We start from the raw sequence: 67341 nt of genomic DNA, 5'->3' as shown, positions 1-67341 counted from the left end.
CGGTACAGTAAATATGGTTCCAATAGCAGACATGGTAAAGAGACAATGAATTTGTTTTTCTCATACCAGTATCTCTCTAAAACCCCAAATTTCCAAAGTCAGAGAAATTCACTTGATCACTGATTAGGAGATAGTAAGAAAGAAAAGGCATTCTAGGAAAGTTTGGGTTAGTAAGAGGGTCTGCATATTGAAGGGGAAGTTTAACATAGAACCAAAGTGAACTAGCAGTATATGTAATAGGATAGATCAGGGTTGGCCAACTCCAGTCCTCAATAGCAACTAGCAATGACTGAGTCACCGATTGAGCCACCTGTGCTGAAGCAAGGAAATCCTTAAAACCTGACCTGTTTATGGCCCTTGAGGACTGGAGTTGAATCCCTATGGGATAGATCATGATAATTGTTTCAAAATAGTTTTTTAAACGTTAATGATAATTTAATGCATTGTATGGTTTGTAATGGTCTTTATATAGACTTGTAAAGATTCTGGATTCTGCCAATAACTTGCACACTCTGAGTCAGTAAACAGTCGTAGAGATGTAATCAAAAGGAGTTTCACTTAGCTCGGTTATGTTCTCAGTTACAGCTTGCACAGCTAAACAGTATACAAAGGAAAATGCTCCAAACACCCAGGAAGCCCCAATCAGTCTAGTCTGATCCAGAGAGAGTGAAGGGAATTCTTGGCCAGGCGCCAGCATGGTCCATGGGGAAGCTTCTGGCACTATCCCCAGCCTAGGCATTTTTTGTTAGGCTTCCTCCAATCAGTGTTGAGTTTTTGTAGCAAATGCATACTTAAACTGATGTCACACTTCCTTTGTAGTAAACAACTCTATATATGGTAAACGTGTGTGAGAGAGAAAGGAGAGAGAAGAGAGAGAGATGAGAGAGAGAGAGGAGAGAGAGAGAGAGAGAGAGAGAGAGAGAGAGAGAGAGAGAGAGAGAGAGAGAGAGAGGAGAGAGAGAAGAGAGAGAGGAGAGAGGAGGAGAGAGGAGAGAGAGAGAGAGAGAGAGAGAGAAGAGAGGAGAGAGAGAGAGAGAGAGAGAGAGAGAGAGAGAGAGAAGAGAGAGACATGCCATGGCACACTTAAGGGATGAGTGGTACGTTCCCCATACAGTCACACTTCCTTTGTAGCAAACATGTGACAAGAGAGAGAGCTCTACTAACCTAAAGCACATTATGGCAAACTTCAGCTAATGAGTGGTACTTTCCCATACAAGGGCGCAGGGTTGAAGGTCCGCCTTGGGCACCAAATTCCCTTGCACTGACTCTGAGCACCAGCTTACATAATGCAGTGTAAACAGGTTTTCCCCACCCTCTGGGAGATCTCACTATTATATGGTGTGTTGGGCTAAGGCCCCGCTCCCAGAGTCAGCGCACCCGCACTGCAGACAGGCGGTGCGCTGAGATACACAGACCGCGATATGCGGTCTGTAGGGAGCGGGAGGTTTGACAGGGAGGGGGGGGCATGGCTTGAGCGGAGGGACCCCGCTACTCTCCCCCCCCCTCCCTCCACGGGCTGCAGGAGGGACCCGCTACTCTCCCCCCCCTCCCTCCACGGGCTGCAGGAGGGAGCTGCTACTCACCCCCCCTCCCTCCACGGACTCGGGCTGGAGCTGCTACACACACACACACGCAGGCACTCATACATACACACATACACACATACACACATACACACATACACACACACACACACACAGACACACACAGGCACTCACGAACTCATACACACACAAGCGCGCACACCATGCAGGCACACACCACACACTCAGGCACACACACCACACACACAGACAGGCACACTCACCTGCTTTCACTCCACACTCCTCCCCCGAAGCCTCTCCTCCTCCCGAAGCCTCCCCTCCCCATTGGCTCACAGCCACACCACGTGACCGTGTCAACACTAGGAAACACCATTCTCTTGTGTCTCCTAGCGGCTGACGCGCCACAGCGTGTAGTCAGCTGTGCCGCCAGGGGGGGGACCGGGACCGGCTCGCGAGGATTCCCTGCTGGTGGGGAACTCGCGACTTAGCCGCCCGCGCGAACGAGCGCAGCGGGACCGAGGCCTTGTGCTGGTTAGCTGCTGGCTCTCAGAAGCGCTGAGTTTTCGTTGGTGTTAATGGAGAAGACAGGACAGGCTTTTGGGTGATGGTTGGTTCTTTCTCACTGATGCAGTGCCCCCATCTCCAGTAGGCTCCAGGAGTACCGGAATTCAATCCCTGCAGGAAAACTCTCTTCTGATACTCCCCCTGATTAATTGCAGTCTCAGACAGGAATATATATATATATAAACTGGAACGCTTTATTCTTCACAACACTGAATACAGCATATACCTGGGTTCACTTCTCTTCTCTCCTCTGGATGGTCCCTGGAATCAACCCAGGAGGCTTGATCCCCCAAGGGTCTATCCTCTGCTCTTGCCTCACCCCCCTGTGGGATGAGGGGTAGCTGCCCCACTCCCCTAGGGGAGGGGATGGAAGGTGGTCAGAGCCCTGACTCCACACTCCCTGGACTCTCTCTCAGGGAAAATAACTCTCTAAATTTGGCTGTGCAATCTCTTTTGTACCCCAGGGGAGGGTCCATAGTCTGGGCCCGGGATTAGGCAGTACACAGGCCTTAGCCCGCTCCCTGTCACTCAAGGGAGCTGCTTACTGCAGGAGAAACCAGATTAATCCTAACACTGCCTGCGCTGGTACCAGGGCTTATGTTTAGGCAGGGCAGATAGTAGCCAAAAAGAATACATGGCTACAGCAGCGAAGACTCCCAAGCTTGGATATGTGAGAATTGTAATCGCACAGTATGTATATTGTGACGGGGAGGAAGGGGTTAATACCTGATTTGCTATTGTGAAGATTGAGATAATGTGTGTGGCTATCATCACCTCCATTTTGGCCTAACCGCCATTTTGAGTGTTTGCTTGTATGTATGCTTATTTGTTTCATTCGTGTATGAACTGTGAATGTATGATTCTGCAGAGTATCGCTTCTAGATGTAACTCGCCCTTGTGTAATTCCTACGAGGCATGCAAGAATTGAAAATGCAATCGTAAGAGGTTTTTCTTGCCTTAGATAATTCTGCTGACTTTAGGTTCTGTTATGTGACAGATACAGTAACACACAGGGCTGGACACAGTAACTCCCTTATGTCACAAGGTTAAGGGCAGCCCACATTATGGTGATATATAGGATAAGAATACAGCAATGTAAAGCATATTTATATATCAATATGTTTTTTTGTATGTCATCATATTGTTTTTATCTCAATACCAGCCCCCTTAAAGGGTGTTTTACTCATTTTGAAATGTATAAAAATGTGATACCAAGCAATATGTGGCAGAGGCCTGAGTTCCTTGTTGGAATTCTTTTCTCTCAAATTTTGTCATGGTGCTGATAAACTCACCTGTTACTTTGAACCCTTGACTCATTTGATTTTATTTCTACGCTTTAACAGAGGGTGGCCCTTGAATAGGGACACAACACCTCGGGACCAGGAGACCCCAGATGGAGCAGCTGCCTACATTATTCAAACGTGCACACTTGGAATAAGGTATGGCTTTATCCTTTTTAACAGAAAAAGACGTTAGATTAAATGTTTGAGTAATCTGTAGACAGTTTGTTCTTTATGGGCAACCTACCTGAGTGACGGGACACCCTGTATCACGTGAGTTTATCAATATTATACTGATCAGGTATTGTTGTTGTTGTTTTATATTATTTCCATAAACTCAGGTTACACCTTATGCCAAATGGCAGGCCAATTCAGGGCTCAGAAGGTAACAGTTAATAAGGTGGAAAGTCCCCTATAGTTGTGGAGAGAATTATTGTTAAGGAACAGCAGGTAACTATTTTTTTTAGTGCCACTGGTCCTTAACTCTATATTCTACTTATATTATACCAAGTGGTGGGGCACCTTATTGGTACCCGATCGACTGGCGTTGATCGGGGATATGTCAGATTATACCTTATGCTAAATGGCAGGCCAATTCAGGGCTCAGAAAGTATAAATAGTTAATAAGGTGATAAGTCTCAAAAAATTTGGAAAGAGAAAATTTTGTTAAGGAACAACAGGTGACTATTTTTTTTTTAAATACCACTGGTCCTTAACTCTATATTCTACCAAGTAGTGGGCACCTTATTGGTACACGGTTGATCGGTGTAAATACAGGAGAATTATGGGGAACCTACATTCTCAGTCGCCGGCGAAGGGTACGTCCCTTGAAATTATGTGTGGACTTTATGGCAATAAATGTTTTAAAAATGGATATTTAGTGGCGCAGAATATATAAAAAGAAGAAGGAAAGTGAAACATATCAGGCTCTGTTTTAAAAATAACTGCAGCATTTTCTAATCCCCTTTTCCTCATCTCCCTTCCCTCACCCTTTTTCACTGAAAGGTCACAGGACTTGCATGTCTGTGAGACATGAAAGTTAATTATTAACCTAGGAAGAAATGGCTTCCATTTAAGAATGTTAAAGTAGTTTTTTAGGAATGAATGCCTTAATACTGCATGGAAAAAGAAAAAGGGGACATCCTCTTTAAATGTTTTTTGTTTGTTTTTGTCTTAGAAAGCTCATAGACACTAGTTTGATGGCATAATAATATACATGTCATGAAGTGAAGTGTTTGTATGTCACTCTGATAGTTAATGTATGTATGTATGTAAGTATGCATGTCTTTATTCATATAGCACCATTAGTGTACATAGCGCTTTACATTGTCACGTACATTGTCACGTCAGTACTAATCATAAAAATAACAAATAATACAAATAACAGATCATTATGATTTTGAATTAAATAATAATAAGGGTTACAATAAACTTATACAACAAAAAAACTAAAATGCAAAAAGCTACTTCCAATATGACAAAAATACACAGTGCAATACTTATATATATACTTATAAAAGGGTCATTTAAGTTTAAACCCTTTTGTCAAAGTGTATTAAGCCTGCTGCCATTTACAAGACATGACAGTAGCATTTAAAATAAACCTAGGAAGCATTGTATGTTGAAGTTTTGTTAATTGCCCGTAGAAAGTAGAATGAATGTTGATGGAAGATAAACTCAGAGAACGTGTGTGTGTGTGTGTGTGTGTGGGTGTGTGTGTGTAAGAAAGATAAGGAATTGATAGTAAATAAAACAATAAGATTTTTGTTTTATAGGAAGGGTTGCAGAGATGGTTTTGTTTTTTAGTTGTCAAGGTTTCTCTGTTCAAACTTATAATAGGAAACTAACGGTTTGTTTTCTTAAATACACTGGTCGTCTTATTTTTGAGCAACAGTCATTTAAAAGAGGGAAGGTTAAAAGCAGCCAAACGGGCTGGCCCTCCTCCTCGAGCTTAAGGAATGTACAAAGACCACGTTCCAGACATGAAAAGTTAACTAGAAGCTGAAAAAGAAAAAAAAATATGTTTAAAAGCAGCTTAGTTATAGTATGGGGAAAGAGAATGATTCTGTAATGTATTTATTTTTGGACTGAGTTTGCAGGATCAAACAGGTCTGTTTTGGGTTTTTATCTTATTTTTTTTAAAGTTAATTTTGCTCTGTATCAGAGAAGTGTGAAATTATGCTTATTTATTGTGCTTTTTGTTTTTTGTATCTATTTTAGGATAAATACCTCATAGTTTATGGGCGTCTCCCAACAACAGTACTGGGTACGTCTGGTCTGCTGCACCAGTACAGGTTAAATTATTTCCCAAGCTGCCCTCCCCAGAATTGGCCAATACCCACTCAGCAGAAATGCTTTAGATGGCATAGCCCCTATTATGTAGGAATTATTACTAGAAGGGGTTATACTCCCCACATGCAGTATCCAAATTACCTCTATGCAGAAACCAGTAAACACATTTCAATTCTATTTGTTCTAATTAGGAGATTTTTTTTAATTCTATTTGTTATAATTGTTTTATTAACAATACAATAATATTTAATATGTATTTCCGTATTTGAATAGTGTCAAAAGTATACTCAGCACTTTACAAAGCGTACAATATAAACGAGTAAGCATAAAGTCAGATATGAAATGATTTTTCCTATAAAGTAAATTGCATATGTGATGTATTTTTTATAAACTTTTAACCATTACCTCTCCTTTCCCTCCAAAAGGTGTCTAATTTGAACCCTCATCTATAGCCTCTCATTTTAAAAAATGCAACTGTAGGCAATCCAGATTTTTTTTTAAGCAGTAGCTATTGTCAAATTCATGATATATATATTTCAATCTCAAGGTGCTGATGTTTTAAATACCATCATCCTTTATGTCGTATATTGTTCACATGGCATAGGATTTGCATATGAACAAAAGAGAGGATAATTTATATGATTTTCCATAACACACTTGTCTATATGCGGACTCTGCCTATTTTGTTCATTGCAACATTATCTTGTGTGTGTTGTTTTGTTATTTATCCTTTAGCATTCCTTGCCGATATGACTCCATTCATACTGTGTTGTGTTTTGGTGCTGTCTACTCATTGCTACACTTAGCAACATGTTATTTCATGAATATTCATGTAGAGAGGGATATACCCCTTCTCTTTACATTTTCCAGCATAACTATTGGATAGCTTTATTTTGAGCCTGTTTGGGAACTAAGTATTAATGTGATAAGCTGCTACTCTGCAGTGTTTTGTGGTGAAGCTAATTAGCATTGTTAGTATATTATGGACACTGGCCCCTCATGTTCTGATAGGGCTTTACACTTGTGTTCATATTAGCATTTTTGTTTACCGTATACTGTCCGTTTCGTTCACATGGGGATTCTCTTATTTATGGTTTATTAGTTGTCATTTTATGCATTTCGTGAGTTTTTAGCTTGTAAAAAAGATGTATACGTTTTAGTTGTGTTATAGTTAGGTTTATGTGAATATTTCCCATTTGGTCTGTAATAAATTTGATATTAGTGTTATTAGTTATTTAACTGGTACTATATGTATATTTTACTGTTTACAATGAGTGCAAGCTTTAGGGACTTTTAGTGACAACCTATTGTCACTTATCAGTGTTTTCTTACGAAATTTCCCTATGCACCGTTGATTTCTTTCTTTTGTAGTTGGTGAGCAAGGTATTTTTGTGTTTATTTTATATGCGGATGCCAAGATAGTGGTGAAAAACAAAAAAATTTGTGCTGATACTAAATTATAGTGATTAAAAGCGCTCTCCTTTTGCTTTTATTAATGAAATGTTTAAGCCTCTCCAAACTTAGGTGCAGCTTATACAGTCTACCAAGGAGAATACAAAGCAGCATCATCACAAGAAAAAAGTGTCGGCACCACCGTAAACAGTTAACAAAGATAAAGAATCATCAAGCCAGTGTTTTTGACCAACAGTTAGTGTATCTAGGCACAATAATCCTAGAACATTTAACCACCGAGGAATTAAGACTTCAGGCAAGGCCCGGTCTTAAACGAACAATTTGTTTTTTCTGGACTCAATATTATCAAGGCCCGGACTTAAACGAACAATTTGTTTTTTCAGGACTCAATATTATTATTTTTCTTATGCTTAAAGTTTAGAGTGTGTTTTTAAGATGTATGCCCCGCTAGGCAAGATCAGCCTACGCCATCCAGATGATGACAAGGGATGATGAGTTTTGAAATATTTGTAATGTTTATTGTTTTGTGGTCACATCATTTTGCAGACAATCATACAATCTCTCACAATGCTGCACAGGTTAATGGGTCACAAGGGAATATATACAGTGAATCCCTGCCATACTCTAGTGGCCCCAAAGACAGAATTACATTTAACCCCTTGAGTAGGGATACCTTACACTAATGCCAAATTTAAAAAATGAAATGTTAATTTGAATTTGTTTACAGGGAACTTTTTCTAAACTTTTAAACTGAATTCCACTGGTAAATGAGGTTCCAGTAGGTGGATTTTACACTGGGAACAACAAATCAATTTATGGGTCAGGTGTCTCCACCAACCAATGAAACTTGTATGAAAATGTATTTACAGCCCTGAATTAAAAATGTATAGGGAGGATATGGCCTTAATTTTATCCATTAATTTACTTAACCAAGAACAGGTACAGATTAGATTAATGGCCCTACAGAATAGAATGGCGCTGGACTATATTTTAGCATATGTGCCCTAGTAAAAGAGCAATGTTATGTTTTTATTAGAGATCAAAGTGGTAAGAATGAGCATGAGCTAGAGAAGATCGCAGAGATACTGGAGAGATTAAGGAAAGGTGGAGATTAGAGGTGGGTTTTGTTAGGAATTACCAAATTGGTTGGTTTCCTAGAAGCGAAACTGATGAATGGATTTGTCTGTGTGTTTGCAGTTCTGATTGTTTTGTATGACTGTGTCATGTGCAGTAAATCCATACTGCAAAGGTGTGTAACACCCTCTACCCAGGCCATGCCACTGATCACAGACGACACTACGGAAGATGCAATCTCAGAAGGAAAAGTCAGTCCTTCTCAATGGAATACAGATGAAGATGATGGCAGAAAGACCAACCTGGCTGATATGATAGCCAGCAGCTCTGTGAGTTTCCAGAACTATCAAAGCCATGCAAATTCGGGCCCTCCAGGCCAGTGCAACGCTTCTGAGTTTTATCTGAATTATCCTTAAAAGACTATGGGCCTTATGCAGTAAGCCTTGATAAAATCTTTTTGGCAAGGGTTGCCGATAGGCCTTTTTTTGGCGATTTGCCCTCGCAGTTTTCAGTAAGGGCTGAATCCATGCCGATCCCTGCCGAATCACTGTGAAAGCAAAACTGCCGATGAGCCTTTGCCGATACAGCCTGGCTCCCGATAAGCCTTCTGATAGGACTTTTGTGCCGATAGATGTTTGCAGCAGAGAGAGACAAGCCGCTCTCTCAGCGCAAACATCGGCAAAATAAAAAGTATTTATAAACAACTTTTACTGGTAGTGTACATGTGCAGGGGGTCTCCGGAGCTGAACCACATTGGTTTCAGATCCGGGGACCCCCTGCTTCCCGAGATACAGGCCCCTTTATGAGGTGGAAGATAGAAGAAAGAAGAATTCAGATGAAGATGGATTACAATTAGAAGACCCGTGGATTGATTTGGATTTTTAGTTTAATGTATATTTTTTTATGGTTTTTTATTTTATGGGTTCCTGTGCCTGGTGGATTGGTTCGTGAGTAAGCTGTTCAACGGGAGTCGGTGGGGTCAAGTAATGGTAAGTGAACTAAAGAAATGTATTTTATTTAACTTGTTAATTTTTTTTAATGCTTTTTTAACATGTGTATTTATTTTTTTGTGGTATATAATTTCTTGCCACTGTATGTATGTATGTATGTCTAGAGAGATATATACATACAGGGTAAGAAATTATGTTGTTTTAAAAGCTTGATTTGATGTGTTTTAAATTAATTTGTCTATGCTGCTATGCTTCAATGTGTGTTTAAAGTATTTTAAAATTAGATAGATGTAATTGTTGATATTGTATGGTGTACTTGAGGTCAGGGTTAGCCTTGGTTTTCAATTTTGTATTCTTGTTGGTACTTATATTTTTTCACAGGCTAAATTGTTATGTTAAAGGCTTGAATTTGTTAATTGTTTAATTGTTAGGGATTGAATGTAAATTGTTTAGGGATGTCATTAATGAATGGTAATTGATTTATGTTTACTGGATTGGTTTAAATTGTATACTTGATGGGAGGTATCTGTATTTTGCTTGCAATGTTATTGTTAACATTCATTTGCAGAATGTATATGGTGCATAGATTGTATGCATCATATATACAATGTAAATGCTATGTATTGATTGGCATTTGAGGTATTTGTTTGGCAGTTGATGATTGTGATTGTAAATTCAGTTAGGATTATTAAAGGAAATTAATTTTATTGTAGTGTGTCTGTATGGAGAAGTGTTATTTGGAGTACAGCATGTTTTTGATAACCCTTCTACATTTATTTGTATATTAGTTCATCATGTGTGTATATATATATATATATATATATCTCTCTCTCTGTATATATAGATAGGTTCCTTACCGAGTAAATCCAGGATCCCAAGATCACAAGGCAAGAAGGAGACTCAGGAGGTACAAAAAAAGCGTGTATTCAGTAGAAAAACTGGCACATAAACCCGACGTTTCGGTCCTTGGCACAGGACCTTTCTCAAGGGAGTGCTCTGTATTTTTATCTATCTATATATATATATATATATATATATATATATATATATATATATATATATATATATATATTTGCATGATGTAGCCACTGTACAAATTCATGGGTGAAGGGTGGGTATCGGGCCAGTGTGGCTTAACCCCTTAATTACCTTTGCGGTTATTATCCGAAAAGGTGTTTAAGGGGTTAATTGATATCTGAATGTCATTGCAATGTATTGGCTTTGTTTTGGCTATGTATTTTGTGGGCAAGACAAGGATGTTGCTGCCGACGGAGACTTCTTATTGATGAGGTCAGTAGTATTTTATTTATTTGAATATGCTAGTTAATGTTTTTAATAATGGGCAAATAATCTATTATCCCTATCTGGATAATAGTTATTTTGCACATTATTGTACTGTAGGTGTTGGGGGGGGGGGTGTATGTATTGAATGTATAGGCCAGGTTTTTTTTTTTACATTCAGGGTTTGTTCCGTGGTTCTGCGTGAGACCTCTGGAGACCACCTGCGGGTCTCCTCGGGTATCTCACGGGTATCAGGCTGGTGGTTCCACGGGTGACACATGCGGGGATGAAGTGGTGGCCTCACATCTGTGGGGGCACTGCAGACCCGTAGTCTGCGGAGATGAAGCGGTGGTCCCACATCCGTGGGGGCACCGCCGACCCATAGGTGCGGGGATGAAACGGTGGTCCCACATCCGTGGGGGCACTGCGGACCCGTAGTGAGCACTCGTGAGTTCCCCAGACCCCCATGGGAACCACCCCTAGGCCCCGCAGACACCTGTGGGTCTGACCCGGGGCTCCCAGACATCCTTGGGCCTACCGTGGGAACCCAATTGTGGCCCACGGTGACCCAAGAAAACCACCTGGGGGCCATGGCGCTTGGCGGGACCCACCAGCAGGCCTCCAGAACCTGTTTGAAAAGGGCTGCTGGTACCCTGTAGGTCTGTCAGGTGCCCCGCCAGCCCACCGGGGACTCGCGTGGGGCTGTGTTATGAACCCTGTTTGTAAAAGGATAAATCTTGTATTTATGGGAGGGCACAGGGGGTGGGTAATGTATTTAATAAATATAATGATGCTTATTGTGGGGCTGTGATTGTTTTTATTGTGGGTACTGGGGGTGGGGGGTTCCATAATGGTATGTGGTTAGGCCTCACTTGTGGGTAGTGGGTGAGGGTGGTTAGGCCTCACGGGGTGGGGGGTAAGTGTGGGAGGGTATGTAGGCATCCCGAGTGGTGGGTGAGGGTGGGATAACCCCTTAATGACTGTAGCGGTTAATAACCGCTATGGTGATTAAGGGGTTAGGGGACATTACATTGGATGTTTTCATTCTTGTGTCTGTTTTGCAGCAGTGGAAGGGACATGGGCAGGATGAAGAGGAGGATGGCCTTCATCGTGGCAGCCGGAGGTGGGTGAGTGCTATATGTATTTAATGTATTTATTGCTGTTTATGTATTTAAAATGGGCACATTCACTATTATCCCTTTGTGGATAATAGTAATTGTGGCCATTACTATACTGTATGTGTTAAGGGGGGGGGGGTATTTCTTTATAAGTATGTATGTGTTTAGACATTAATTTGGGGGGGCACATAATTGGTACTGCAGGCCTGCGGGTAACACCCGAGGGCCCCCGCCGGCCTATAATATCATTGATGTGCATATATGTATATGTTAGGGGTTGTTGGGGTTATATATATATATATATATATATATATATATATATATATATATATATATATATAGGTATCAGTACCGTGTTAGCCGAGCTTCAATAATCAAAAAATAAATAGATGATACCGTTCTGTGGCTAACGAAATGCTTTTATTTGTGCGAGCTATCGAGATACACTGATCTCTTCTTCTGGCGATGTTACAATGAATGAAGCAAGGATTACTTAAAAACAGTGTCTCTTGGAATGTTATCTGTGCTGGTCCTTCCCCCGATGTGGATGTGTTTTATGGCTAGAGGTGTCAAAGGGTTACTCTTCACTTGCTTTCAGTAACCCTTTGACACCTCTAGCCATAAAACACATCCACATCGGGGGAAGGACCAGCACAGATAACATTCCAAGAGACACTGTTTTTAAGTAATCCTTGCTTCATTCATTGTAACATCGCCGGAAGAAGAGAACAGTGTATCTCGAAAGCTCGCACAAATAAAAGCATTTCGTTAGCCACAGAACGGTATCATCTATTTATTTTTTGATTATATATATATATATATATATATATATATTTATTTATTTATATAGAGATATTTATTTATTTAGATTTATTTATTTATTTAGTGTGGGGCTGCTGTGTGTGATTATTTTTTATTGTGGGTAGTGGGGGTGGGTGAAGGGGTATTAGCCCCAATGGTGTTTTTTTAGGGCTTGCGGGTGGGTAGCGGGAGGCCTTAACCTCTTCATGACCGTAGCGGTATTAACTGCTACGGTCGTGAATGGGTTAAGTGCACCCGCAACCCCCCCGCAAGCCCTAAACAAACAACAAGGGCCAAATACCCCCATCACCCACCCCCGCTACCCACAATAAAGCTGGCACGGTGGGTTAACCCCTTCATTGCCTTAGCGGTTAGCCGCTAAGGTAATGAAGTGGCCTTTAAATGCATTTTTCCTGCCTCGGATGCATGGGTTACAATTAGAAGACCCGTGGATTGATTTGGATTTTTAGTTTAATGTTTATTTTTTTATGTTTTTTTATTTTATGGGTTCCTGTGCCTGGTGGATTGGTTCGTGAGTAATCTGTTCAACGGGAGTCGGTGGGGTCAAGTCATGTGCAGTAAATCCCAGATGTTTTTTGTCCCCCATTTACAAGCCATTCCCTGGCTTCCATGTTAAAAGACAAAATTTATTGCTTGCCATACCCTCTAACCGACACATGATGGCAGTATAGAAACCGGCATTTCAATGAGCTGTAAGTATTTTTATGACCGAGTTTCAAAGGGGTCCCAATGGGCTGTAGGTATTTTTATGACGGAGCCTCAAAAGGCTCTCACAGATTTAGAGTCCCCCTGTCTAAAAGGGTGTCAGTTATGAAAAGACCCAGATACACATAATGTATACAATACTGGCATACTGATGCACAGCAGATGTCAGGCTAGTGACACCTCTGAGTCAGAAATCAGACACAGTGGCCCCAAGTTATGGGTGTAGCCCAGGTATGCTAAGTGGCATGGGCGTCAACCTGACCCATGCACCCTGCCCACTGGACAGCCCTTTTGACCGGTCTTATGAACTGTGGGTAACTTGGCTATTCGTGTTTTTTTTTGTTCCCATGAGGGGATTGGATCCACATGTTAAAGATCGCTTTGGGCAGTCTATAACTGTGGCTCCCCAGGTATCCCCGGTGTGTTTCCTGAATTTTAATCCATGATGTAAAGATGCAAGACTTTGTTCCAGCCCAGCAGCAACCAGTCCACGAGTGAAGAGGTTAATAACAACATAACCACAGGACTTTTAAAACCAAGGTTGCATTTCTGGCGCTTGCAAGCAAAGGACAATTTCTTTCGTTCCAAGGACAATTTATTTCGTTCCTTTATCCCAGTGAGTGTTGTTTTCAGTGTATTCTGCAGATGTCGTGTGTTTGTCTATTAAGGAAATAAATCACAATTTATTTTGCAACTTGTTCTGTTCAATCAAGTACCCAGAAATATAAATGTGTTGATAAAAGTTGGTGTCATCGTGACATATATAATGAAATAATTGAAATGATGACTGTCCGTGGTGTATTTTTATTTCTCCCATTTCTGCTGCAAGAATACTTCAGAAGCCATTTAATCAAGTTGTCTAAATAATTGTTCGGTTTGATTCCACTGTCTGCAGGAAGGAACATTTCACAAGGGCTCTTCAGCCATGAAAACTAAGCACAGTAAATCACTGTGAATGGTACAATTGAAGTGACCTGTCTCTTAATTCCTATATTGCTGGAATAATGAGTCATCAACATCTGCAGGTGGCATCTCAATGTTAATCCTATATTGCTGGTCAGAAAAAAAAATAATTATAACAAAGAAATATCACTGAAATCAATAGCGACTTTTTCTGCGGTATCCTTTTTTTCACCCAATTTTTCATCCAGGAAACTTCAACAAATAACTCTTTTGGGGCCATTTACGGACTTTGAAGCATATCCATTATTTTCTTGTAAATTGTTTTTTTTTTTCAAGCTGTCCCCAGTTTTAGGAAAGTTTCATGGATCACCGTGTTTGGGAATGAAGCAAGTGGAGAAGTTTGTGTTGCTTTGCAGCCCACCTCATACCTGGTGTTAAAATCCATCCAAAATGCTAAGTTAACAAGCAAAAGTAAACTTGCTGTTATTTACTATAAATTGCCCTTAATTCTTACATAGTGATGTATCTTGAAACCTGCATTAAGCTCGCCCCTTTTTGTTCATTTACATGCAGTTGAAAGTGTGTATGTGATAGAAAACCTTACCAAACGTGGCGCTCTGTATACCAAAGTGTAGCTATTTACACAACAGTGAAGTGTAAAATGAACTAAATAAAAGAAATAGTGATACTCATACAAACACATATGACGAATGCCGCTGTAACCCAGTGTAGGATTGCTCTCTCAATCCTCGTGACAAGTAGAAAGGTGTAGATCATCAGGAAGCGCAAACATGTGAAAATAGAAACATATTCTGATGGTGCAATATTGTAATAACAATAGCGTGAAAAATATAGTATCAGGTCTATATGCAGAATACTCACAAACGTGAGATGGATATGGACACGTAAAGGTATCTTTAGGTGGTGTACTGCAGGCAATGCGGTCAAGATATCAGATCATCACCAAACAGGTATACACTCCAATAGACCTTAGTGAAGAATAGAGCCGGACATAGTGCAGACTGTACAGGATATTTTATAAAGGTAAGTAAAATCCAATGAACTCACATGATATAAAGTTTAAAAAAGCATTTAGATCTCACGCAGTGGATCTCAGCAGCCGGATGAGTGGTGTCTCTGCTATCCCTCTGTTCTGGCGTGTGTGTCATGGATGCGTCTCACCGATACCGGAAGTGACGAGCGGAACCCCTGAGAGCGGATGACGTCATTTCCGGTTTGGGTGAGACGCATCAGTGACACGCACGCTGAGATACAGGGGAGGCAGAGAGATCATTCATTCCACTGCTGAGATCCGTTTCGCGAGATCTAAACGCTTGTATACATTTTTAACCATGTGAGTGTATTGTACCACACTTACCTTTTATAAATTTTCCACACAGTCTGCACTATGTCCGGTTCTTTTGTTATTTACTAAGGTCACCAGAGTATATTATTCCACTGAGAACACCATCTCTGACGGGCTGCCATTCAAAGATACCTTTACGTGAACACTACTCACTCCATGTTTGTGAGTATTTTGCACACCGATTTTTGAGTATTATCTCTCACATTTATTTTTTCTGTTTTTACATGGTTTGTGCTTCCCGATGACCTACACCTCTCCATTGGAGTGTATACCTGTTTGTTGACGATCTGATATCTTGACCGCACTGCCTGCAGTACACCACCTAAAGATACCTTTACGTGTCCATATCCATCTCACGTTTGTGAGTATTCTGCATATAGACCTGGAAAAGAAGTTATATCAGTGGCGCTCAACACTGTAATGATCAAAGCAATTCTAATAGATATTATAAAATATATATTATAAAATATACAACCAGAGCCACGGAAATCGCCCGTCCGATTGGATGCTCCACGTGGTAAGGGTGAACATGTAAATATACAAAGAAATCAAATCATAGCATAATACTGTTTTTTCTACTGCATATAGACCTGATACTATATTTTTCACGCTATTGTTATTACAATATTGCACCATCAGAAGATGTTTCTGTTTTCACATGTTTGCGCTTCCTGATGATCTACACCTTTCCACATGCAGTTGAAAACCTGCTGGCACAGAGCATACAAAAAAAAAAGATGGGAAACCTTTAGTACAGTCCTCAAGACACCCCAACAGGCCGGGTTTTCAGGATATCCCCTCTTCAGCACAGGTTGCTCAATCAGTCCCTCCATCAGGACAGGTAGCTCAATACGTGTGTATTTTATAGAAAGAACATCCAAGTTGATTGACAACAGAGTTAGTGCTAGTATTAATGTGTATCAGCTCCCGAGACCCCCGGCATCAATCCGATGCAGGAAAAATGCTTTTTCCCCCCTAAGTCCCTCTCTCGCATTCCCTCTCGCCAGCTTTTGCTGGCAACAAGACTCTAGCATAAAATTGCAATTCCCACTAGAATTGCACAATTTTATCAAAATTGCGATTTGGGGCGTCTCGCCGGCTTCCGCGCAATGTGTTTGGCCAGGAGCCAGAAATCACGATAAAATGCTTTCGCCGCACGATTTAACCAACTTATCAAAGCTTTCTGAATAGCTGCCTTCCGAGAACAGCTCGAAAGCCTTGATAAGTTGGTTATCGAGGCTATTAGAATAGGCCCCTGAGAGAGAGAGACAGGGAGAGAGACACACACTGACAGACGGAGACAGAGAGAGAGACATAGAGACAGATTGACAGAGAAGGACAGAGAGAGAAACACAGACAGAAAGACAGACAGAAATACAGAGAGAGAGACAGACTGACAGACAGATTGACAGAGAAAGAGAGAGACAGAGAGAGAAAAAGAGAGAACGACAGGCAGACAGAGAGAGAGAGAGAGAGAGACAGAGACACAGAGAGAGAGGGAAAAAGAGAGACAGACAGAAATACAGAGAGAGAGACAGACAGACAGACAGACAGATTGACAGAGAAAGAGAGAGAGAGAGACAGAGAGGGAAAAAGAAAGAATGACAGGCAGACAGAGACACAGAGAGAGAGGGAAAAAGAGAGACAGACAGGCAGACAGAGGGGGACACAGGGTATTCTCCCCCTGGCGGATTTTCAATGATAGAAACATTTTTTTTAAACTGATCCCCGGAATTCCGCGGCTAAAGGGAAACTGAAAATCCCCAGCGGGATCTGGCGGCCATTACTCCCATCTCTAATGATCAGCTGCATGTATGACTGGTGTATAAATAAGACCAGGAACTGCATGTGGCATATACAATCAGTGATTCAATTCTGTGAAGTATGTACCTGAGAAATACATATTTAAGCTTTAAATCTATAATGTAATAAAGTAATTGTTACAGAGACGCTCCGTATAGCGCATCTCCTCGGTGTAGCCGTTTTGTTCACAAATACAAAATGATGCTGAGGTTGCAATCCTTTTTTTTCATGTTGTGCCATTAGTGGCTCATCTGTGTTTTATTAAGAAGACGCACACGGGGTGTATCATGCTGGAAGAGGTGATTGATTGAACAACAGTAAGTGTAACTCAGCACAATCATACACAATCACAGAGCAGCTGTCTGTGTACCTAGTCCCATACATAGTGAGGAAAAGATAGCTGCAATTAGGTAATGTAACAAATTAACTATTGTGGTCTCTCAGCCATGTAGAGAATATACTGTATACAGGTTTCCTATAATCATTTAAAAGTGGACCCATTAACATTTCCAAGAGAATAATCACTAATGTCTATACTCTGCCCAGATATGACATCATTGCAAGTTCTTCTATTGAAATAAAAAAATATTGGTAACCAGTGGCAGATTACATCCGTCTGGGGCTCCGAGGCACAAAGACTTTGGGGGTCTTTTCTTGAGGCGGTCATCCTTCTGCAGCTTTGTGGCATTATGTGACATATGGTCGCCAGGACAATGCGATGCTGCAGGAGGAGGGCCGCTCCGGAGAAGGTAAGAGACAACCCCTCTGTCTCTTAGGCTGCGTCCCTGCTAGCGCTGAGAGGGCGGCGCGTGGCTAGGTGACTTGCATATCTTAATATATAAAATCGAAAGGTTGGTACTAGCTGCGGTGAATCTGATTGGTCCTCAGCCTCTGGCCAATCAGATTGGTGGCTCTGACGTCACCCAACTGCCACTCTCTTTCCCCTCGGCCACACACACACATACTCACTTTCTCTCTCTCACTCACACTCTTACACACCTCCCTCCCCAGTGCTCACTTCCCTCCCTCCCCGGTGCTCACTTCCCTCCCTCCCCGGCGGGGGAACAGGCAGTGGGCAGGCAGCCTCGCCGAGTGGCTAAGATGGCGGCGCCCGGAAGGACACCCTTCCTCCTGCAGCTGCCTCGCGGCACCAAGTGCCTAAGATGGCGGCGCCCGGAAGGACTCACCTCCCTTCCCGGTGCTCACTTCCCTCCCTCCCTCCCCGGCGCTCACTTCCCTCCCTCCCCGGCGCTCACTTCCCTCCCTCCCCGGTGGGCAGGCAGCCTCCGGAAGGACCCCCGCTCCCCAGCGCTCAACCACTTCCCCCCACCGCCCAGAGCACGCTCTCTACGGCTCACCCCCCACACGCCGCTACCCCGGTCAACATCCCCGAGGAGCAGGAGGAGGGCGGCTACGCAATAGCTCCTTTGTGCCACCGGGAGTCGCCAGAGGCCACGAGGGGGGAGAGAACCACTGGCAGGCCGAGGAGCGCGGCATGCTGCCAGGTGAGGAAATGCAGGGGGAGGAATCCATGCTTTTGACGCCCCCCCCGCCTTTGATCCCCCCTTTGCCTTTGACGCCCCCCCCTGCCTTTGATGCCCCCCTGCCTTTGACGCCCCCCCTGCCTTTGACGCCCCCCCTGCCTTTGACACCCCCCCTGCCTTTGACACCCCCCCTGCCTTTGACGCCCCCCCTGCCTTTGACCCCCCCCTGCCTTTGACGCCCCCCCTGCCTTTGATGCCCCCCCCTGCCTTTGACGCCCCCCCTGCCTTTGACACTCCCCCTGCCTTAGACGCCCCCCCTGCCTTTGACGCCCCCCTGCCTTTGACCCTCCCCCTGCCTTTGACGCCCCCCTTGCCTTTGATGCCCCCCCTGCCTTTGACTCCCCCCCTCTGCCTTTGACGCCCCCCACCTTTGACGCCCCCCAGCCTTTGACGCCCCCCCTGCCTTTGACACCCCCCCTGCCTTTGACACCCCCCTGCCTTTGACGCCCCCTGCCTTTGACGCCCCCCCTGCCTTTGATGCCCCCCCCTGCCTTTGACACCCCCCCTGCCTTTGACACTCCCCCTGCCTTAGACGCCCCCCCTGCCTTTGACGCCCCCCTGCCTTTGACCCTCCCCCTGCCTTTGACGCCCCCCTTGCCTTTGATGCCCCCCCTGCCTTTGACTCCCCCCCTCTGCCTTTGACGCCCCCCACCTTTGACGCCCCCCAGCCTTTGACGCCCCCCCTGCCTTTGACACCCCCCCTGCCTTTGACACCCCCCCTGCCTTTGACGCCCCCCCTGCCTTTGACCCTCCCCCTGCCTTTGACGCCCCCCTGCCTTTGACGCCCCCCCTGCCTTTGATGCCCCCCCCTGCCTTTGACGCCCCCCTGCCTTTGACACTCCCCCTGCCTTAGACGCCCCCCCTGCCTTTGACGCCCCCCTGCCTTTGACCCTCCCCCTGCCTTTGACGCCCCCCTTGCCTTTGATGCCCCCCCTGCCTTTGACTCCCCCCCTCTGCCTTTGACGCCCCCCACCTTTGACGCCCCCCAGCCTTTGACGCCCCCCCCGCCTCTGACACCCCGTCCCCCACTGCCTTTGACGCCACCCCCCTGGCTTTCACCCCCCCTGCCTTTCATGCCCCCTCCCTGCCTTTCACGCCCCCACCCCCTCCCTGCCTTTCACGCCCCCCGTCCCCTCCCTGCCTCCGGGCAACGCCGGGTATATCAGCTAGTATCTATATATATATACACATGCAAGTCCCTGCTCATGCGATGCACGCGCGCGCGTATGAGCGAGCACATGCTCACCGGCGTTCAGGTAAATTAAACTTTCTAGCACGCTCAGCTTTCCCTGCAGCGTCCTCCTCCCTCTACAGCCCCCCCCCCCCCGCCCACGAGCGCTTGCGAAAATTTTAAGGACACCCGGCGCTCATGCTTGGAGAGCTCTCCAAGCATGAGCGCGCTCCGCGCCAGTGGGGACAAAGCCTACCCACATACTTTTACCTTGTGTGAGGTACGGGGACTCGGCAGCTCCCTCCTCTGATCGGGCGCAAGTTGGATCCCTGCGCCAACAGGAGCAGGGCGAGCATGGCAGACAGTGACTGCAGCCGGGCTGCTGCATGTGGAGCCACAGCACCGGCCCACCGCAACCTATGCCCCCCCCCCCCAAACCATGAGGGCCCTTAGGCACTGTTGATAACTGATAAGGGGCAAAACAGAAACATATCAGGCTGGACATCTTGTTCCGTCTGGAGGAACCCTGAAGGTTACCTCCCCTGCACTCTCCCCAAAGAGGAGGGAAATCAGGACCAATATCACTTTGGCTTGGAGCAAGCAGAAAGAAATGGTTCTTTGCTTAACCCTTCTGTTGCTGGAACTGCAATGAGTTGATGGTCTCCTTGGGCAGTGAAATGGTTAAAACGAGTAGCTCCGTGTTATTAACACTGCCTATGAAGTGGGTGAAGATGGTGTGAATCTCAGTGTCAGCTCCCCTTGTGCCCTTGGGGCAAATCACTCAATCTCCCTGCGCCTCAGGCATCAGCATTAGATGGTAAGCTCTGCGGGGCAGGGATTCATTGTGACTGGATATTTTTATGTACAGCACTGCAAACACAGAGCGTTTAATACAAATAAACAATATTATTATTAAGAGACCTATCTGCTTTTGGATACCATAACAGACCTGTAGTTCAGCACACTGTGTAATCCAGGAGTGGCCAACTCCGGTCCTCAAAGGCCACCAAGTTTTCAGGATACCCCTGCTTCAGCACAGGTGACTGTTCGACTGAGCCACTGATTGAGCCACCTGTGCCAAAGCAGGATATCCAAAAACCTGACCTGTTGCTAGCCCTTGAGGACCGGAATTGGACACCCCTCGTGTAGACTTTTTTTTTCTAATCTCCTGAACATCTTTGTGCATTTTTTTATTGCACTTTTTGTTAATTTGCGTTTTTTTAAATGGGGTACAGAAAAACAAGACGGGGACTATAGGGGACACTGTGCATAATCAAAAACAAATACAGTATGGAACTAACATTTTGCTTTTTGTGTGAACTGTGGGGACGGAGTAAATCATAATCCAGACATTGACAATATGATTAAATAATAAAAACCAAATAAATAACGTTTAGGAGCGGCGGGGGTGGGGGGTGCAGGAAGGGAAGTCATCTTTGTTTTTTTCCTTCAAAATGTATTATTATTTTTACCCTTTTACCCTCACTAACCTATCTCCCTGTTACCTCTTTGTCTGCTGTGCATTTTTTTTAATACAAAAATAAAATGCAATTTCCAAGTAAGAATACCACAAAGAAATAAACCAACAAGAACAATAAATATAGGAAAATCTGATAAATACTTTTAATAAAGCAGGAACAAGTGGATCTGAATGAGGCAACCACATAAGCAAAGCAACAAAAAAAAAGAAAACATATTTAATATTTGATTCCCTACAACAGAAAATGACAATAAAGAAATGAATACATAAATAAGTGACCAGACATAATGGCCCCTTGCAGGGACACTCATGCACAGAAAGTATGTGGTACAGCAAAGTCTCCCAATGAGGTCTGATAAAGCAAAGAGGAGGTTTTACTGATGAGAAGAGACTGGAGGCATACAGTATTTGGTTCCTTTACCAAGGAAAGATCTGTCAGGATGTGAGATACATCTGTGGCCAATGCAAGGATAGTGGGGGGATGGGGGGTGGTGGGGGTTTGAAGACTGGAGTTGAGCACTCCTGCATTAAGGGCTGTGCATTTACAGTGCACGTGTGGAATTTCTTAACTTGGTAGATATTGTTGGTGTGTTGAAAATATGATAATAACCCATCTGTGCACTGTATAACTTCCCTGCATGTTATATTGTTTTCGGGATTGCATTGTTAAGCATTGTTGGTGATTTAACAAATGCAATGTTGTTCTTAAACTCATCAAATGGAAACAAAAAAGGTGTTCTTAGAGTGTGACAGAAATACACAGCCCCCGGCATTAGCAATGAGCAGCAGGGCCAGTCCCATTATCAGCACAATCATTTTACTCTGCCTAATTAAACTAATCTGTTTTAGCACAATTATACATGTTTTGACTTTAATTAGGCAATGACAATTAGAGATTATTTTTCCACTTCCAAATTAAATAACGAGTCCGCTCTAACACAGGAACCATTTCTATGTCCCCAATCAAATTAGGGCAAAACAGGACATACAGCAGATGTCCATCAATGTGACACTGCACAGAACCCCAAGCAAAACATTTCCATGTAGTCATGCATTTGACTCGCTGGCGGCCTCTAGCGGATCTGAATGTAAATTGTCTGATGGACTGGTACATAACTTCTGAACATAGGCAGAAGCTTCTTTGTTATCTCTCAGAGAACATTCTCGTGCCCTACTATCTATGGATTCCGGACTCAGACATTCCCTGTGTCGCACAATGAAGAACAGAGGCGGAGAATGAACTGCACACAGAAGGATGTCCAGTGAGCAGATTGCCCAAACAGCCTATTATTAACATCAGAACACTTGTTAGGGGGATGAATACTTGCAGTGGAATGATGTCTTCTCTCTCTCACCCTCTCTCTGACCCTCTCATCCTCTCTATCACACTCTTCTTTAATGTAATTAATCCTTTAAGCCCACGCTTTGCTACCTTTCTTATGTGACACTTTCTTGATCTCTCTCACCCAGGCATTAGTTTTCTCCCCATGTAATGTTACTCTCCCCCTCTCTCAGCTACACACATTTCCCATGCAGCAAATAATCGCATCTCGGGCACTGTAGAGCTTTCTTTCTCCAGGGTGCACAACCCAGATCTTTAATAAAGTATATTCTCTCTATGTCTCTCTTTCCCTTTAGTCTCTCGATGACAAACTCTCTCACTCTCTCCGTCACTCTTTCGTCTCTCACTCCCTTCCCTCACTCACTTTCACTCACTCTCCCACACCACCTCTCAATCCTCCACACTTTCTTCCCATTCACTGTGGCTTTCTCAGAGAAGGACGAGAGATGCAGAGACAGGACTCGGATTCTACAGCAGGAGGATCAGATGCCTCTAGCTTCTCAAAGCAGTGAGTACAGACCTAGTCTTCCTTTCGCTTGGTCCCTAAGTGCTGTGTGGACCAACCATAGCGGGGGTCTCTTCCTGATACATATTGCTAGATTTGCAATAAGTAGTTCTTGCTTATAGCTACAAGTATTTGCAAGCAGCCTTTGGGTGTCAATGCATGTGCTTTCTGCCCATGAGTAATGAGATGCTTTCCACGATGCAGGTAATTTGAAGGAGGCTACAAGAAGCAATCCTACAAACCCCTCACTATCTGCAGAGAAAGATGACCCAAGAGAATCTCACCATCCATAGCCTGTTCTCAGGAATGGACAGCCACTCTAGTAACCAATTCACAGGACTGCAGCTGCTCCAGTCCTTCAAACCTCTCATCATCCCCTGCTACTCCTTGGTGGTTTTCATTGGTATCATTGGGAATTACCTTCTCATCTATGTCATCTGCAAAACCAAGAAGATGCACAATGTCACCAACTTCCTGGTGGGCAACCTGGCCTTTTCTGACATGCTGATGTGTGCCACCTGTGTGCCACTCACCCTGGCATATGCGTTTGAACCCAGGGGATGGGTTTTTGGGCGCTTCATGTGTTACTTTGTCTTTTTGATGCAACCAGTGACTGTGTTTGTCTCGGTTTTCACCTTAACTGTAATAGCAGTAGACAGGTACCATGCTATGGTGTATCCACTCAGGAGGAGGCTGACTATCCCCACCTGTGCCTATATCCTAGCTGGGATTTGGTTGCTGAGTTGCCTGACGGCCGCACCAGCATTGGCCCACACCTACCATGTTGAGTTTCCCAAGCTGAACTTCTCCATTTGCGAAGAGTTTTGGGTGGGTATGGAGAAGAAACGCCTTGCCTATGCCTATAGCACATTGATTCTTACCTATGCCCTTCCCTTGGTTGTTATTTCACTGTCCTACCTGAGGATCTCGGTCAAGCTGAAGAACAGAGTTGTCCCTGGGAACATCACCAATATCCAAGCGGAGTGGGACAGGGCCAGGAGAAAGAAGACATTCCGCTTGTTGGTACTGGTAGTGGGGGCTTTTGGGGTGTGTTGGCTGCCTTTGCATATTTTCAATATAATGAAAGACATGGATATCAATCTCATTGACAAACAATATTTCAATTTAGTCCAGCTGCTGTGCCACTGGTTTGCTATGATGTCTGCTTGTACCAATGCATTTCTCTATGCCTGGCTCCATGACAGCTTCAGGGGAGAGCTCAAAAAGATGTTTCTGTGGAGGAGGAAGAGGATAGGACCCCCAGTGCACTGTGTGCTAACCAGTGTGGTCTTGTAGTTTAAAAAGGACGCCCAGCTTGTTAAATCAAGCAGAGCAAGAACATTACTGAACACAAGAAACACTTAAAAGCGGCTTTATACACACCCTTGCTGGAATACATCTCTATATTTATAGTTCAACTGCTAACTCACTAAATACACTGCATATAAACAGATTACAGGGAGGAAGGTCAATATTGTTTTGCGGATATTCACCCAGCATTGATGAGTCTACCGATATAGTGATGCTACTGTATATTTAACATGGAAGAAATGTAGTGTTCTGTGACGTGAGGGGTTAACATTAACAATGAATGGGTGATTTTGACAGAAAGAGGCAGCACGTGTAGTTTCCCCCCCACTCATTAAGAGACATGAAGGTCAAATGTACATCCATAGATTTCGGGTATACAAAGCTTCAATGCACTGCTTTATAGTGACTGAGTGGCATAATTAGTAGGATAATTGATATATGTTTATGAAACTGTAATGAATGGAAATCCTTTTGTCTGCTTCTTGTTCGTGCAGTATGTTCCTTCAGAATAAATATTTTCAAGCACCTTCCACTTCAACTTATTATTAGATTTTTTAACCCGGCCAATGCTTTATCTTGGCAGAAATGTATATTTGTCAACATAGATTCTTTGACCATTTATTTGAGCCAGTCCTGCAGCTGTAATGTATTTCATAAAACTTCTACACATCAATGCACACATAATATACCTTTTCGTTTTATTTATCTGTATGAAACACTGTGCATTGGTAAAAAAAAAAAAAAAAACCCCTCACATTATAAAATGCAGTTCCCACATACTGTAGGACAAATGAACTGATCACAGTAATTATATTTAATAGGTTAAAGTAGGGAATTGAGAATAAGTGTTATTAAACTGGGAAATTAAGTCAACAATGCCACTTTAATTAAGGGATTTATTTATTTATAAAATGTTCTACCAGGAAGTAAGAGATTTAAAGTTACTGCTGGTTTTCACATATATGTCCTGGGCTGAGTTATGATGACAAATATATAGTTACATTAAGTGAACAGGGGATACATTATATACAAGACATTGCATGCACAGTTAAAGATAATATATGTTATGGGCATATGGTACAGTATATGGTATGATATGGTATAGGATGGTTTTACTGCCCTTATCTCTGCTTTATCCATTTTTTTACCATTGTCCCCTTTCCCTATTGGCCCTCGGGCATGAAGAGGTGTCCATAAATCAAATAGTCTTATCACCAAGATGGAATGAACATGTTTAACAATCAATCCCCCATTCAGAATCTCCATGTATATATATATATGTATATATAATCAACACATTTATTAAGGTTATGGTGGGTAAAAAAAAGTGACAAAAAACCTCCACAATATAGCATATAGCAACTGTAAATATTCCTGTATTGGCTGCTAAGGGTTGTTCATGTAATGTGAGCTTGAGATAAAAGGTGGCACTGTGTGCTCATTTGCATGTCATTTCCCAGAATCCCTTGCTGCAGTGGAAGTGCTGTGTGCTGGCAATAATGGTGAAATGTTCGTGTGTATTCCAGGGGGAGCATGGAAGGGAAATAAAACAAAATATCTTCTAAGTGTAGACCGTTTGGTACTCAATGGGTTAATACAATGATGTGTCTTGGCTCGTATGAATAGCCTACTCACAAGATGTAGATAAAATACGGGCAGTGTGACACAGTGGTCTCAGCGGAAAGGAACTCTTGATTCTTGATAAGGTGTGGACCCCCAATCTCAGCAGGACAGCATAATATGTGTGGGAGAAAGAGTATCCATAGTGCAGACCAATAATGTAAAAAACGTAACTTTTATAGGGTTTAAAAATGAACACTTACAATAAAAACAATCAAATCAAGCATGAATCACAATAATGTGATGGAAGAGAGTAGACTGTGGATTTTGGGCTCACCCACCACCTCCGGTGTGCATGTGCTGCGTGGGACACTGCTACATTGGACGCTCCCCCCTCTCAGCTCCCTCTGGGGTGTTCGGGTATCGTCTGCTCCAGTCCTTATGGTAGACGTCAATTCGGTGTATATCTGGAGCTCCCTCTGAAGCGCGCCGTCCCATCCCCTCCGGTGGACTCCGATAAGTCACTTCCGGTTTGGTCGCGATACGACACTTCCGGTGGAGGGTCTACAATGTACGTCCCTGCTTCTCTCTTCCAATAGGCGGGTACCACTCTACGCGTCAGGACGAAGCCACGTACCGATTGGCGAAACGCGTAGAGTGGTACCCGCCTATTGGAAGAGAGAAGCAGGGACTTGGATTGTAGACCCTCCACCGGAAGTGTCGTATCGCGACCAAACCGGAAGTGACGTATCGGAGTCCACCGGAGAGGACGGGACGGCACGCTTCAGAGGGAGCTCCAGATATACACCGAATTGACGTCTACCATAAGGACTGGAGCAGACGATACCCGAGCCCCCCAGAGGGAGCTGAGAGGGGGGAGCGTCCAACGTCGCAGTGTCCCACGCAGCACATGCACACCGGAGGTGGTGGGTGAGCCCAAAATCCACAGTCTACTCTCTTCCATCACATTATTGTGATTCATGCTTGATTTGATTGTTTTTATTGTAAGTGTTCATTTTTAAACCCTATAAAAGTTACGTTTTTTACATTATTGGTCTGCACTATGGATACTCTTTCTCCCACATATATTATGCTGTCCTGCTGAGATTGGGGGTCCACACCTTATCAAGAATCAAGAGTTCCTTTCCGCTGAGACCACTGTGTCACACTGCCCGTATTTTATCTACATCTTGTGAGTAGGCTATTCATACGAGCCAAGACACATCATTGTATTAACCCATTGAGTACCAAACGGTCTACACTTAGAAGATATTTTGTTTTATTTCCCTTCCATGCTCCCCCTGGAATACACACAAACCTGCACGAATTGAGGGACCAGTGGAACCAGTCCCTACCAGCCGGGTTTGAGCAGGGGGGTTTTGAACTCATTTAGTCATGTTAATTATCACGTGTGCACTGTATTTCTTTTTTTGTATCATTAGATTTGTATATAGTCACTGTTCATTGGTAGTGATCACCAGTGCAGCTAGCGCCTTTTTTTCACTTTAACACAGTACAATAATGGTGAAATGCCACTGTGCTTAGTCCACGTTGATCCTAAAAGGGATTACCAATTTTGTTTATGTCTATAGCGCCCATTAAACAAATCAATGTACGTAGTCCTTATTGTTATATATTTATACATTCATGATGAACGGGAAACCTGTCTTCTCTCTTCCCATGTATTTAATAATAAGAACTTAATTTCATATAGTGCCTTTCTCCCAATGGGACTCAAAGAGCGTCACAATTGCAGTATAGTGCGCGGTACACAGAACATAAAATTGTTACAGACACAGTCTGTGCGCAGAGGAGCTTACACTCTATGAGTTTGCTGCCTGAGGCACAGGGCAATAAAGTGACTTGCCCAAGGTCACAAGGATCTGACACTGGGAATACTCACTAATTCACTCCTTCTCCCTGTCCTATACATTTTAAGGGGTTATATATAAAACTCAACCAGATGTAAAAGTTGGCCAAAAAGTGGTGCAAAAAAAAAAAAAATAGCCCCAGATTTATCGACTAAAAAATTGCACTTGGAAGCAATAGGGAGTTTTTTCTCTGATAAACCCTGGTGCTAATTGTTGCCCTACTTTGATACATAACCACCGTCATTTGGATCTTTTTTTCGGGGCTACTTATCAAAGTATCTGATGGCAAAACAGAGGCAACAATACTACATCAGATTTATATTACAAAAATGTGATTAGAACCTACTGTGATTTTTAAAAATAAACTGGGTAAGCTTTGTGGCCCAGTTTTGCATACAGGAGACTCTTATAAATGAACCACTTAGCCCTCTTATATGATATCTTAATTGTTTCCCATTGCCCCATGACTGACAGAAAATCGGCGAACGTTTTTTTCTTTGGAGAAATATTGACATCTGTGGGGTTCATGTCTCAGGGTCACCCATCTGCAAAACTGGGGGGGTGGGGGTGGGGGGGGAAACAGCACCACATTTATTCAAGAAAAAAATGAGATTTTGTTGTTTGATAAATATGACGCTGTGTTTTTGCACCAGGTATGCTCAGGTTTTGCAGCCGGAAGTCTTTGATAAATGACTCCATGGGCGGGGGGGGGGGGGGGACCGACTTCCCAATGTCAACTCATCAGGCAATGCAATGATTAGCATAGAGGCGTGTGCTACTGGTTGTAGATATATTGGCGTTACTAATTAAATGTACTAATTGTTTAGAGAATGAAGGACGATGCCGTTAAAGGCGAGATGTTCCTGAGCAGGCAGAGCTGGCCGACTCCAGGGCCACCAACAAGTCAGGTTTTAAGAATATCCCTGCTTCAGCACAGGTGGCTCAATCAGCGCCTCAGTCAGTGACAGTTGGTGGCACTTGAGGACTGGAGTTGGCCACCCCTGCCCAACATCATGGTTCCCAAAACCGCTAACAGGCCAAGTTTTAAGAATATCCATGCTTGAGCACATGTACAGTAGTTTACTCAAAATGATTGAGCCACCTGTGCTAATACAAGGATAGCCTTAAAACCTGGCCTGTTAGTGGCCCTTGAGGACTGGAGTTGAGAACCACCGCTACTGTCCAAAAGTGCCACAGAAAGGCAGCAGACGCAGTCTACACTGTTAAATACCGTCAGCGCAGCACAAAACAGGTAGCAATCAGCGTCTGTTCGGGAATGTGCGCGTCTTTTTATGTTAATTTAAAAAAAAGCGCCCCCTTGTGTATCAAAATCTAAGCCTAGGCAATTATGTGTTACGTGTTAATTTGCGTTGAAATATCAGTTTAGCAGTCAAGATAATTTTGTAGGTAAGAAAACTGCATCAAAAATAAAGGGGCTTACAGTATATACCAAGCATCAAACGTTATTTAATGTGTGCTTGTGTGCACCGATGTACTAAGCTCACATTCCTCTATCTGCACCAGGAAGAATTTTCCCATTTGTTTGGCACACAGAAATGGCGACGCGTGGGCATACAGAAATGGCGGTGCATGGCGTACAAAAATGGCGGCGTATGGTGTACAGATGTGAATGGGCTTCAATAAAAAAAATGTTTCTGTGCTCTACAAAATCAATTAAAAGTGCGTCAAAACTGTCCGCCAAGGGTGGCACTGGAGAGCGAACTGTGCACCCCATTGGAATTTAACAATTTAATCTGGTACCCTAAATCTAGGCTTAAAGCACTTAAAGATAGTTTAGACACAAAGTTCCAGTTTTCAGCTGTGCACCGTCTCCTATCCTTGGATTGTTTTCCTGTTAAAGCACTTAAAGGATAGAAAATTTCTGCCAGGACTGCTGCATTTCATTCCTGTGAGGGAGGAGGACATCAGAGGGTATATCCAGCGCGGTAAGGTGAGGTTATTCATTGCCTTACTGTTTCCCCCACCACACCTCCTCTCCCTGGACACTGCTGTTATTTGTTTACACTCCCCCCCTCCCCCCCCCCTCTCGATCTTCAAGGATTCTACAGAGTGTTTCTATCCACCTGCCTTTGAGCGCATGGCGGCATCTTTTTTGTTAAAGCGCTGAAAACCTGGCTGTCATTGTTGCTCAACTCGCTCGAGGTCCGGGAGGCCACCAAATTTAAATGCTTGTTGACTTCTAGGCATTCCACGATGGCCCCTTTATATGGGAACCTTGACCTTGCTCCTGGGCTAGACAGTAGGAATTTAAAAATTTGGACACAAGAGGGGGTGGGGAGATTGAGGGATTTGGAGGGAAGAGTCACCACCAAGACAGATTAAGTCAGAAAAAGACATTCCCAACACAGAATTCTTTAGATACCTCCAAATCCAGGCATTCTATACCAAACACACGGCACGTCCATCGCTGACAAATTTCGAAACGCTCTGTGTATTGGCTAATGACACACGGGGACTAACCTCTAGGATGTACGGATAAGTGATCAAGTCAGGTAGAGAATACACACAGAAATTAATTTTCATGGACCAGTGGGAGTTGGACCTGGACAGAACACTGGAGGAGGAGTGGACTGAGATATTTAATGCGGCAGTTCTATATGCACGACATTAAAGAAGAACGCATATAAGGCTGATAAAAAGGCTGCTCGTGATGTTAGCGCCTAATTAATTTGCTATGTATCAAGAAACCATGAATTTGACTCAGCATGGGGGTTTCATTATGTAGGTTAACAAAATGTATTCTTTTTTACAGTACGGTTATTATAAAAAATATTACACTAATAACTGATATTTACTAATACTAGTTATAAATAAAAAAAATACACATAATTCTGTTTTTATTTAAATTGTATCAATCAGGTATTCAGCATGAGGACTATACGATGCAGCAACTTAATGACCTGCATACACACGACGCAGATTTGATGAAGGTTAGTCTTACTTTTTAGCACTGACATTTTTGATGTCACAAACATTTGAAAGAAGATGTAAGTACATAAGGCCCCTTTGTTACATGGTTAGTGGGATCACTTTATTACATCTTTAATATAAGACACCAACTAAGCTATCCTACTGCAACCACTTTCACAAATGAGAATTCTGCTAAGCACAGGGCAATTAACTCCAATATAAACCAGACTCTTTGTGTGTATCTTAGATTGGTTGGTTGGTTGGATGGTTGGATGAACAGTGTGACTTTTGCCTATATACTGTGTAAGTGTACACACCCCAACAGCAATCAACTGATAATTGGCAGCTACCCAGTGATATTTTTTCTCAGCCTGGATACAGTTTGTAAATATAACAGAGCTCATTGCGCTGTGGGGATCATCTTTCCGATTTCACACTCCATCACTTCCTCTCAGTATTGCTTCCTCTTCCCACTAGGTGCTGAATTTATGGCCTTCAAAAATGTAACTTCCATGGTTTGAATACTGTTGGTATGCAGCGATGATTATCAGTACAGACGTAAGATCAGATTTAATGAGCGGTGCCTTAATGTACCTTAAAATCCATTCAACTGAATGAGTCTTAAGATAATAATAATAACTTTATTTATATATAGCGCTTTTCTCCCAATGGGACTCACAGCGCTTCAGTAACACAAAGGAAAACGGCGAAAACATTTAAGGTTATAAAAACGAGACCAAACACAAGGAAAGATATAATACAGGATGGGACAGTACTGTAGCTATTAAATGCCGGACAGATTGTGGTTCATTCATTAAAAGATGTGCTTAGGCTTAAAACTGTTTAGTAAACATAGGCCCTGATGCTATGTGCTGTTAACTTTCTGTCTTTATCCAAGAGGTTCTATTGGGCTATTTAATGTTCACCTTTTGTAAGGTTGGAGATGGTGGTAAAAGCAAAGAAATTTTCTCCTACCGCTTAGTTCACAACATGCATGGTAAATCAAATCCAATGCAAAGATGAAATATGTAAATATTTAGTGTTGATGATAATCAAGTCTAGGTGTCCTAGTATGACTCGGGAGTCTATATGTTATTTTTTATTATTATTGTTTATTTATGTACCCCCCTATAGGGGTTACTATATGAGTTAAAGAAGTTAGATGCTAAACACCTGCCCCTCTAGATAAAGTGTTTGCCATTACCAGGTAAACATTTAGCTCTGCCCCTTTTCTGCCTAGAGACAGGGGGTGAGAGAGAGGTGATATACAGGAGAGAACATAATTCCAACGGTCAGATCCCGGGAGGAGAAGGATCTCACCTGTAAATACTTACATTGGGGTAGGAGTCCCCTGTATTGTTTTCCAGAGCAGGGAAGTGTCCTTTAAAGTCAGGCCCCTAACAAAGGAAGCTGGAGAAGTACAGGCTTCAACAGACGAGATCAGTGTCCTAGAGGGGTTGCTTATCTGTGACCCTAGGACTAATCTGAAGTCAGGATCACCAGGCGTGATGACACAGTACCTTAAGTAGAATCACCCCCTGTGTCAAGGGGAGACTCCTGGAGTGGGTAGGACATCAGTGGCCGGAACAGCGGGGAGCAGGCAAGTCCTAGGTGTACTGACTGTTGGGGATGGAGCAGAGTCTCTGCTCCTCTAGCTGTTGCTTCAGTTTCTGGAACGCCTCGTGCTCCCTTTCATACTGTAAGGAATCGGGGAACGTGTCCCCCCGCGGCGAGCTCCCTCCTTACCTGCAACCTCAGGAACCTCCGCGGACATCACCACACACGCGCGTGCACGGAGAGGTACTCATGACCTCAAGGGGACTGGCCCTGCCTCCCGTTCACATCACGGCACCGCGTGGCGTGCACACATGACACTTGTGCACCACTCCCAAGCTACGTGTCAACATCCACTATCACCTAATCACTCCCACCTGTCTCCTGCACCGCTCCACCTATCCCTGCCTCCACTGAGGCTGCACCTCCGCTCCTCCCCTCTGCCTATTGGATCCCTTTCCTCATATATGCTCAGCTGTGCCACTGGCACTTTGGCCGAGCATAGCTCTTTGTAGTCTGTTGGTCGCCCTTGAGGACAAGAGTTGCCCACCACTGATCTAGAATGTTCAGATAATCTTTAACCCGTTTGGAGTATTCGCATTGCTATCTCCGCTGGCAACAAACAGGTTTATTTCGGTTTGGACAGCAACACAATGTAAGATCTCTGCAAGGTTATTATGCACCAAATAAAATGTGTGGGAGTTTAACAATGTATATCAATGTAATGTCCTTGGTAAAATATTTGCACATTAAGGTAAAAGGAGAGCAAACAAGGTAGGACATCTCTTCTTTCACAGAACTCTGCTATATGATCTTCCCATCTGTCCTGGCACAGAAACAAATATCCAACAGAAGCAGTTCAAACCCTGCTGGGAAATGCTTACCGCTCATAACTCTGTTTTATTGTTGCCGACAATTTGTTCTCATTTTGAATGTACTATTGTTATAGTGCATTAGAATAATTGGCTAATCATAAAGAATGACATGGGTGGACATTGGCGCTCTTTACGGAAAACTCATTTTATTTCTGCATTAATCTTAATTAGTTTTGCTGCCTTTGTAGCAACTGGCGGATGTTAGAACCTGAAGTCTTGGTGCATTGATCCATCCTGCAGCTAAAGTTCAAAGCCCCGGAGTAGTTTAGTGAAATTCTCATATACATTTCATGAGGGTTTTGCAAACCTTAATAAATACGTATAGCATAGGTAAAGGACAGGGGGAAAGGGCTGGCCTTAAATATGAAGCAGGGGGCTATGTCAGTGAGAGTTGATCTGGATCAGGTGTGTCAGTGAGAGCTGATCTGGATCAGGTGTGTCAGTGAGAGCTGATCTGGATCAGGTGTGTCAGTGAGAGCTAATCTGGATCAGCAGAGTGAAGCAGCAGCACAAAGGCACTTTGAGGCAGTGGAACTGTCCAGGTGCTGATCTGGCTTGCTGCCATGAGCATGAGGTTGCAGGTTCAAGTCCTGCCAGGCCTAAAAGTGTATCAAGTCATTTTGCAGTTAAACTTCCCCAATCCAATACGCTGTGACACCTGTGCCAGATTAAGACCCTCCGGGGACCCTAGGCACCAAAACCCTTGGGGCGCTCCTGTGGCACCTTAACAACGTGACGCTGCAGGAGAAGAGCCGCTCTAGGGAAGGTAAGAGACACTTGTCTCTCTCTCTGGCCTAATGGTAATGGGAAGATTTATAAATATGAGAGAAACTGCTTTAAATCTCACTTTTTCTTTCTAATGGGTTAGAAAGATATCTATCTATCTATCTATCTATCTATCTATCTATCTATCTATCTATCTATCTATCTATCTATCTATCTATCTATCTATCTATCTATCTATCTAAATGATTCTATCTCCTGCGCTTTAGAACATACACTCTTCCTGCAAACTGTGTGCAGGAGAGTTAAACAGAGGGGCAGAGGGGCAGTGGGTGCAGGTGGGAGGGAGAGTGGCCGTGTGTGCAGGAGAGTTGAACAGAGGGGCAGTGGGTGCAGGTGGGACTGGGAGGGAGAGGGGCAGTGGGGCAGTGGGACCAGGTGGGAAGGAGAGGGGCAGTGTGTGTAGGAGAGTTAAACAGAGGGGCAGTGGGTGCAGGTGGGAGGGAGAGGGGCAGTGGGTGCAGGTGAGAGGGGCAGTGGGTGCAGGTGGGAGGGAGAGGGGCAGTGGGTGCAGGTGGGAGGGAGAGGAGCAGTGGGTGCACGTGGGAGGGAGAGGAGCAGTGGGTGCAGGTGGGAGGGAGAGGGGCAGTGGGTGCAGGTGGGAGGGAGAGGGGCAGTGGGTGCAGGTGGGAGGGAGAGGGGCAGTGGGTGCAGGTGGGAGGGAGAGGGGCAGTGGGTGCAGGTGGGAGGGAAAGGGGCAGTGGGTGCAGGTGGGAGGGAAAGGGGCAGTGGGTGCAGGTGGGAGGGAAAGGGGCAGTGGGTGCAGGTGGGAGGGAAAGGGGCAGTGGGTGCAGGTGGGAGGGAAAGGGGCAGTGGGTGCAGGTGGGATGGAAAGGGGCAGTGGGTGCAGGTGGGAGGAAGAGGGGCAGGGGTGCAGGTGGGAGGAAGAGGGGCAGTGGGTGCAAGTGGGAGGGAGAGGTGCAGGTGGGAGGGAGAGGGGCAGTGGGTGCAGGTGGGATGGAGAGGGGCAGCGGGTGCAGGTGGGAGGGAGAGGGGCAGTGGGTGCAGGTGGGAGGGAGAGGGGCAGTGGGTGCAGGTGGGAGGGAGAGGGGCAGTGGGTGCAGGTGGGACGGAGAGGGGCAGTGGGTGCAGGTGGGAGGGAGAGGGGCAGTGGGTGCAGGTGGGAGGGAAAGGGGCAGTGGGTGCAGGTGGGAGGGAAAGGGGCAGTGGGTGCAGGTGGGAGGGAAAGGGGCAGTGGGTGCAGGTGGGAGGGAAAGGGGCAGTGGGTGCAGGTGGGAGGGAAAGGGGCAGTGGGTGCAGGTGGGATGGAAAGGGGCAGTGGGTGCAGGTGGGAGGAAGAGGGGCAGGGGTGCAGGTGGGAGGAAGAGGGGCAGTGGGTGCAAGTGGGAGGGAGAGGTGCAGGTGGGAGGGAGAGGGGCAGTGGGTGCAGGTGGGATGGAGAGGGGCAGCGGGTGCAGGTGGGAGGGAAAGGAGTTATATTTGGATGGTCTGCACATTAAAGTCTGCAGGAGAAGAGCCGCTCTAGGGAAGGTAAGAGACACTTGTCTCTCTCTGTGGCCTAATGGTAATGGGAAGATTTATAAATATGAGAGAAACTGCTTTAAATCTCACTTTTTCTTTCTAATGGGTTAGAAAGATATCTATCTATCTATCTATCTATCTATCTATCTATCTATCTATCTATCTATCTATCTATCTATCTATCTATCTATCTATCTATCTATATGATTCTATCTCCTGCGCTTTAGAACATACACTCTTCCTGCAAACTGTGTGCAGGAGAGTTAAACAGAGGGGCAGAGGGGCAGTGGGTGCAGGTGGGAGGGAGAGTGGCCGTGTGTGCAGGAGAGTTGAACAGAGGGGCAGTGGGTGCAGGTGGGACTGGGAAGGAGAGGGGCAGTGGGGCAGTGGGACCAGGTGGGAAGGAGAGGGGCAGTGGGTGCAGGTGGGAGGGAGAGGGGCAGTGGGTGCAGGTGGGAGGGAGAGGAGCAGTGGGTGCAGGTGGGAGGGAGAGGGGCAGTGGGTGCAGGTGGGAGGGAGAGGGGCAGTGGGTGCAGGTGGGAGGGAGAGGGGCAGTGGGTGCAGGTGGGAGGGAAAGGGGCAGTGGGTGCAGGTGGGAGGGAAAGGGGCAGTGGGTGCAGGTGGGAGGGAAAGGGGCAGTGGGTGCAGGTGGGAGGAAGAGGGGCAGTGGGTGCAGGTGGGAGGAAGAGGGGCAGTGGGTGCAAGTGGGAGGGAGAGGTGCAGGTGGGAGGGAGAGGGGCAGTGGGTGCAGGTGGGATGGAGAGGGGCAGCGGGTGCATGTGGGAGGGAAAGGAGTTATATTTGGATGGTCTGCACATTAAAGTTGCTTTGCAACACAGTATATTTTGAAATGCAGCTCCATGGAAACACAAGAATCAGATGAAACAATTAAAATGAAATGTGCCAGGGAACGCGATGAGATGTAGTACATACAAGGGAATCTGTGAGTCAGCTCAATGCAGCACAATGCGCAACGTTTCATGCTGTGCTAAAGGACAATGCCTGAGTTACTTCCCATAAAAGTTCGAGCTGAAACTCAAAATGCTCTAATAGCTATGAAGGAAATTGATTTTACAATAGGAGCTCAGTCCAAATGGATACTGCAAAGTTACCCAGCTGATACCTAAATGGAGTTTGGGCTTGATGTTGGACTGTAGAATTACTTATTTGTAATTTGTAATTGCAGGCTCAGGAACCAGTGAAAAGTCATATTTGGGGTTATTCACCAAGTCAAGTCAATAGCATTTAACATGAGATTGCTGTGGGGCATCCCGCACCAGAGCTCAGTGAATCCCGGTAATTGAAACATAACAAATTGCTTGATGTCAAGAAAACTATTTTATACCTGTAGAAAAAGATAAAAAAGTGCTCCACCGACTGGAATAAACACATTTATCACAATCTATAAGAGGAATAATTATCACAAAAACATATTTGACTGTTTTCATGGCAAACAGCAGAATATAAGGATGTTAGTGCCAGTGGAATGAACACACTTGATATGAAGTAGCTGGCTTGAATTGTATATTATAAGTACAGTAATGCAGATATGAGAGGGCATAGTGCAGTATAGCATGGAAAATCTTGGACACAACAAGCAGACCTGAGCCCACCTCACTTCATCAGGATCAGCAAAGAGCCTTTTAGGTAAAATGTGAATGGAATGGGACATTTGGCCGCGACCAAATTGCTGCCATAACTACGGACCACAGTGTGAATTGTCACGGGTCACCTCGCTGTCACCACCAGTGCCTCTCTCAGCTGGGCTTCCTCAGCGCCTCTCCAAGCCGGGCTTCCTCAGCGCCTCTCCCAGCCGGGAACCTCCGCCGCAGCATGTCCTCAGCGCCTCTCCCAGCCGGGCACCTCTGCCACAGCATGTCCTCAGTGCCTCTCCCAGCCGGGCACCTCTGCCACAGCATGTCCTCAGCGCCTCTCCGAGCCGGGCACCTCTGCCTCAGCATGTCCTCAGCGCCTCTCCCAGCCGGGAACCTCTGCCACAGCATGTCCTCAGCGCCTCTCCCAGCCGGGCACCTCTGCCTCAGCATGTCCTCAGCGCCTCTCCCAGCCGGGAACCTCTGCCACAGCATGTCCTCAGCGCCTCTCCCAGCCGGGCACCTCTGCCACAGCATGTCCTCAGCGCCTCTCCCAGCCGGGCACCTCTGCCGCAGCATGTCCTCAGTGCCTCTCCCAGCCGGGCACCTCTGCCACAGCATGTCCTCAGTGCCTCTCCCAGCCGGGCACCTCTGCCACAGCATGTCCTCAGTGCCTCTCCCAGCCAGGAACCTCTGCCACAGCATGTCCTCAGCGCCTCTCCCAGCCGGGCACCTCTGCCTCAGCATGTCCTCAGCGCCTCTCCCAGCCGGGCACCTCTGCCACAGCATGTCCTCAGTGCCTCTCCCAGCCGGGCACCTCTGCCTCAGCATGTCCTCAGCGCCTCTCCCAGCCGGGAACCTCTGCCACAGCATGTCCTCAGCGCCTCTCCCAGCCGGGCACCTCTGCCTCAGCATGTCCTCAGCGCCTCTCCCAGCCGGGAACCTCTGCCACAGCATGTCCTCAGCGCCTCTCCCAGCCGGGCACCTCTGCCACAGCATGTCCTCAACGCCTCTCCCAGCCGGGCACCTCTGCCGCAGCATGTCCTCAGTGCCTCTCCCAGCCGGGCACCTCTGCAACAGCATGTCCTCAGTGCCTCTCCCAGCCGGGCACCTCTGCCACAGCATGTCCTCAGTGCCTCTCCCAGCCGGGCACCTCTGCCACAGCATGTCCTCAGCGCCTCTCCCAGCCGGGCACCTCTGCCACAGCATGTCCTCAGTGCCTCTCCCAGCCGGGCACCTCTGCCACAGCATGTCCTCAGTGCCTCTCCCAGCCAGGAACCTCCGCCGCAGCATGTCCTCAGTGCCTCTCCCAGCCGGGCACCAGTGCCACAGCATGTCCTCAGTGCCTCTCCCAGCCGGGCACCTCTGCCACAGCATGTCCTCAGTGCCCCTCCCAGCCGGGCACCTCTGCCACAGCATGTCCTCAGTGCCTCTCCCAGCCGGGCACCTCTGCCACAGCATGTCCTCAGTGCCTCTCCCAGCCGGGCACCTCTGCCACAGCATGTCCTCAGTGCCTCTCCCAGCCGGGCACCTCTGCCACAGCATGTCCTCAGTGCCTCTCCCAGCCGGGCACCTGTGCCACAGCATGTCCTCAGTGCCTCTCCCAGCCGGGAACCTCCGCCGCAGCATGTCCTCAGTGCCTCTCCCAGCCGGGCACCTCTGCCACAGCATGTCCTCAGCACCTGTCCCAGCCAGGCACCTCCGCCGCAGCATGTCCTAAGCACCTCTCCTAGCCAGGCTTCCTCAGTGCCTCTCCCAGCCGGGCACCTATGCCACAGCATGTCCTCAGCGCCTCTCCCAGCCGGGCACCTATGCCACAGCATGTCCTCAGCGCCTCTCCCAGCCGGGCACCTATGCCACAGCATGTCCTCAGCTCGTCTCCCAGCTGAGGGGCAACTCCGCCACTCCGACATGCAGGACACCCAGTGCGGCCGCCAGCAGCACAAACTTTTAAAATGTGTCCTGCCTGCTGGCAGCCATGTCCTGAAAAAGGGCGAGTCGGGTTTTTGTGAAATTTTTATTATTATTACCAATACACTCCCACACACCCAATAAACCCGTGTCCTGTGCGTCTTAAGTGCCTTGCGGCTGGGAGAGGTGCTGGCGGTGACGGCGAGGTGACCTGTGGCAATCCGCCCTGCAGTCAGTAGTTATGGTGGCGGAGCGCCGGTGGTGATTTGGTCGCGACCAAACTCCCTAAACCGAAATGTTAACCCATTCACTGGTAGCCACCTATACTGGCCACTTATGGAAAATAGTACATTTACCTCATTGCCTCTCTCTGTAGGCAGGTTAGTACAGGGGGGAGGGAGGTTAAGTAATATTATAAATAGTCAGGTCCCTGACTATTTAATGGACCCATGAGTTAAGGGGACCGAAGGGAGTGACCTCAACTAGTAAAAGGACCACCCTCCTAGAAACCCCAGTAGAAGTCTTCTCTTGGATAGCTACCATAACACTGCAAGCTAGTGTCCCCTCCAAGTAGGAGGCCAGGACTGGAGATCCATTCTGTCGAGTGAAGGTTATAGTTTACTGTGAGACTACTTTTTATGTGAACTTGCTGTTTGTTTCTGTTACTGTTGGAATCTCCACAATAAATAACTTTCTTTTTTTACATACAAGTCTCTAGTGCACTTTCATCTGCCACCTCTCGTTACCCTGTCCAATAAGTCAGTAGTCTGGTGGCCAGTGGAAATATTTTTAGAGCACATTTCAGGTAAAGCCAGCCCAGCAGAGATTGCCTTCCAATAACCTGTTAAATGGATTTGTTCCAGATATGTCTCTTCTGTCTGGTTAGACCAGGGGTGGCCAACTCCAATCCTCAAGCACTACCAACAGGTCACTTTTTCCGGATATCCCTGCTTCAGCACAGGTGGCTCAGTCAGATGCTCAGTCATTCTTAGTCATTTCATTTTAAGTAAAGCCCTATTCTCCAAAATACAAAGTACCGGTGGATTACACATGTGAAAAAGGGGGGACTCCTGTATATAAGTGGGGGTGAACCTCTGATGTACTGCGCTGACCGGCTCATCAAATAAAGGGTGTGTTACCTGTGACACCCTCTCCCCATCTTTATGGACCACCTGAAAAGTCACCTTTACAATCAAGCATTTGCAAAGCACAGGGACGTGATCTCATGACTCACTGCAGAGGTGTTCAACTCCAGTCCTCAAGCCCAAACAGGTCAGGTTTTCAGGAGATCCCAGCTTCAGCACAGGTGGCTCAATCAGTGGCTCAGTCAAAGACTGAGCCTCTGATTGAGCCACCTGTGCTGAGCAGAGACTGATTAAGCCACTTATGCTGAAGCACGGATTTCCAGAAAACCTGACCTGTTGGTAGCTCCTGAGGACTGGAGATGGCCACCTATGGGTTAGACTACATACTCTAGACAGGGTATTTGGTCTCTATGGGACCTACCCCTGGAGGGCAGTGATCATGCTGTATCATTTTAAGGTTGGATGCAGGACGAGATCTTTGAACGGGCAATCAGGAATAAACAGCGGGTATGTTAATTGTTAATCTCTCAGGGTGCTGGATATGTATACCTGGGGCCACATCTACTAATGTCAATAATGAATTATTTATAAAGGCTCAAAAACTTTGCCTATTATGTGGCACCACATGTGGTGAAGAGGTGAGCGGTGAGTGTGGGACGAGGTACTGTATGAAGGGGTTCATCCAAATGGCCTGTGCGTCTTTGCTTTAACATATTCCCGGTATACACTGGCATTCATCACTCAAATGGTTTAAAAGCATTCCGCTCTTAGAAATATTTTGTTTTTCTTCGCTGATAAATGGGGCTATAAATAACGTTCTGCTTCGGAATAAGCATTATTTACTGGTCAGAATGGAGAGAAGCCAACCCTGGGGTTTTAAACGTGCTGCTCATATGCGCTGCATTGTTATGATAATCATTGTATACAAGAATTATTTTGCAGTAATAAGCTGCTCGTGCTGGGTAACTGTGTAGGACAGGGGTGGGCAACTCCAGTCCTCAAGGGACACCAACAGGTAAGGTTAGCAGGATATCCCTGCTTCAGCACAGGGGCCTCATAGTTACATAGTAGATGAGGTTGAAAAAAGACGTACGTCCATCAAGTTCAACCTAAGCTAAATTTAGACAACAGATACTTTATCCTATATCTATATCTATACTTACCTATTGATCCAGAGGAAGGCAAACAAAAAACCCCAGTGTCATATCATCCAATGACATCTCATAAGGGGAAAAATAATTTTTTTCCTGACTCCAAGAATTGGCAATCAGATTATTCCCTGGATCAACATCCTTCCCATGTATACTTATTTGGTATATCCCTGTATACCTTCCCTTTCTAAAAAGACGTCCAACTTTTTTTTAAACAAATCTATAGTATCTGCCATCACTGTCTCCATGGGTAATGAATTCCACATTTTAACTGCCCTTACTGTAAAGAAACCTTTCCTTTGTTGCTGGTGAAATCTCCTTTTCTCCAACCTTATGGAATGGCCGGAGTCCAAATCAGTCCCTGCTTCAGTACAGGTGACTCAATCAGTGGTTCAGTCTTTGACTGGTATTAATGCCTAGCTGGTGATCTATTATTGTGTATAAAGATGTGACATCAATTTCCAGAAGCTATAGCGTCAATAAAAGATATGTCTAGACATGTTTTTATATATATGAAGCTAATATTACAGCTTTGATTTATTATTGACAGAGAATTATCTCCTGTATTCACAGGTTAATGATTTGGGACATTTTGGACAAGTTGACATTTCATAATCTTAACTTGCAAATCTTGCTTTGTTCTTCCAAAAATATCAATTATTCTACAATTTATGTATATATTCATTCATCCCATTGTAGGCCTTTTGTTTTTACCCTTGTATATTATGTTATTAAGTCACTGGGAGTTCTTATGGAATACCTCGTGATTATTTTTTAACAGGTGAACAGTCATGTTATTCAGTCATCCAGAAGTGACGTCAGTAGTCACGAAACGCGCGTAGGGTGGAGTTCTTTTAGACGTGATACTGCGTGCACACGTGTGGGGAGGAGAAGGGGCGCATTAGCAGTGACGTCATCGGAGGGGGACAAGGTGCTCCGAGTCGCGGCCACGAAGCGGGGATCCACGCTAGGTCCCACCTCCATCTGCATCACCCCGGCATCCTCTCACGCAAGCGGACGGCACGTTGTATCCTGTGTGTAGGGACTAACGGCATGTGAGTGTACTGTTGTTTAGCCCTGTAGTATTTTTATTAAATTTTACGGTATCATACCATTGGTGTCTTATTTCTCCTTGTATTCCGATGTATGGTGTTGTGAGCGTGTATCTGAAGAGAGGTCACATCGCCTGACAACACATATATGAACAGCTAGCCGGGAAGGAAGTCAAAGATACCTTTTGAGGCCCTTTTTTATCTATTTTTAAGTAAGTAGCTGGCAACGGTGGGGGAGACCACGATTGACCAGAAGATACTGCGCAATGGTTGTTCTGTTTTGTATGATTTCAGACCTGGTTCCACCATCCTAAAGTACTTTAAGTGTGATTGGATTTCGGATTTATTCATCATCCCTACTACCAAGATTTTGGGACTTCATTTTTAGTCAGGTTTATATACCCGATAGTGCGCCAAGGACTATTTTGTTTTGTTCATTGTTTTTTTATTTTCTATGTATTTTATGCTAATGTTGTACTTACCTTGTGGATAGTTTTGTTTTTTTCATTCCTTAGGCAGCCATTTCCCAGTCTGCCACGTCAGTCTGTTGGATTTTTTATAATATATTGGCACTTCTCCTAAAGGAGATTCGCACACATTTTAGAGCACTTATTAATTATTATAGTGTATTGTTAAGTTAGGTTAATAGGTTGAGCGCTTAGTATATGTTTAGTTAAATTTTGTTTTCACTCCAGAGGGAGTCGCTGTAAATATTGGATAGATCGTTGACCAAGTCCAAGTTCCCTTCCGGCTTTAGGCTGCGGTCCCAGTCACTGCCACAGCGCGCGGCGCGGTGTGCACTGTGCGTGTAAGCACCGCTTACAAATGAAATTGAGTTTAAAACTTGCGACGGAGGCGTGGCCACGCCCCCACCGGCGGTTCACCCAATGAGGGTGAACCAGCTGTGTGACGTAATGGCCACGCCCCCGCAAATCCCCGACCACTCCCCCTCCCTTCGCAAGCTCCCTCTCTCGCCTCAGACCGCAGATCGCGGTTAGCACTGTGCACGCGCCGCCCCCCCGCCGGGCGCACGTGTCACAGACATGACTGGGACCGCAGCCTTAGCATCGACGCTACGCTACGTGCGTCGCGTCACTTCCGGTTATGGACTATTATTATATATATTGCGGACTTTACAAAGGGCTCACACTCTTTGACAAAGCGCAGAGATCGTGAAACGCGTCAGAGTGATCCTCAGGCCACCCTCCATGCTGTCACCCACCCAATCACGCTGTTTTTAATCTCTCATTTTTTATTTCATACATTCATTTTTGTGCATAGCCCCAATCTTTATTCGCAGTGCTCCGATTTTTTTCTCCACCTCTCTGGATCTTCCTATCATTGTCTGTCAGCTGGATGCACGCACAAGAAGATGGACTTCACCAATTGTGAGTGCCATCCCTGTGATTCTGATTTCTTTTGAATGGGATGAAGATATAAGAAGTATATATTATGCTCTAGGGATTGTTTGCTTGTTGAATAGGAGAACAACCCATAGCTGTCCTCACAGGCAGAAATTGGCTCCATTACCATCCTTATCCAGGCTTATATACATATCCCATCACATTATCCATACTCACGTGAATTACTTTCTGTCTTCAAAATCAGCCTTATTATTCTCTCTCTCTCTCTCTCTCTCTCTCTCAAAAGGTGGCACATTGTGTGCTCATTTGCATGTCATTTCCCAGAATCTCTTGCTGCAGTGGGAGCACTGTATGCAAGATGATAATGGTTGAACGGCAGGGTTGCAGACCTGTCTAAGGCCTTGCCCCCGCTGCATGCTGCAGCGTCCGCTGTGGCGGACGCTGCGCTCACCAGAGCCCTCCCCGCATTGGCGCCGGGCCCGCTGTGAGGGGGGGCCGCAGCGCTCGCACGAGAGCTACTCCTGCTCTCAATAGAATTGAGAGCAGGAACTCGCGTCGAGCGGCTAGGCACGCCCCCCGGCGATGCAGCCAATGAGGGCGAACCTGCCGGGCGACGTCATGGCCGCGTCCCCGTCACTCCTCCGGCACGCCCCCCCGGTCTCTGCTCCTGCAGTGAGCTGCAGACCGGGGAATCGCCGGAACGCGCAGCCGAAAGCGCGGGCGCGCGTTACAGCGCCGTGACCGGGGCCTTAGCCTAAGACATGTGAATGTGCTCACAAGTGATATTCTTTATTGGCTATATGCTAACAGTGGAGGTTTTCTGTCACCTTTTTCATCCACCATAACTTAAAATGTATATGGTAAACCTACCCAGCCTAGAAATATTTCAAAGCAAGTATAGACCAACCTCACACTGATGATACCCATAAAGGTTGAAACATGTCTGTGGGGGCTATGCACTAAGCTCCGAGCTTTCGCGCCGGCCTGAAAAAAATTAGCATGTCCGATAAAAAATTAAGCCGGCGGCGTGATTCACTAAGGCCCTCAGCCCATTTTTTATCGGACGTGCCCAAAACTGGCTTATCGTGCGTGCAATGTATTTCCCCCCTGCTATCGCACTTAAAGTTCCTGTACGCTAGCTGATTAAAAAAAAAGCCGCTTGTAACATTTGAATGGAGATTTGCCATCTCCATGCAAGGCTATTACAGGCGATCGTACAATAAATAAATACATTTTAATTATAGTGTACATGAGCAGGGGGTCTCCCGAGCTGAACCGCATTGGTTTCAGGTCCGAGGACCCCCTACTTCAGGAGATACAGGCCCCGTTATGGGGTGCCGGTATCCCCTGCAGAATTTCAATGTCCCGGTCACGTGACGCGGGAGCTTGAAAGTGCAGGGGATACCGGCACCCCATAATGGGGCCTGTATCTCCTGAAGTAGGGGGTCCTCGGACCTGAAACCAACGTGGGTCAGCTCCGGAGACCCCCTGCACATCTACACTACAATTAAAATGTATATTAAAAAAAGAATTATCAAACATCAATACACGACCCCCCTCCCGCCCTCCTCCCTAACACATACAGTACAATAATGTGCAAAATAACTATTATCCAGATATGGATAATAGATTATTTGCCCATTATTAAACACTGCATTAGCATACCTAAATAAAGTCAATAAAAACAGCAGCCAGCTAATCCAATGAATACAAGCAGTAACAACATCAACAATTATTTAATTAAACCATTAACCAATTAAACCAATGAATTCCTAAACCAACTCAAAATGAATAGTAACACTAACCAATCAAACCAATTAATTACAACAACATTAATGAATGTAACTTTAAAAGACAAATAAATACAATCAAACAATCTCTGAAAGAACCATAAAACGCATTAGCCAACATAATACAACATTAACTACAAACGAACACCAATCGCAAACATTTTATTACATTAAGCAGGAAAAATACAAACAATTACATCCACATAAGAAACTGACATTAAAAAAACCAACAGCAATACCAAGCCAGAAATGCCCCCCAAATATTGTAATAATAATGTATTAATCTGTACCCTAAAGTGGTACAGATTAATATATTATCAGTCAATGTGCCTCCCCCAAAAAATCAACAATCACATCCAATGAACAAACCTGTAAAAAAAGACATTTACAAACATTCTATATATTACTTACCATTAGAAGCGGTGGCCCTCCGACTCCCGGGGTAACAGGAAGCTCACGTACCTTGAAGGCCTCCAACAGCATCCGATGCCATCCGCCATGAAGATTCGGATCAGGTACCCCAATCTTCTTTTTTCTTTCTTTAATCACCTTCTTCTATCTTCATCTGTAATCATTTCTTGTTCTTCTTTATCTTCTTTCTTCATCTGTCAATCCAAAATACCCCATGTTAAATCCCAGCCGATGCTGTCTCGTCGGCTTCTTGGGCTCAAATGAGGCGTCACTGCCTTAAATATGGCTAGTGACGTCACATTTAGCCTCAAAATGGTTAACAGCCACCTGATTGGCTGTTCAAACCATGTTCCGACTTTAAATTGTTTTTTTTTTACATGACGTCCCAGCCAATCAGAATGCCTGTGCTTCATTTGCCTTTAAGATGACGTCACGAAGCCGGCGTCACATGGTATTTCAGCCAATCAGATTTTGGGAACCAATTCCACACTCTGATTGTTTGAAATACCATGTGACGCATGCCATCTTGGATTTCGTGACGTCATCTTAAAGGCAAATGAAGCACAGCCATTCTGATTGGCTGGCATCATTCCCTTTAAGTGACGTCATGTAAAAAAAAACAATTTAAAGTCGGAACATGGTTTGAACAGCCAATCAGGTGGCTGTTAACCATTTTGAGGCTAAATGTGACGTCACAAGCCATATTTAAGGCCGTGACGCCTCATTTGAGCCCAAGAAGCCGACGAGACAGCATCGGCTGGGATTTAACATGGGGTTTTTTCGGATTGACAGATGAAGAAAGAAGATAAAGAACAAGAAATGGTTACAGATGAAGATAGAAGAAGGTGATTAAAGAAAGAAAAAAGAAGATTTGGGTACCTGAGCCGGATATTCATGGCGGATGGCATCGGATGCTGTTGGAGGCCTTCAAGGTACGTGAGCTTCCTGTTACCCCGGGAGTCGGAGGGCCACCGCTTCTAATGGTAAGTAATATATAGAATGTTTGTAAATGTCTTTTTTTACAGGTTTTGTCATTGGATGTGATTGTTGATTTTTTGGGGGAGGCACATTGACTGATAATATATTAATCTGTACCACTTTAGGGTACAGATTAATACATTATTATTACAATATTTGGGGGGCATTTCTGGCTTGGTATTGCTGTTGGTTTTTTTAATGTCAGTTTCTTATGTGGATGTAATTGTTTGTATTTTTCCTGCTTAATGTAATAAAATGTTTGCGATTGGTGTTCGTTTGTAGTTAATGTTGTATTATGTTGGCTAATGCGTTTTATGGTTCTTTCAGAGATTGTTTGAATGTATTTATTTGTCTTTTAATGTTTACATTCATTAATGTTGTTGTACTTAATTGGTTTGATTGGTTAGTGTTACTATTCATTTTGAGTTGGTTTAGGAATTCATTGGTTTAATTGGTTAATGGTTTAATTAAATAATTGTTGATGTTGTTACTGCTTGAATTGGATTAGCTGGCTACTGTTTTTATTGACTTTATTTAGGTATGCTAATGCAGTGTTTAATAATGGGCAAATAATCTATTATCCATATCTGGATAATAGTTATTTTGCACATTATTGTACTGTAGGTGTTAGGGGGGTGTATTTAGTTAGAAATAATGTTTAGTATTTTTGTTGGCACAACATTGGTACCGCAGGCGCCCCAGGAGTCCCGCGGGGATCCGGGACGGCCGCGGGGACACCCGCGCGACCCTCGGCCTTCCTCAGGGACCCCTGCGGGGTCAGCCGGGGACAACCGCCGGCCTGTTGTATTGGTTTTGCGCATGCAAAAAGGTAAACAAACAATTTTTCTAAGTCCAGCTTTTTTTATCACCTGCCTTTAGCTGGTGAGCTTTATTCAGCGCAACTTTAACGTACAATCAGTTTGCGTTGCTTAGTGAATCCCGCAGAAGGGCAGGATTCAGGGCAAACAGCTGATCGTACGATCAAAGTTGGACTTAGAAAAAATTTCAAGAAATAGCCCGTTTTAGAGCGCAAAGTGCCTGTTTGCGCGGCTTAGTGCATAGCGCTCGGCGGAACTTCACGTTCTAAAAGCACTTTGCGCTCTTAAAACGACTTATCACTGCTTAGTGCATAACCCCCTCTGAGTGGTTTGTACAGAATCTGGGTGTATATCTCATTTTCACCACTAGAGGTCACTATGAACTTAAGAATTGAAATCAAAGATGAAATAACTCAAAAGTAGAAACTCTTCTTTTTTTAAATTCGGTCTCTGTAATATGAAGAATTAGAACAGTTTTGGTAGTGGGGAGATTTGAGGCCTGTTACTCCCACAATTCCTATACAGTACACACCTTGAACAGTTGATCTTAAGGCTAAGGCGACAGGGTGCCTGGTGGCGCTCGTTCCTGGCAGCAGCGCGACCTGGTGGACTCCAGGCAATGTGCGATGGGGAGGCGGGGGCGTGGCCATGAAACTACGCGTTCGCCCTCATTGGCGTGACGTGGCCACAAGAAAAGACAGAGTCCTTGTCTTTGCTAAATGTGGTCGCGCGTCGCGGATTGTGCCGGGGCGCGCAGGCAGCAACTGGGGCCGGCCCCATAGAGGGCCGTACCGTGTGTTCACCGCGCACGCCATCGCAGCCACTGGGGACCTAGCCTAACTCCTCACTAACAATGGAAAATACTTGTTGATCAACTATTTGCTGAGAGATATGATGTATTCACAGACACAGAGAACAGATCAGCAATACGAGACACCACAGCTTGTGTCAGCGCAGCAGCTCTTGTATTCTCTCCGTGGCCTGTGTTTGGGGCACTTGTAAAAGTTTATTTCCTTTGGCAATGGGATTCAGTAATCTAGGTAAGATTCAATGAGCATCAGAAATCTGTATTATTTCTTATTTGACCTCTAACCCGTGTCACGCGGAAGCCAACCCTATAAATATATAACTCTCCAGAAGATGCAGAAAATGTGTAGATGACCACGTACCCGTCATTTTCTTGGTAACTGCCAGTTTGTGATCCTTCCCTGCCGCAGGGGGAGGAGTTACAGTGCGAGTATTCTATTGCTCGTTTCAAACCTTTTAAATAATAATTTAAAATACAATTAACAACCACTGTTAAAAAGAAATATTAATAAGGCTGGTAACCTGTTCTAAAGTGTGCCACATATGGCGCACTATCACTATAAACCATTTTTGGTAAATCACACCTTAAAAGGATGCACTCTGCATAATGAATGAATACGACCACATTACAGTGGGATACTGTAGCTATGTTCATTCTGAAGAAATGTAGTAGGGCCAATACAGCCAGGAGTTACATAACATGGACTCATTCTCCAAAGGCCATCACAAAATGAGTGAAGACGGGAGGGAAAGGATTTAGAAAATTGTGTAAGTTAATTATGCATTTGTATTCGCATAATGTTACCCAGAATCCCTCACACTCGTGCTGTCACACACTGGAGCACATGGCTTCGAGTGTCAGCCGTGGTTATCGCCACCGTTCACGGTGTTAACTCCCATTCGTGGCATTGGGAGTGAACGTCAGAACGGGTGTGATAACCAGGACTGTTGGTAAGGTGTTTAAAAAACCTGGTACCTGACATATGGGTGAGCAGATGGACCCAGTTCTGCAATGCTGCTCTCCACCAATCAGCTTCATACAAAAGGATTGGCCTGGAGATACTGCAGGTCTTTGAAGTAGATATTTTAAACTCAGCACTACGTATACGGTCATCAAATTAATTATTATCCTATCACAAATACAATGAAATAACAAACTCTTTCACTACTGGATGGATCCTTAAAGCCTTACATTCCTTTCTAGGAGGCATATCTTGTGTTTCTCAGCCTGGCCCCCCTATATAGCTAAGAGAAAATTGGTTTAAAATGATCTTTAAATTAGGAGCAGACTTGGTGGGGGCTCAATGGTCTTTGGCAGGGGAACAGCTGCACGACACTTGCATCCACTGTATTTTGGGCCTGGCTTGGTGCAGAATGAGGTGGCAAAGACATCTGCTTCCAATTGGACTTAATGCTGGTAAATTCTGTTATTGTATGTAATCTCTTTATGGGGATGCATAATAAGACTGATGATGATGATATTTAGGCAAAGCTTCTTGCAAAGCTGACAAATCCACTGGTATCTTATGCTGCAGCAAACACTGTCTGCAGAAACGGCACAAATGATTTTAAATCATGTAGTGCCAGAGGGTTATTTTGCTTATAGTACGCCCTATCTAATAACCTGGGCCAGTATCTCCTTATCAGCTTGATGTAAGCCCTCTGCACAGCATTAGCCGAGTGTCCAGCCAATGCAACATGATCGGACATTCATTATGCTTTTATTAATTGCCAATAACAACAAGGGTTCCGCGCTCGAGCTGTCCGAAATCTTCTTTAACAGCACTCAAGTTCACACTCTGGAGGATAGTGATTGGGTTAAAACATATCTTTATTAATATCAATATATAAAATAGGGATGATAGAGCAACGTACTGGAGGTAGGTTGATCCTAATGGTTAATAGCCGTGTTGGCTCCGGATCAAACTTGGTATATATATACCAGACAGTTTTAATAAAGCGCTGGTATCAGAACAGCACAGAAATCCTAGTCTGGATCTGTGTAATGTCTCTCACTCGAGTGATACTAACCATTCGCCTTGAGAAAGCCTCTCGCGAAACGCGCGCGTCGGCTCCTACCTTCACGTGCACGCGCAGATCAATTACTGTCTCCGCATGATTCACTGAACCGCGAGGTGATGCGGTAGTCTGCCCGTGCCTTCTATACAGGGTATTAGTGTCCCGACGGCCGCTCTTAACCTCCCTACAGAGTGAATACAGGGTACATGCTCTAAGCAATATAAGTATTGACTATTGTGCCTGCAGCAACACTATAGCTGCGCTGCTGTTCGGATCCCTTCACAGCAGCAGTGAGACTCCACCTCCCTGACAGCGCAACAGCCTAGCCTCCTGCTATATGCCACACTATGTCCTCCTGATCAGTGTCTCGTATACAGTTATTACACAGGTCTGCCCCACGACCATAGGCACCTACCTCTGACATAGCCACAAGGGTCACTGCAAGTTCACACACTCTTGCAGATTGGCACCCAGAGGGTTACCTGAGGTCACTCTGACACTGTTATGGACCTATGAATCTGTCTGCAGAGGCCAGCTGTTTGCATTACTGATATACATACCAGAATTGCTGTATATGTCATCAGTTACCTCTGGTCATTGACTATGTCTCACCTAGGTCTAGTCAGTTATTACTCTTGTTACCTGTAGCTCCGCTACCTACCAGGGCATACCCAGAGTACTCACTCATTACACAGATCCAGACTAGGATTTCTGTGCTGTTCTGATACCAGCGCTTTATTAAAACTGTCTGGTATATATATACCAAGTTTGATCCGGAGCCAACACGGCTATTAACCATTAGGATCAACCTACCTCCAGTACGTTGCTCTATCATCCCTATTTTATATATTGATATTAATAAAGATATGTTTTAACCCAATCACTATCCTCCAGAGTGTGAACTTGAGTGCTGTTTCGGGTTCCTTCTCTCCCCTTTCAATACTGTGTTCAAAACCCTAGCACCGTTCACAATTATCTACACTTGTGGCTGACGCAGGGGCTCCCCTAACACACTCCGAAATCTTCTTTAAACTTAAATCCCCTGGCAGCTGTGTGTGTGGAGCACCTCCCCAAAACGCTCCTAAACTAGGCTTCCCAGAAAGGGAAACCCCCATAAACTACAAGAATATACACACAGAGCGCACCAGAGATTAATATATACCAAATAATAGAGAACTGCTCCTGTTCCTCTGCTTGTGTTGTGTGTGACACTGGATCTGGATACTGGATCCCGTTTTTCTCGGGACTACAATTTGTTTCTACATCAACGCGGAGACGCACGCTTTCTTCTGGGACTTTTGATCTTCCCTAAGTGACTGGTGCGGTCCGGACATATCAGCGCCAGCAAGCGGCCTCCTGCTCGCGCTTTTTCGGTTAGTACCTGTCTCCCTCAATGCAGTTCCATTGCCCAGTCTTTGCATGACATTACAGTATATTTGGGTGTTCACATACTAGTCTGTTGGCATTGGAGACTCTTTAGTCTCTGTATATGTGTATTGTGATTGTTTTTGTACGTAGTAGGAGTATATACTTCACTGTTATAGCAGTTTTGGAACTGTTTGTTTGGTGTATTTTAATATATATGGTCTAGTGGGACCTCTTATTAAAGTGTTTTATTCTCCAAATTCTTCTTTTTTGGATTTAATGCATATATTCTATTATTTGGTATATATTAATCTCTGGTGCGCTCTATGTGTATATTCTTGTTCTTTTTTTTAATTGCCATTATTTATTCATTTTCCACTTAATCATTCTGTTTTGCAGAAATAGCAAATCTTTTTTTCTAGGACTTAAAATGGTCCCCATAGTATATATTGTTAGAAGCACTTTCTACCTCACCAGTGATCAGTGACATATTGGTATTGCGGCTATATTCTTTGTAGTATGTTAGTATATATGTGTCCCTTAATCACGGCCTAGATAATGTATTGTACAGCATGAGGCATTTGATGCTGTGCTGCCTGGAGTTCGGATTTATGCTATTTAAACGTATGTTAAATCGCAGAATTAATGTTAAAATGGCAGAGCAGTGGTTACATGGCTAAGAGTCCTGAGTCTTGTGCCATTTCAATATATGTTTGTGGATTATACTGTACAACTCAGGATGCTGTGGTTTTCACCTTCAATTAGGATACAAATTAAACAAGTGCCTTCCAGTCAAAGTCTAAATACTGTATGTATCAATTGGACCCTATATTCTACTGTATGTATCAATTGGACTCTACTGTATACTCTACTGCAGGGGTGGCCAACTCCAGTCCTCAAGGGCCACCAACAGGTCAGGTTTTAAGGATATCCCTGCGTCAGCACAGGTGTCAGTTGTTGACTGAGCCACTGATTGGACCACCTGTGCTGAAGCAGGGATATCCTTAAAACCCAAAGCCCTTGAGAGCTGGAGTTGGCCACTCCTGCTCAACTGTATCAATTGGACCCTATACACAGTACAGCAGACACCGGAATGTCAGTAGATAAACATGTCTACCATTAGTCATTCTAGATTAATGACAGGTTAGACCTGGAGGTTTTTCTGAATAATGAATACATCCCATTATCATCTGTGCATCATACAACTCCTCCCTAATTCCTCCAATTACTCTGTGTAATCACATGCTAGATTAATTGGGGCCAAACATAAATCATAAAACGCAACTATACTGTAACATGTAAAAATATTGTTTCATTTCATTTTCCAGGTAGTTTAATGGGTAAACCTTCTAGTGGATCACCAACAGGATCATCTAAATGTGTGCAGAAAATGGAATGAAAACAGAACCCGGCCAATAAGCCACCAGAAAATCTTACACAGTCTTAACCAATAGGGTGCCTTCCCCGAACTCAGCAGCAGTGTTTTAAGGGGTTTGAAATTTTAGGGATGTCAGTGGGGTCAACAGTAATAATTATTTGGGACACTTCAAGGCCTCTGTTCTTTAGGTATAACAGGGTTGGCCAACTCATGGCTGGCAACAGCATATGGAATATCCCATGTGATGATACTCTGGAGGGGCTACGGGGGAGGAATCAGCCGGTCCAGGGGACAGGAGGTCTACTGGTTTCCTCCTTCGGGCGCCGGGGCCCCTGTGTGCTGCGGGGTCCCAGCTCTCAGCTGCCGACGTCGGGTCCAACTTCTGCATCTGCCCACAGGCCCCAGCTCCTGTCCACCAGGTGGCTGGAGGCCTCTCCCAACCCCCAAGGTAAGATTCTAAGGGGTGGTACTGAATTAGAGAAGGGAATTGAGTGAAAGTGTGTGGGGGGCGGGGTGCGGATTGAGTAAGAGGAGGTAGGGAATTGAGTGAGAGAGGAGGAGGGGGATAGGGTGAGAGAGGAGTGCAATGATCCAAAAACATAACTGCCCCCTGATGTCACCTACCTGTGGTGTGACAATGCTACAGCTGTCTGTTTCTATCCTCTCTTTGGGATAGCAAAGTGTCACTCAGGATTTCACTGGAAATACAATATCCCGGTCATAGCACCATAATCACATTCATTAATGGTCATAATTGGAAGTCATGCTCAAAGATTACAAGTGCAATTGACTGTCTTTGGAAACTATTATAGACAGTTAACACAAGTTCTGTGCCATTTCAATTGCTTGAAATACACATGTTGGATGTGGTAGGCTCAATGGACAGAAAGCCCCTAATGTCTCTGAGACACTACTTAAGGTCATGGTCAGAAGACTTTGAGTGTATCAATGGTTTCCTACATTATTCTGGTCAAGGCTGAGATGCAATGGTCCAGAAGTGAAAGAGCACGAATCTGCAGCTTGCTCACAGCAGGCACCTCGGGTGCATCTTGAGGAAGTGCTGTCTTCAGCATTTCCAAACGTCTTATAAAAAGAATCCTGAGAAATGCTCGGTTCCAGCTGGCACCAGACTCGCATGCACAGGAGGCTCTTTCTGAGACGGTGAAAGGCATTGTGCGTGTCAGAGAAATGGAGACAGTTTGGGGCAAAGGGAAAGCTCTGTGTGTCTTGAAACACATCAGACTTTCTAAAGATCAAATGCATGAACTATTCTGCAGACCGCAAGGCACTGCGGCATCCGGCACAGCCAGCTTTATGTGATTTAAACTTCCACAAAAATATGAATTTTCATGCCACCTGCTGAGTTGGCGTGTGACGAACCCAGCACATCCAGTTAATCCCAAACAGATAGAACAATGCTGGCATCTCTCCATACACAGTAACATTCCAGAATCTCCCATTTTTAAGATCTTGTGAGAAAGCTTTTGTTGTCCTTACATTTATTTTTCACTTTTTCTCGCTTTTCATGGACTGAGCACTTTACTGACAGTGTGATAATATCAAAAACTCCCAAGTAGCACATAACAATCCCACACGTAGCAGACTATCCCTCACAAATAACACGCATGCACACAGCATGTTCTCTGCTCAAAGAACTACCATTTACTGTGCACACTTATGCACTGTGAGACCTTCACTTCATTTACCTCCCTGCGTTGGCATCTAGCCTGAACTCGAACCTCTCTTCACTCGTTCCTTCCTATGACTCTTGTCAAATTTGAGAACTCTATCTTCTCCTCCTCACCTGATCTATATCCCCCTTTCTCTGGCACCCCCGTCCCGCTAACCTGTGGCTTTGGCTACATTCACCAACACTCTGCCTACACCCCTTAAGATACCTATGGAGAAAATCTCACACGTGCTTCTTTTCTACACTATACATTTATGCTCTCCTGTTTTAACTCTGCTTTCTCCAATACCAAACAACATTACCCCCCTCCCATTTCCCTTCCTTCCTTCACTTGTTCTCAAACCTTTGCCGACCACTTTAACGGCAAAGTTGATGCTACCTGCAATGAGATTCCCCCTCTTCTCTGCTTCTACCTAAACTTCCTTCTTTGACTTTTCTCCTCCTGTTACAGAGTTGGAGGTTTCTAAGCCGATTTTCTCTTCTCCCTCCACCGCATGCCCTCTTGATCCCTGTAGGAGGTGTGTGCAGAGGTTTTTAGTACAGAAAATCTATTTTAGAGGAAATAAAACAGGCTTTTTTAATCGCACAACTTTCAAAAATAAAATAGTTTTCACCAGCAAAACAGGATTACAGGGAGAAAAAAAACAACCTATCTCCGATATGGAGCGCTAGACAGTATAGTGACCCTGTCCACAGGTTGGGGGGCTGAGCCTGTTCTGGAATCAAAGGGAAATACGCTGGGTAATATATGGCCAGACAGCTTAACTAGTTCCTTTTACAAGCACCACAAGTTCTTTATCTTTTCTTCACTTTATTGAAAAGCAGCAGATTACAAAGTTACTTGTAGATGGTGTAGTGAGAGAGAGTTTGTCTACAATAATAGTGCTTGATAGTAGGGACAAAAGTAAAAACGATACTTCTTACCAAGAACTGAAAGGCATAGTAGTGCTTGCTAGACTGCTGAGGTGAAAAGAAAGCAAAATGGAGGGTGTCTCACAGGAACAGAGCCTGGGCTAAGGAAACTGTGAATACAAGCAGGGGGTAATGGAACAGTCCACTATGCCAGGGGAATGACAGGGGTTGTCATAGCAACCACTTCCAGGAGGCTAGGAGATAGAGAAATAAACTAATGTATCATTTTCACCCGCACTGGGAATAATAACTGCAGGGAAAGTGCTACTACATAAAGAGAATGGAAACAAAAGAAAACAGCGCACAACGCCAAATAGTGAAGCAAATTCAACAATATATTATAGAATTAAAAAGGGGGTAATATATCTGCGTACATGAAAAAAGTTGGTAAAAGGCATGTAGTGTGTATCACACTGTTTACCACTCGGCAGCTGTTAGCTGTAGATTCAGGTGTTTGCTTCCCTCTGCTGCTGCAGCTCAGTTGATTCTGGGGCAGGACGTCAGTCTTTTCACTCCCAAGGGGATTTCCCTTCATGCAGCCAGGTTCAGCAGCTGGTACTGGGGCTCGGTGAAATCGCTCCTGCTTCCTGGCCGATATGAAGCTGCTCCTGTACCTCGGCAGGTGTATCCTCTGCACAGAGGTTAAAACGCAGCTTGCTGGGGTGCCCTCAGCGTGCCACGATGCTGCTCCGTCGCGGGACGCTGTGTAATGACGTCACTGTCTACACAGCAGTGGTGGATTCAATAGGGAAGTTTGAACAGTCTTACAAAGTCTCTCACAAGTGTCCAAAACAGCACACAGGATGAAATAAAAACAGGACAGGCCAATACATAGACAAAGGCCAATGTAAGCAGATATAAGGCAATAGAATGTTACATCCAACTAGTTTCGTAGAATTAACTACTTCTACTATTGAATCCACCACTGCTGTGTAGACAGTGACGTCATTACACAGCGTCCCGCGACGGAGCGGCATCGTGGCACGCTGAGGGCACCCCAGCAAGCTGCGTTTTAACCTCTGTGCAGAGGATACACCTGCCGAGGTACAGGAGCAGCTTCATATCGGCCAGGAAGCAGGAGCGATTTCACCGAGCCCCAGTACCAGCTGCTGAACCTGGCTGCATGAAGGGAAATCCCCTTGGGAGTGAAAGACTGACGTCCTGCCCCAGAATCAACTGAGCTGCAGCAGCAGAGGGAAGCAAGCACCTGAATCTACAGCTAACAGCTGCCGAGTGGTAAACAGTGTGATACACACTACATGCCTTTTGCCAACTTTTTTTTATGTACGCAGATATATTACCCCCTTTTTAATTCTATAATATATTGTTGAATTTGCTTCACTATTTGGCGTTGTGCGCTGTTTTCTTTTGTTTCCATTCTCTTAGTGTGTGTGGGGTGCTGAGCCACCCCTGCGTTTACAGCTGCAGACGCCATTATCCCCAACACGGTTATGTGGCACTTATTATTTAATGTATAATTATCTCACTGTGGGAGTTGTGGTTTAATTTTTTATAAATTTTTTATCACTAAATTGATGGTATAGTCACTGCACTGTATATATTTATACATTTAAACTTTATAGGTAGTTAGGTAGTAGCGCACAGTTTTGTTTTTTGTGTCTACTACATAAAGGGCCAGCAGGCAGAGCTGCAAAAAGGGGGGGGGGGGAGGGGGAAAAGAACAGAACTATGATTCTTGTTCCATGACAGAGCCCCTTACCAACAACAAATATATCAAACTTGCCTCTCGCCTTTTCCCACGAAATCAACTTTCTTATTTCCCGTGCCTTCCTGGACCCTCTGCAAACTGGCTTTCATGCAGCTCATTCAACTGAGATGGTCATCCCTACACAGCCAATGTCCATGAAGCAAAATCCCACGGTCATTTCCCCCTGCTTATCCCACTTGATTTCTCTGCTGTTTTCGATACTGTTGATCACTCTCACCTCCTTCATATTTTAAACTCTCTTTGTGTCCGGAACGTAACCAATCTCTCTCCTGGTTCTCATCATACCTCTCCCATCGCTCCTTTTCCACCTCTGTTGCTAACATGTCTTCGTCTCCTGTTGACCTGCCTGTTGGTGTTCCTCAGGGCTCAGTTCTGGGACCTTTCCTTTTATCACTTTACACACTATCACTTGGTGACTGTAAGAGATGTGTGCAAAAGTACACTTATGGAGACCGGTTTGTGGAAAATTAAAACATGGTTTTATTGAGCCTATTCCTTTAAACTCTGTACAGCATACAAAAAAAAAACAAAATAAACAAAGCAACAAACACCTATCCCTGTGTATGGGCTAAATTACTTTTCCAGTCCCGCTCTACAAGACTGTGAGGAAAAGCCCCTTACCAGCCTACCACCCCAAAGTCTCAAACAGTACCTTAAGCAGGTGACCCTTCAGGTCAGCGGTGTCTGGGTGTCTTGATCTTAGCACAACCTTTGTGCTCAAGACATTGTGTCAGCACTGTTGTGCTAAGGAATCTCTGGTTTGTCCCCAGCAGGGGTTTTTTTTTTTACACTCCTTTTATAACCCAGGTGGAGACTGGTTAATTGCCTGGCTGCAAGAAAAACAGCTCCCTGCTGGATTCTTCAGAGCATTTAGAGGCAGTTTTACTTAAACAGGATAAGCCCTGTTACACAGTGACCTCATCAACTTCTTTGGCTTAGGCATCACCTCTATGCACATAATACGGCCTAATATCCTCTTTATCCACCACATTAAATGGTACTGTATAACTATATCCTGTCGCCAAAAGCATGTTGCCTAGGTGTGATATTTTACGCCCCCCTTTCCTTCGTATTCACACTCACGCCCTGGCTAAAACGTGTAGCTTCTTCCCACATAACATTGCCAAAATCTGCCCCTTCCTCTGTCAATCTAATGCTAAAACTCTAATGCATGCCCTTATCCTCTCCCATCTGGATTATTATAACATACTGCTAACAGACCTCCCTGTCTCACAACTTTTTCCTTAGCAGTTTATCCAAAATTCTGCAACTAGAAGCAATTTCTGATCAGTTACTCTTTAAATCCCTCTGCTGAGCTCCAATCAAGTTTCAGATCCCCTACAAAGTTCTCCTTCTTAGCTTCAGGGCTTTCCACTCATCTGCTCCTCCCTACATATCAACTTTGATCTCTCATTATATCCCTGCTCGTCTCCTGTGCCCTGCTCATAGCTGTCTCCATTAAACCCCTTTCACCTCTACTGCTCTCTCTCTCACCTCAAACCTTTCCCCCTAACTATCACTTACCTAGGGAGCTCCTTCACACTCAAAATATATACGCCAAGCACCTTCTTAACAAACTTAAAAATACTGCCCCACACCCACAGTCTCTCTCTCCTACCAACCATCACGGCCAAACACTGCCATCTAATTACTGCACTTACTGCTTCACTTCCTGTCTCTGTAAGGCCGCGCTTATAGTGCTGGCGACGCGACCGATGATGTCACCCGTCGCCACTAGCGAAAGTTAAACTTTAGTTTTAAGCAACGTCGCTGGCGACAAGGCCAGTGACGTCACGAAGGGGGCGGGCAGCGCTCTCTGATTGGTTTAGAGACAGTCACATGTGGCAACTGTCTCTAAAAAATCAAATTTACCCGGATTCAACATTTTTGTTTGCTCCGTCGCGCTTACTATAAGCGCTTGCAATGGAGTCAATGGATTTGTTTTGGAGCGACGTTGCGTTGCCGTCACCAGGCATTATAAGCGCAGCCTTAGTCTACAAACATACCACTTAGATTGTTAGCTCTCCGGGCTAGGGATTTCCTGTCCTATTCTCTGGTTTTGTTTGTTGCACTTATTGTATAATAGCTCCCTGTATAGTATTGTTTCTTTTGTAAAGCAATGCTTACACTGTTGGCGCTATATAAAAACAAATATATATACACATGTGCATTATATTTAGCATTCTCCAGAAATGTTCACCATTTTCCAAGAACTGCTTTATAAGTGAGCTACAGTCACAATTACTTTTATTGCAGTATTCTTTCTCAGTGATATATGATCCTGTAATTAGGCAACAATAAACAAACGTATTGTAAATTATATGGTATGTATGGTTGCGCTGCCTGGAGGAAGGGCAGGGAAGATGTTATATGGATAAGTGCTTTCATTTTATTGCACCTCATATAACTCATAATAGACATACTGAAGGTGAGCTGGAATGTATAGCACCTTCAGCATTAATATATGAACAGCAACAATCTGCATGTCCCTTTGACCATTCACTGGTTAACTGCCTCACTCAGTGTGCATATTCAGCAATTAATGAGTTAATCCTCCTAGCGGCCTTTCGCTTTTTCCATCCAGTAGACGAGAGACATAAAACTACATAGATCTCACAGTACTCTTATATTACCATAACTGGTAATCTACCGGAGGAGATGTCAACTGGGAATGAAAAATGACACTGAAATAGGAGAGAGAAATTTGTTCTGGGCCAATGAATCCCAATAAATCCTGGCTAACAAGCGCTATCCCATCCCAACATCAAATGGCGTTCCCTGGGCTCTCATTAGTGTGGATATTTATTGTTCCTTGTCTCCTTCCATAGCCTTTGTTGTGTGACTGCAATACAAGAATTGATCATAGACAGGAAGAGGAACTTCTGAGGCAGGACTGGGCCAGGGGATGCCCAAGGAAGGGGCCCTCAACACTACATGGATGGAACCTTGAGCCTTGGATAACATAAGAAATTGTACAGGTCTTGAGGTCTTTTTGCATGTTCCACTAGAGGGCAGCACAAGCCACTGGAATGTCAGGTGCGTGTGTTAAATGTCTGAATTCAGAGTAACTCCTTAAGGGCGCAGAGACGTCTCACACTCCCAGTGTTCAGATGTCAAGATAATTACATCTATAAACACTATTCACAGCTACCTGCACAGCTTGTTATTATGACTCAGTTTTGATACTGCCCCTCACAGCCTGGAGATCTGCACTTACACAGAGCAGAGAACCATGCTGCCGCCAGACTTAAGGAAAAGAGAAGTGTAAAAAGGACTTCCCAGGCTGCCAATGAAGTCAAATGATATCGTGATATATCTTTATAAATACTATGCTTGGAGAGCTAGAAGAGAGAATGCTGGTCCCACTTGAACTGCAGGGGTTAAGTAATGTCACTGTGTCACTGAAACACACAAGACATGCCATTCCAAAGTGGGCTACGTGCTTCAAATTGGGAGATTGTATAACACAAATATTATGTTTCTATTTATTCTCCAGTTCGGATTGATACTGATCGTTAGCTCTTTATGAGTTTATTAAATCCCCATGTGTTGGTTTAGAAAGAAGCCGAGGGAGAAGGGACTAAACACAGGTGGGATGTCTGCAATGAGATGGCATGGCTCAAATAGATTACCCAATTAGCTCAGATTAATCCCTCCTGGAAATAGTTAAAGTATTACCACTCCCCTGTGGACCTCATAGTAATGATGATACTTTTTGCCTGTAAAAGTGCTTCCAGTGCGTGCAGGTCAAGAGAGTTCTTGTCAATGTGACAATATATTGTAAAGATTTGGTGCTCCAGTTTGGCCCTGTGCCACCCAGCTTGCAATCTGGGGGGGTGTCAGTAGGAGGAGTTATCTGATGCAGGGGTTCTCAACTCTAGTGGTCAGGGACCCCCTCCCCCACCCCCAACAACAGGTCAGGTTTTAAGGATAGCCCAGCTTCAGCACCGGTGGTGCAGTCTTCGACTGAGCCACTGATTCAGCCAACTGTGCAGTAGCGGGGCAATCCTTAAAACCTGACCTGTTTGGGGGGGAGAAGAGGGGGTCCCTGACCACTGGAGTTGAGAACCCCTGCATCAGATAACTCCTACTGACACCCCCCAGATTGCAAGCTGAGTGGCACAGGGCCAAACTGGAGCACAATATCTTTACAATATAATACTGGACACCTGATACATAAAGCTTTGCCCCCCTGCAGACGCACTTACCAGAACGTCCTCCTACTGTCTCTGTACGTCCTTCCTACCTACCAATTAGATTGTAAGCTACTCAGAGCAGGGACTCCTCTTCTTAAATGTCACTTTTGTCTGAAGCGCTTTTTCCCATTATGTGTTATCTGTATTATTTGTTATTTATATGATTGTCACGAGTATTACTGCTGGGAAGCGCTATGTACAGTAATGGCGCTATATAAATAAAGACAAAGACATACATACAATATATTGTCACATTGACAAGAACTCACTTGACCTGCACGCGAAGCACTTTTACAAGCAAAAAGTATAATCGTTACTATGAGGACTGGAGTGGGGAACCCCTGATCTAATGCATGGCACATAGTATGATGATTATGAATACAATTCTGTGCCCCTGTGTGTGCCATGCTTCCTACCTGTTTTCTGCACCCCAAAAAATTGCCTAAACCTGTGTGGTTAAAAATTGTCACCAGATTTAAGGAACTCTTTCTTACATTTTACGCATCTGTGAGCCAAGAAAATCCGGGTCAGCGCATAAACACACGGTCTTTGCTTTGATACATTGACCTTATACGCTCTTTTGGGGCAAAGATTCCTTTTTCTTTCATGTTTGACCCTGTATTGAATGTGTAATTAATGCACGTTTGCTATTTTTTACATTGAAGTTCTATGTACACGGATGGCGCTACATAAAAATGATAATAACTTGACTTTAACCTGAATGTGGCATTGGTACTCTAAATATTTATTTAAAGAGAACCTTTTTTCACTGCTCATTAATTCTATAAAGGTTCATTCTCTTTGCAGTGTTTTTTGTTTATTTTTTGGCTAACAAGGAACCTGCTCCCTATGTTTTCCTTTATGTAACCCCAGTACAACACCAGTGGCATATAATTCTATTTCGGTTGTTATACATACAGTGATGTGACCAGAAAATGATAGAAATCCCGTTTTACGCCAACAAAGCAATCAAAACCTACAAAGCATTCCTACAATAAGAGACAGGAGGCTAGGTTCTGATGTACACATGTATTAACAGAAGAGAGAGAGAGAGAGAAAACACTGCCAGCAACAGAGGCAAAAAAATAGTGGCATTCATAAAAAACCCAAACAGGAAACACAGAGGTGTCATTTTCTCAAATTCTTGATGCTTCAGAGGAAGTTACAAATGCTTTTGGATAAAAAGGAAAAGCTGCCTGTGCTGTCATGAAGATAAATAGCTGCTCAATAGTATAACAGGCCTGACAGGACAAGTAACTCATTACTCTCTGGAATGTGGCAGGTGCACTTCATAGATCAAACAGCCCCACATAGAATTTGTACAATGTGCAACTGTCAGATTGTCATTTGTGGGCCAAACACTCATTAAATGTCACCTGCTGGTATTCCTTAAAATTGCCTGAACCTACAAACCCAGACAAATTAAGCTTTATGGCAGAATTGAGGCACTTGTCATTCTTCTGCTAAGGGAACTTACAATGATTGATAGAAGTAAGTGTTTCCTGGAATCTCCCACGTTATAAGTCCTTCCTGTGGCCTATGACTGTGTTTGAGGACGCAGAATCCATGCTCTGCGTGGAATCTCTAATCCAAATCACCATTGTCACTGACAGCAGGCAGCCTACGCTAACATGATGATGATATCAAATATGTCCCTCAAACAGCCATAAAATATACAAGCCCTCACTATTAATCTTGTTTAATCCGGTCTAGCATTACAGTCACTGATTATTTGTGCATTTCTTACAAAGTGTCCCAAATCTGGTCTGTTGGGTGGGTATGGGGGAGGGGGCAGGGGCTTGAGGACTGGAGTTGAGCCCCTCTGGTTCGCGCTACAATATTTAAGTCAGATAAGCTAATTTGTCATGTAGACTGAGAGTGGGGCACTGGGCAGAGATGGTACGAGTTGCCTGAATTGTTCATCTATGCTCATGTTCCTCTTTGCATTTAGAAAGTAGTATGGTTTATTACCTCTGCTTTACCCTTCATCAGGCGGGAGTGGCATTCTGCCACACCAGGGGCGGCCAACTCCAGTCCTCAAGGGCCACCAACAGGTCAGGTTTTAAGGATATCCCTGCTTCAGCACAGGTGGCTCAGTCATTGACTAAGCTTTCAGATGAGAAACAGGGCACCGCGGATTTCTGCAAAATAATTATATATTGAGCCAAGTAACAACGTTTCGGCAGACCAGGGTGCCTTTCTCAAGTTTGGCTGGCACAGTTTGAGTGTGCCAGGCAAACTTGAGAAAGGCACCTTGGTCTTCCGACCGTTGATCTTCCCTAAACCAGGAACACCGGTGAATATAAAGTATCTTAGCTTACTGGTGTGCAGAAATACCCCTTGTTTATGTCAGTCATTGACTAAGCCACAGATTGAGCCACCTGTGCTGAAGCAGGGATATTCTTAAAACCTGATCTGTTGGTGGCCCTTGAGGACTGGAGTTGGCCACTCCTGTTCTACACTATCCTAACCAAATGAATGCTATGAGCAGAGGCATAGTATCTCATGTAAACAGCTTACTACACTTATGCTATTCAAATGCCCAGCGAAGGTGCAATAGCAAAACTCCTGATGAAGCCATTGTACTGAAACGCGTTGGTATAGACTAAGTGTTGCATCATTATGGCCACACATGACAGAGCAGCGATACAGCCGGGACTGGCCACACAAATTTCTGAAGTTTTAACAACGCCATTAGAGCTTGAAGTTGCTTCTTCGGCTTTCTGAGATCCCTGCGGCCCCTGCTGCGTACTTGTTGGATGTTGCAAGGATGATATTCTTTGACTCCTCTGCTGCCTCTTTATTTTCCCATAGAAACGTCTTTAGCCTTTAAGGGATATTGCTCTGTGATAAACAGCCTACCTCTCCAGAACTGAGGGAATGAGAGAGGTTTCATTTATTTAAAACATGCATTTTCTTCTGCATATTATATAAGGAAATTGAAAGTAATGGGTCAATGGAAATCTGTTATTTTTTTAATTCAAACCCCATTTATGTGGTATTTATATTGAGAGCGTGGAATAAGTGTCAGCTTCAGTAAACACTCATATTATTGTAAACTAGCTGTACGTGTGAAGTGTCTTACAATACCTGCAAAGGTTTACTGGCCATGCACTTTGTCTAGGGATCCATGTTAAAATGGATAAGAAGAACAAAGTGACACACTGTGCGCTTTTGCATGTCATTACCCAGAATCCTTTGCTGCAGTGGAAGCACGTTATGCTGTGCGATTATGGTGTAAAGCAGTGTTGTGGACCTGTCTCAGACGTGAACATGCTCATAAGTGTTCTTTATCATTGCAAAACCTATGTATGTGTTTGACTAGGTTTGCCCACTAGAGAGCGCTATTAGAAAACAGGAAAGGGAGTCACTGTAGATTAGACTGAATTAGATCGCACTTTAGGAAAATGTAGCTTTGCGGACTGAGGTTTTCTCAGATTGGGAAACAGTAATTAGGATAAAACCCGGTGAGCCCTGAGGATGACACCCCAAAGGACCCACAGTTAGAGAGACAAGTGTAGCAGCGCACTTTCAAGTGAGACGTGGAAACTATTGCCTTGGTGCACCTGGCTTTTTAAATACATTTTTGTCACAGGCCAACAACAACCTATGAACCTTAGGCCACGTCCCCGCTGGCTACTGCAGCGCCCGCTGTGGTGAACGCTGCAGAGGGGGGGCCGCAGTGCTGCGCCAACAGAAACTCCTGCTCTCAAGAGAATTGAGATCCGGACTCGCGACGGAGCGCTAGGCCACGCCCCCCAGCAGTTCAGCCAATGAGGGCGAACCTGCCAGGTGACGTCACGGCCGTGCCCCCGTAACGTCCCCCTCCTGTCTTTCCCCCTGCAGCTCACTGCAGACCGGGGGACTCGGCTGCACGCGCCGCCAGCCTCGCAGGCGCGCGTGCAGCGCAGGTACTGGTGCCATAGCCTTAGGCTACTGACTCGCTCATTGCACTTTTACTGCTACTGTGTCTGTGCGCCTTCCAACATAGCACTTAGATCAGGGGAGGGCAACTCCAGTCCTCATGGGCCACCAACAGGTCAGGTTTTCAGGTGATGCAGTCGAAAACTGAGCCACTAATTGAACTTAGATTGTAAGCTCCTCGGGGCAGTGCCTCATTTTGTCTTATGTTGTCATGTAGCTGTCACACTGCTCCCCATTCTTTGTACTGTATTTACCTTGCATTGCACATTTTGTAAAGTGCAGCGTACACTGTGGCACTATGAAACAGGGGCAAGCCGGTTACCAACAGATAGAGTACTTGTGTGCCGGCCAGGTAACCGTTAATCTGTGTCTGCAGGAAAGGCAGGGCTGCTAACAAGCCCACCTGAGGGTAGCAATGGTTTAAAAGGCAGGAATGGGAAGTGTTTGTCTCTCTCCCCTGGTCTGCGTACAGACCACATGTACAGTACGCAGCGGATTTCAACATCCACCGCCGCCGCTAGGCACTTACACGTGGCTGCCGCCCTCCCCCCTCTGAATCGCGGCATCAAATGACGCCACCGTGATGGGGCACGACGTTGCGTTGCCATGGTAACGCAATGCCATGACGTTATTTGACGGTGCGATATCACGCTGCCATGTCAATGAGACGATGTGTGATGTCACGTTGACGCTGTGAGTCGGAAGGAGGAGGAGGGCGGCAGGAAGGAGGCGGCCGCCACATGTGAGTGCCGTCCCATCAGGCCGACAGGGCTGAGAGCGCGGCATCTGTATATGGGGTCGGGCATTTTTGCTGCCCTAGGCCCGGCCACTATCGGGCCTAATGGGAAATCCACCACTGTACGTGTCCTTGCGGCCTAGGGAGCCCAGGGCAGGCAGATCACATGAACGTGTCCTTGATACAGAGGGACACCAGGACATCCAGTCTGTACCTGCAAGTCCTTGACACAGAGGGACTTTGATCACTGAAAATCCTGGACTTTAGGCTACTTCTCCCTGTCCTCCAGAACCCTGGACTTTGGGCAAGGATGGCCGTGCCGTGCAGACCACAGGTGCATGTGCTTGATATCTAGGGACACCAGGTGCCTGCACCAGGCCCGCCAGCAGAGGGGTCTGCAGGGGGGTGAGTCATGGGGCCCAGCCGTCAGGGCCACCAAGAAGGGGCGGGGGGGATGGACACAAAAGGTAATGGCTTCCGGTCGCGGCCGTGCCCTGGCTCTGCATCAGATGCATGCCTTCCTGTCCCAGCCTCTGACGTCAGCGCGCCTCAGCTTCCGGTGCGCGCTGACTGGAAGTTCGGCATGGGACACAGAGTGAGGAGGCCTGCATCTGATGGCCGGTCATGGCCGGACCCCGACTTACCCGGTCCCCGAAGGCACCGGACCCCGCAGCCACCGGTCCCGACTGTCCCCAAGGTATGTCTAATTTTTATATATGTATTGGGGGGGGGGAGGAGTAGGGTCTTTTTATATGTATTGTGGGGAGTGGGGGTCCTTTTATATGTATTGTGGGGAGTGGGGGTCTTTTTATATGTATTGTGGGGAGTGGGGGTCTTTTTATATGTATTGGGAGAGAGGGAGCGGCTCAGTGAGTAAAGACATTGGCCATTGAGCGTTTGAAGCAGGGG

At 45.1% G+C, this 67341-nt stretch overlaps 1 protein-coding gene across 2 annotated transcripts; it reads left to right on the top strand.

Moving 5' to 3' along the window:
• The first annotated feature begins 22389 nt into the window (after positions 1-22389).
• Positions 22390-26031, top strand: LOC142501732 (prolactin-releasing peptide receptor-like). 2 transcript variants are annotated; one of them, XM_075612027.1, is made up of 3 exons: positions 22390-22572; positions 22949-23160; positions 23362-26031. In XM_075612027.1, exon 3 carries the CDS (start codon positions 23422-23424, stop codon positions 24451-24453), a length of 1032 nt encoding a protein of 343 aa, XP_075468142.1. In that variant the 5' UTR covers positions 22390-22572; positions 22949-23160; positions 23362-23421; the 3' UTR covers positions 24454-26031. The 2 variants fall into 2 exon arrangements, with proteins under 2 accessions (XP_075468142.1, XP_075468141.1); XM_075612026.1 differs by having other exon boundaries at positions 22390-23160.
• The last annotated feature ends 41310 nt before the right edge of the window (positions 26032-67341 follow it).

Source organism: Ascaphus truei, chromosome 8 (assembly GCF_040206685.1).
Source record: "Ascaphus truei isolate aAscTru1 chromosome 8, aAscTru1.hap1, whole genome shotgun sequence".
NCBI lineage: Eukaryota > Metazoa > Chordata > Amphibia > Anura > Ascaphidae > Ascaphus > Ascaphus truei.
Note: the sequence above shows the minus strand (reverse complement) of the source record. Positions and strands in the feature narration are given on the sequence as shown.

Coding starts and splice junctions, on each gene's coding strand:
- LOC142501732 (XM_075612027.1), top strand. CDS start 23,422: ATGACCCAAGAGAATCTCACCATCCATAGCCTGTTCTCAGGAATGGAC.